Source organism: Rattus norvegicus, chromosome 1 (assembly GCF_036323735.1).
Source record: "Rattus norvegicus strain BN/NHsdMcwi chromosome 1, GRCr8, whole genome shotgun sequence".
Classification (NCBI taxonomy): Eukaryota; Metazoa; Chordata; class Mammalia; order Rodentia; family Muridae; genus Rattus; species Rattus norvegicus.
The window spans coordinates 1,588,647-1,660,735 of record NC_086019.1 but is presented as its reverse complement, the minus strand read 5'-3'; the positions used below and the strand labels follow the sequence as shown (position 1 = coordinate 1,660,735).

General features: G+C 40.2%; 1 protein-coding gene across 2 annotated transcripts; it reads right to left on the bottom strand.

The window, feature by feature from the left end:
• Nucleotides 1–28,168: 28,168 nt before the first annotated feature.
• Nucleotides 28,169–50,733, bottom strand: LOC134484927 (zinc finger protein 431-like). Of its 2 annotated transcripts, none has more exons than XM_063280775.1 (3): nt 32,279–33,484; nt 32,027–32,087; nt 28,169–30,901 (listed from the first exon to the last, which is right to left on the bottom strand). In XM_063280775.1, the coding sequence occupies exons 1-3, from the start codon at nt 32,439–32,441 to the stop codon at nt 29,272–29,274; spliced, it is 1,854 nt and encodes a 617-aa protein (XP_063136845.1). In that variant the 5' UTR covers nt 32,442–33,484; the 3' UTR covers nt 28,169–29,271. The 2 variants fall into 2 exon arrangements, with proteins under 2 accessions (XP_063136845.1, XP_063136846.1); XM_063280776.1 differs by lacking the exon at nt 28,169–30,901 and adding an exon at nt 49,929–50,733 and having other exon boundaries at nt 31,879–32,087; nt 32,279–32,405.
• Between the last annotated feature and the right edge of the window lie 21,356 nt (nt 50,734–72,089).

The following is a 72,089-nucleotide window of genomic DNA, read 5'->3' as shown; positions in this document are numbered from 1 at the left end:
ACTGAGTATTTTTGCATCGATATTCATAAGGGAAATTGGTCTGAAGTTCTCTTTCTTTGTTGGGTCTTTGTGTGGTTTAGGTATAACAGTAATTGTGGCTTCATAGAAGGAATTCGGTAGTGCTCCATCTGTTTCAATTTTGTGGAATAATTTGGATAGTATTGGTATGAGGTCTTCTATGAAGGTCTGATAAATTCTGCACTAAACCCGTTTGGAACTGGGCTCTTTTTGGTTGGGAGAACTTTAATGACTGCTTCTATTTCGTTAGGATTTATGGGGTTGTTTAAATGATTTATCTGTTACTATTTAACTTTGGTACCTGGTATCTGTTTAGGAAATTGTCCAATTCCTGCAGATTTTCAAGTTTTGTTGAATATAGGTTTTTGTAGTAAGATCTGATGATTTTTTGAATTTCCTCTTTTTCTGTAGTTATGCCTCCCTTTTCATTTCTGATTTTGTTAATTTGGACACACTCTCTGTGTCCCGTCGTTAGTCTGGCTAAGGTTTTGTCTATCTTGTTGATTTTCTCAAAGAACCAACTTTTGGTTCTGTTGATTCTTTCTATGGTCCTTTTTCTTTCAACTTGGTCGATTTCAGCTCTGAGTTTGATTATTTCCTGTCTTCTACTCCTCCTGGGTGTATTTGCTTCTTTTTGTTCTAGAGCTTTTTGGTTGCTGTCAAGCTGGTGACATATGCACTCTCCTGTTTCTTTCTGCAGGCACTCAGTTCTATGAGTTTTCCTCGTAGCCCAGCTTCATTGTGTCCCATAAGTTTGGGTATGTTGTGCCTTCATTTTCATTAAATTCTAAAAAGTCTTTAATTTCTTTCTTTATTTCTTCCTTGACTCTACCTTTGTCTCTGTGGTTGTCATTGAGTAGATCATTGTTCAACTTCCGTGTATATGTGGACATTCTTTCCTTATTGTTACTGAAGACAGCTTTAGCCCGTGGTGGTCTGACAGGATGCATGGGATTATTTCTATCTTTCTGTATCAGTTGAGGCCTGTTTTATGACCGATTATATGGTTAGTTCTGGAGAAAGTACCATGCAGTGATGAGAAGAAGGTGTATTCTTTTCTTTTAGGATAGAATGTTCTATAAATATCTGTTAAGTCAATTTGGTTTATGACTTTTCTTAATCTGTATATGTCTCTGTTCTATTTCTGTTTCTATGACCTGTCCTTTGACGAGAGTGGGGTGTTGAAATCTCCTACTATTAATGTGTGAGGTTCAATGTGTGCTTTGAGCTTTAGTAATGTTTCTTTTACATATGGAAGTGACCTTGTATTTGGAGCATAGGTATTTAGGATTGAGAGTACATCTTGGCAGATTTTCCTTTGATAAATATGAAGTGCCCTTCCTTATCTTTTTGATGACTTTTGGTTGAAAATCAATTTTACTCAATTTTAGAATGGCTACTCCAGCTTGTTTCTTCAGACCATTTTCTTGGAAAATGGTTTTCCAGCCTTTCACTCTGAGGTAGTATCTGTCTTTGTCTCTGAGGTGTGATTCCTGTAGGCAGCAGAATGCAGGGTCTTCATTGCATATCCAGTTTGTTAATCTGTGTCTTTTATTGGGGAATATAGTCCATTGATGTTGATAAATATTAAGGAATAGTGCTTATTGCTTCTTGTTATATTGGTATTTGGATGTGAGATAATATTTCTGTGCTTTTCTTCTCTTTGTTTTGTTGCCAAGACAATTAGTTTCTATCTTATTCTAGGGTGTAGCTTGCCTCCTTATGTTGGGCTTTACCATTTATTATCCTTTGTCAGGCTGGATTTGTAGAAAGGTATTGGGTAAATTTGGTTTTGTCATGGAATATTTTGGTATTTTTAAAAAGTCAATTGAAAATGACTTGTATTCTTAGTAAACAGTACTGTGCTTATTTGTGGATAAGGATAGGCATTAAGAATCAGTCTGGTTTACAGAAATAGCATTATTTGGTCCTCTGTTAGGTTCTAAGACCTCAAGAGTTAAGAGTATATTAGATGTTACATTTGCCACAGCTCTAGTAAAATATGTGTATTCTTTCTAGGCTTTATGATGGTCCACAAGTTTAACAACTGTGTAGGGCCTGGATTTGACTTCACTATTGGAAATGTTCATAACTAATTCTGTAAAGCTGAATTATTTTCCTCAGAATGGAAACATCCTGGTTAGGTTCAGCTTAGTACTTTCATGTTCTGTAGCTTAAGTATAAGGTGCATTCAGAAAAAGGGCATAGATTTTGGGATGTTGTTGTAAAAATACAAAAAATAAAATGCTGTCTTTTAACCAGTCAACGTCTGGCACTGTGGTACATGAAATATCTGCTAGATATCTTAAGTTTCATAGTGCTGAGTGCCTCCACAATGAAACTGGAGATAGCATACATTAGCAGATAGACACTATACATAAAGGTGTAGAACAAAAAAAGGCAAACTCAAGAGGAGTATATGGCAGGAAATAATCAAACTCACAGCTGAAATCAATCAAGTATAATAAAAAAGAGATATACAAAGAATCAGCAAAACCAGGAGTTTGGTCTTTGAATATAATCAAGATAGGTAAACCCTTAGCTAGAATAACAAGTGGGCCCAGAGACAGTATCCTAATTAACAAAATCAGAAATGGAAGGGAGACATAACAAGAAAATCTGATGAAATTCAAAAAATGATCAGATTGAACTACAAAGGCTATATTTAACAAAACTGGAAAAATCTGGATGAAATGGGCAATTTTCTAGAAAGATACAGGGACCAAAGTTAAATCAGGACCAAATAAATCACCTAAACATTCCCACAACTCCTAAAATAATAGAAACAATTACTAAAAGTTTCCCAATCAAAAATGTCCCACTACCAGGTAGGATTAATGCAGAATTCTGTCAGAGCTTTATAGTAGACCTAAAACAAATAGTTTCCAAACTATTCTACAAAGTAGATGAAGGAACATTAACTAATTCCTTCAATGAAGCTACACTCATGCCTATATATAAACCACACAAAGATCCAACAAAGAAATAGAACTTCAGACCAATTTCAGCTGTGAATATTGACTCATATATACTCAATAAAAATCTAGCAAACCAAATCCAAGAACACATCCAAAATTTCATCCATCATGACCAAGTAGGCTTCATCCCAGGGGTTCAGGGATAGATCACTATATGGAAATCCATCAATCTAATTCACTATATAAACAAACACAAAGAAAAATACATGATACTTTCATTGTATGCTGAGAAAACATTTGATAAAATCAACACCCCTTCATGATAAAAGTCCTAGAAAGATCAGGGGTTCATGGGCCGTATGTAGTAAATGGAATCTACAGTAAACCAGTAGCCACCATTAAAATAAACAGAGAGAAACTTGAAGCAATCCCACTAAAATCAGGGTCTAGCCAAGGGTGTCCACTCTCTCCCTACATATTCAATATAGTACTCGAAATAGTAGCACATCCAATCAGAAAACAAAGGGATGTCAAAGAGATACAAATTAGAAAGGAGGATTTCAAATTATCAGTATTTGCAGATGATATGATAGTATACTTGAGCGACCCCAAAAGGAATCTTAGAAAGGACTGAAAGAGCTTGAAGGGGCTTAAGACCCCATATGAACAACAATGGCAACCAACCAGAGCTTCCAGCGACCAAGCCACTACCCAAAGATTATACATGAACTGACTCAGGGCTACAACCTCATAGGTAGCAATGAATAGCCTAGTAAGAGCACCAGTGGAAGGGGAAGCCCTTGGTCCTGCCAAGACTGAAGCAACAGTGAACATGATTGTTTAGGGTAGGACGGTCATGGGGGTAGGATGGCGACAGAAACACCCATAGAGAAGAAGAAGGTGAGGGGTTACGGGTATGTTGGCCCAGAAACATGGAAAGGGAATAACAATTGTAATGTAAATAAGAAATACCCATGTTAATAAAGATGAAAAAAAAAAAGAACTTCAAGCCTCTGAAGAAAGAAATTGAAGAAGATCTCAGAAGATGGGAAGATCAGCCATGCTCATGGATTGGCAGGATTAATATAGTAAAAATGGCCATTTTACCAAAAGCGATATACAGATTCAGTGCAATCCCCATAAAAATACCAATCTAATTCTTCAAAGGGTTAGACAGAACAATTTGTGTATTCATCTGGAATAACAAAAAAACTAGGATAGCTAAAACTATCATGAACAATAAAAGCACTTCCAGGGGAATTACTATCCCTGAACTCAAACAATATTACAGAAAAATAGTGATTAAAAAAAAAAGTATGGTATTGGTACAGTGACAGGCAGATAGAGCAGTGGAATAGAATTGAAGACCCAGAAAAGAACCCACACACATATGGTCACTTGATTTTTGACAAAGGAGCCAAAACCATCCAATGGAAAAAAGATAGCATTTTCAGCAAATGGTGCTGGTTCAACTGGAGGTCAACATGTAGAAGAATGCAGATCGATCCATGCTTATCACCCTATACATAGCTTAAGTCCAAGAGGATCAAGACTTCCACTTCAAACCACATCCACTGAAACTAATAGAAAAAAACGTGGGGAAGCATCTCGAACACATAGGCACTGGAGAAAATTTCCTGAATAAAACAACAATGGCTTATCCTCTAAGATCAAGAATCGACAAATGGGATCTCATAAAACTGCAAAGCTTCTGTAAGGCAAAGGACACTCTCGTTGGGACAAAATGTCAACCGACAGATTGGGAAAAGATAATTTCCAATCCTACAACAGATAGAGGCCTTATATCCAAAATATACAAAGAACTCAAAGAATTTAGACCACAGGGAGCCAAATAACCCTATTAAAAAAAGGAGTTCTCAGCTGAGGAATGCTGAATGGCTGAGAAACACCGAAAGAAATTTTAAACATCTTTAGTCATAAGGGAAATGCAAATCAAAACAACCCTGAGATTTCACCTCACACCAGTGACAATGGTTAAGTTCAAAAACTCATGTGACAGCAAATGTTGGTGAGGATGTGGAGAAAGAGAGGAACACTCCTCCATTGTTGGTGGGATTGCAGACTGGTACAACCATTCTGAAAATCAGTCTGCAGCTTCCTCAGAAATTTGGACATTGAACTACCTGAGGACCCAGCTATATCTCTCTTGGGCATTTACCCAAAACATGCCCCAACATATAACAAAGACACATGCTCCACTATTTTCAATGCAGCCTTATGTATAATAGCCAGAAGCTGGAAAGAACCCAGATGCCCTTCAACAGAGGAACAGATACAGAAAATGTGGTACATCTACACAATGGAATACTACTCAGCTATCAAAAACAAGGACTTTATGAAATCCATAGGCAAATGGATGGAACTGGAAAATATCATCCTGAGTGAGGTAAACTAATCATAGTAAAACACATATGGTATGCAGTCATTGATAAATGACTATTAGCCCAAATGCTTGAATTACCCTAGATGCACAGAACACATGAAACTCAAGAAGATGACTGAAATGTGGATGCTTCATTCCTTCTTTAAAAGGGGAACAAGAATACCCTTGGGAGGGAATAGGGAGGCAAATTTTAGAACAGAGGCAGAAGGAACACCCATTCAGGGCCTGCTCCATATGTGGTCCATACATATACAGCCACCAAACTAGATAAGTTGAATGAAGCAAAGAAGTGCAGGCTAACAGGAACCGGATTCAGATAACTCCTGAGAGACACAGCCAGAATACAGCAAATATATAAGCAAATGCCATCATTAAAGCACTGAAATGAGAATAGAACCCCAGTTGTAGGAATTAGAGAATGGACTGAAGGAACTTTCAGTTATTTGAGACCCCATATGAAGAACAATACCAACCAACCAGAGCTTCCAGGGACTAAGCCACTACCCAAAGACTATACATGGAATTGCATGAGGAATGACCCCTCATAGGTAGCAATGAATAGCCTAGTAAGAGAACCGGTGGAAGGGAAGGCCTTGGCCCTGCCAAGACTGAACCCACAGTGAATGTGATTATTGGGGGAAGGGAGGTAATGGGGGGAAGCTGGTGAGGGGAGCACCCATATAGAAGGGAAGGGTGAATGGTTAGGGGGATGTTGTCCCACAATCCGAGAAAGGGAATAACAATCGAAATGTAAATAAGAAATAATCAAGTCAATAACGATGGGAAAAAAAAGAAAAACAGTGGCACAGGATCTAAGATCATCTATAGATAATGGGATACTCATATAATTGCATAGCTTATGTAAGGCAAAGGATACTGTCAATAGGACAAAACTGCAACAAGGAGATTGGTAAAACATCTTTATCAATCCTACATCTGATACAGGGCTAATATCTAGTATATAAAAAGAACTCAAGTAGCTTGACTCCAAAGAATCAAATGACCCTATCAAAAATAGGATACAGAGCTAAACAAAGAATTCTCAACTGAGGTATTTTGAATGGCTAGGAACACTTAAAAAATGTTCAGCATGCCTAGTCATCAGGGTCATGGAAATCAAAAGGAACATGTGATTCCACCTCACGCAAGTCAGAATTACTAAGATCAAAAACACATGTGATAATAGATGCTAGCAGGGATATGGAGAACTACGAGCACTCCTTCATTGTTGGTGGAATTTCAATTTGGTACAACCACTCTAGAAATCAGTGGAATGATTCCTCAGATAATTGACATAGTACTACATGAGGACCCAGCTGTATCAGTCCTGGGCATACAGCCAAAAGATGCTCCAACCTGTAACAAGGCCATATGCTCCATTATGTTCATAGCAGACTATTTATAGTAGCAGAAGCTGGAAACAACTAAAATGTCCCTGAAAAGAGGAAAGGGAACAGAAATTGTGGTACAATTACACAATGCAGTACTACTCAGCTATTAAAAGCAATGACTTCATAAAATTCACACGCAAATAGATGGAAGTAAATAATATCATCCTGAGTGAAGGAAAATCAGTCACAAAAGAACCTGTATGGTATGTACTCACTGATAATTGGATTTTAGGGGAAAATGCTTGGAATACCCTGATACAACACAGAAAAAGTATGAAGTTCAAGAACGAAGACCAAGCTGTGAATGTTTCAGACATACTTAGTAGGTGGATCAAATACTCAGGGAGGTTAGAGGGTGGGACAGACTTGGGAGGAAGAGCAGAGGATAATTGGCAAAAGCAGGGCAGAATCAAGGGTGAGAAAACAAGAGGGAAAGTTTGAGAGGGTAAGGATTTTTAACAGAAGTGTATAGCAATAGTGGATGGGGAACTGAAGGTAGTTAGTGGAAAGTCCCAGATGCCAGGAAAACAAGAGGTTTCCAGGATACAATAGGAATGACATTAGCTGAAATACTCAACAAAGGAAGAGAGAACCTGTAGAGACCATTTGGAGAGATAAGGCACTGCCTCCTGTTGAGGAATGGGACCACCCACTCTTCTCAAAAATGTTGCCAGATTCACTCATGTCTAAAGGATATACAGTGACAAAAAGTGGAGCAGAGATTGGAGGAAAGGGCATCCAGAGACTGCTCCACCTTGGGATCCATGTCATATTCAGTCACCAAATCCAGTCTCTCTTGCTGATGTCAACACATGCTTGCTGACAGAGACTGATGTAGCTGTCTTCTGAGAGTCTCTGCCAGAGTCTTATCATTACAGATGCAGATGCTTGTTCCCAAGCATCAGATATAGCACAGGGGCAGCAATGGTGATGGTAGGGGAAGGAATAAAGGAACTGAAGCTATTTGCAAGTTCATAAGAACAACAATATCATCCAACTTGAATACCCAGATGAACAAGGGACTAAATCAGCAACCAAGGAATAAAAAGGGAGTGACCCATGGCTCCAGCTGCATTTGTAGAAGAGGATGGCCTTATCTGGCATGGATGGAAATGTAGGGCCTTGGTCCTGTTAAGTCTTGATGTCCCAGCTTAGCAGAATTCTACTGTGGTGAGGCAAGCGTGGGTGGATTGATGGGGGAGCACCTCATAGAAGCAGGTGTAATAGGGGGTGGTTTGGAAGGGAATTGTTTAAGAGCAATAACAATTGAATTGTAAATGAGTAAAATAACCAATATAAAGATTAAAAAAACAATATGTGTAAAAAAAACTAGAATTAGATGTACAAAATATTTTAATGTATATACAGTAACTTAGTATTATTCAAAATATTTGTGTTACTTAGCTTGATAGCAACCTTCCAAGATCCACAGACACTCTAATATGAAATTCAGTATCATATAGGAGAAACTGTATTTCTAGACATTGTATAGGGGAATTGAAAATGCTGTGAAAACTGTGTTATGGTCATTCATCTTAGTGCCTCCCAGTGTGGGATGATATCACAGATGAGGCAGGTGCAAGAGAGATTGAGGCCTGTCCTTGGTTGAGAAGGAAGGAGGGGTGGGAGAGAATTTTGAAGGAAGAGGATAATACTGGAACAGAAGAGAGTAGGAGACTGAGAGAAGCCACCAAAATAGAACAAGGAGGCTGATGTTAAGATTCTGTACTGTAACTTTACAGGTTGTTATAAATGTGTACAGGGTTTTATATGTTTAGGTGGGCAATTATATCTTATCAATTGGATCAAATTTTATTGTGTTGTGTGTTCTTCAATGTCTAGATTTAATTGTAAGAAAGTGTGCGGCTGCTAGAGATGCTGGGCTGCCTCAGCACTGGGATGTAGGTATCTGGCATAGAGACCAGCCTTGGGAACTAGATAGGTAGAGAAATTGCTGCCAGGCTCAGAGAGAGGCCTTTGGCAGTGTGATATGGGATGGAGCAAAGCGGGTCAGAGGCTTTGCAGACTGAAACTTAAGATATCTAGCAGATATCTTGGGGTACCACAGTGTCAGACATTGACTGTTTAAAAAACAGCAATTTTTTTTTTAATTAACTTGAGTATTTCTTATATACATTTCAAGTGTTATTCCCTTTCCCGGTATCCGGGCAAACATCCCCCTCCCCCCTCCCCTTCCTTATGGGTGTTCCCCTTCCCAACCCTCCCCCCATTGCCGCCCTCCCCCCACCAGTCTAGTTCACTGGCGGTTCAGTCTTAGCAGGACCCAGGGCTTCCCCTTCCACTGGTGCTCTTACTAGGATTTGCATTGCTACCTATGAGGTCAGAGTCCAGGGTCAGTCCATGTATAGTCTTTGGGTAGGGGCTTAGTCCCTGGAAGCTCTGGTTGCTTGGCATTGTTGTACATATGGAGTCTCAAGCCCCTTCAAGCTCTTCCAGTTCTTTCTCTGATTCCTTCAACGGGGGTCCTATTCTCAGTTCAGTGGTTTGCTGCTGGCATTCGCCTCTGTATTTGCTGTATTCTGGCTGTGTCTCTTAGGAGCGATCTACATCCGGCTCCTGTCGGTCAGCAATTTATTTTTTATATTTTTACAACAACATCCCAGAATCTATGCCCTTTTCCTGAATGTACCTTATACTTCAGCTGCAGAACCTAGAAGTGCTAAGCTGAAACTAAAAATAGGAAGTTTCCATTCTGAGGAAAATAATTCAGCTTAACTGAAGAGGTTATAAATGTTTCCAATAGTGAAATCATATCCAGGTCCTACCCAGTTGTAAAACTGGTGGACAACCACAAGGCCTAGAAAGAATACAAATATTCTACTAGAGCTGAGGCAAATATAACTTCTAATATACTCTTAACTCTTGAGGGCTTACAACCTAAAGGAAAACCAAATAATGCTATTTCTGTAAACCAGACTAATTTTTAATGCCTATCCTTGTCCACAAATAAGCCCAGTGCTGTTTACTAAGAATACAAGTTATTTTCAATTGACTTATTAAAAATAAGACAATTTTTAATTTTCTGCATTGCAGAAAATCTCTACTTGTAAACAGGAAAGCCATAAAGTACAGGATACCCAGGATATACCCTCTGACCCAAAGAGTTAAACAAGAAGGAGGGTCAAAATGAGAATGCTTGAATCTCACTTAGAAGGGAGAATGAAATCATCATAGGAGGCAGAGAAAGAGAGGGAAGTGGGTGGAAGAAAGGAGGGGGAGGGGAATGGGGGGCAGGATCAGGTGTGTTTATAGATGGAAAGAGGCACAGAGGGCCAGGAGAATGAATAGAAATCTGCAGCTGCAGGTAGTGGGAGAGTTGGGGGAATCTTTAGGAAGTCCCAGAGACCTGAGATTGGGGAGAATCCAAGGAGCCAATGCAGATGGCTGAAATGCCTTAATAGTGGGGACAAGGAATCTGAAAAGGCCACCTCCTATAGCCAGGCAGGATGCCTGAGGGATAAGGACACCAACCCACCTACAAAACTTTTAACCCCAAAACCTGCCCTGTCTACAAGAAATGCAGGGACAAAAGAGGAGCAGAGACTGAAAAAATGACCCACCAATAACCAGCCTAAGTTGAAACCCATCCCATGGGCAAACACCGATCCCTGACCTTATTAATGATATTCTGCTATGCTTGGGGCAGAACATTAAGATAACTGCTCTACTAAGCAGCTGACTGTAACAGATGCAGATAGCCACAGCTAAACATTGGGTAGAGGTAGAGGAGTCTTAGGAAAGATTTGGGGGCTAGGATTGAAGGCTCTGGATGCAGATGGGAACCCCACAGGAGGACCAACAGAGTCATCTTACTTGGACCTCGGGGAACTCAGAGAGACTGAGCCACCAACCACAGAACCCACACAGCCTGGAACAAGGCCCCCGGCACGTATATAGCACAGGTGAAGCTCAGTCTCCATGTGGCACCACAACAACTGAAGTTGAGGCTCTCAGTTCTACAACAGGCTGCTTTGTGGGAGAGGATGTGCCTATTCTGGTGGAACCTTGATGAGCCAGGGTAGGGAGATACTCAGGTAGGTCCCTACCCTCTCAGAGAAGGGAAGGAAGGGAAAAGACCTCGCTTATATAAAGAATTATACATTCACTTTAGTTCTGTGTCTTCTTGCAGAAACCTGAAGTACCCCAGTTGAAACTATAATATTAATAAGATCTTACTAAAAGGGAATGCATGTCTAAACAGTTACAAATGGACAGATGAAGATATTAGCAATGTGAATGTTGATCGTGAATAGGCAACACAGGGCGGGAGAGATGGCTCAGCAGTGAAGAGCACTTGCTGGTTTTGCAGTTACTTACATGGGGCTCACAACTACCCATCCTTCCAAGTTCAGGAGTTCTGAGGCTATCTTCTGTCAAGGCCCATGTGAGAGGAATAGCAAACAGCGTTAGAACTCATTGCGGAGTATGACCCATTGCTTAGCACAACCGTGGTGGTGGTGCCTTAGAGAGACACATGATGCATAGGATTGCATCTTAAGGATTTCATGCACTTATGAAGTTTCATTCCGCTTGTTGTCTTTGTGGTCATCACATCCCTCCTAATCTATGAGTTATATGACAACTCTAAGGGGGTTTCCATCCCCTCACTGGGCAGTGTCCTTGGCATTCGCATTAATAGTCATTGATCTTTTTCAAGTATTGCTATGAGAATGAATTAATGATTCAACTAACACCCTCGGAAAGAACTTAGAGGTGTAGATTGTTACTAATAATCACCAACTTTACAGTGAGTTTGCAAATGAAGACTGTAAGTAAAGTTAGGGTAAGATGTTTTTCAAGCCACTTTGATGTAGAAAATATTGAGGAACAATTTATCAGAAAAGTACACACTTGATAGTTGAGCCAGGGATTTTTTGAAGTCAGGGAGCAAGCACAATGGCAGCCTGGCTAGTAGTAGAAGATACAACTTTCTTGTAAAGTATACAAATTTAATACACAGATTTCACAACTCCTCCAGAAACAACTCAAAGGGACCCCTAAACTGTTATATTTCTGACCCCACCCCCCTAACAGCTCGTACTGATCTCTCTTCCAAACAGAGAGACCCCATGCTTTAGAGAATGATTAGAAAGGTAGGCTATGGCTCTGCAGCTCCCACTGCCCCCTTGTGGTTTCAGGCAAACCCATCCCCACTGAAGCATACATACAAAACAGTGTTGAAGAATAATTTAATGTCTGCTTCCAGCCACATGGATTAAGGCACAAGAAGGGGACGCTGTCCTATGCATCCTGTCCCTACCTAGGAAAAGTCTGCATCTCACAAACTCCTTTTGTGCTCTGAAACTGAATTTCCCTGAATCATGCCAGGGCGGATGGTGGTAGTAGAAAGGTAAAAAGACTCTAATCAAGTACAGCTGAAGGATTATCCCATCACCTCCTTTCTTCCACTTCCATAACTACTTATAAAATTTGTCATAAAAAATCCCTGAATATGGAATGTAAGGTTCAGAATTTCTAGAAACCAAACTTTTAGTTTTTCAATCTGTCTTCCTACTGTACTCCTGTGTGTGCACACTGGAGAGTGATAAGCACCACAGCTTTCCACTGCCAAGGAGGATCTTTTTACAGGCTCTTCCTTCCCCCACCTTTCCCTTCCCAGAAAGGCTAAGCTATAGGAGATGTTGCTCAAATCAGAAACAAATATGAAAGCACTTGAGCAAAAGGAATGGAGTTCTTAATGACCAGAAAACACTGGAGAGTAGAAACAAGAGATTAGAGCAGTGGTAAATAAAGAAAATGAAGTTTAAAAAGTAATACCAGCTCAATTCCAAACTTCACTGAGCCCTGCCCACAGCTCACTGTTCCCTAACCCCGGGGGAGAGAGAGCTCACCGCCCAGACAGGTAGGCACCCCTGAGACTGCAGAGTGGGAGAGACCACCAATACTGCCGACCCCTGCCCACACCCCTGGCCCAAGAGGAAACTGTATACGGCCTCTGGGAATCGGTAGAGAGGTGCACTGGAGCTGCAGACCCCCTGCACCCAAGACACTGCTGGAACCTAAAGGGACTGGATTAACAGCTCTCTGCACCCAAATCCCGTGGGAGGGAGAGCTAAACCTTCAAAAAGGCAGACAAGCCTGGGAAGCCAGAAGAGACTACACTCTGCCCACATTTCTGAAGCCAGAGGAAAACACCAAATGCCATCTGGGACCTCGGTGCACAGGGGCTCCCTGAAAGGGTGGCGCAGGCCCTTCTAGTTGGTGCCCTCGCAGAGAGCTCACAAGCAACACTCCACGAACAAACTTGAGCCTCGGGACCACAGGTAAGACCAACTTTTCTGCTCCAAATGACCTGACTGGTGGTGTCAGGACACACAAAGGCAAAATTCCTCTAGGACCGGACACTTCCAGTTTTTAGCTGGATTCCAAACTTCGCTGAGCCCTGCCCCCAGCTCACTGCTCCCGAACCCCGGGGGAGACAGAGCTCACCGCCCGGACAGTTGGGCACTCCTGAGACTGCAGAATTGGAAAGACCACCAATACTGCCCACCCCTGCCCACATCCCTAGCCCAAGAGGAAACTGTATAAAGCCTCTGGGAAACGGTAGAGAGGTGCACTGGAGCTGCAGACCCCCTGCACCCGGGACACTGCTGGAACCTAAAGTGACTAGATTAACAGCTCTCTGCACACAAATCCCATGGGAGGGAGAGCTAAACCTTCAGAGAGGCAGACAAGCCTGAGAAGCCAGAAGAGACTACACCCGGCCCACATTCCTGACTCACAGGAACACACAGGAACTCTTCAGGCCCACAGGAACAGCTGAACACCTGTAGACAGGAAAAACTACACGCCCGAAAGCAGAACACTCTATTCCTATAACTGGCTGAAAGAAAACCGGAAAACAGGTCTACAACACTCCTGTCACACAGGCTTATAGGACAGTCTAACCACTATCAGAAGTAGCAGAACAAAGTAACACCAGAGATAATCTGATGGCAAGGGGCAAGCACAAAGCCAGGGCTCTGGGGCCTGACTTCGGTGGAGTCAAGGGTTGGTCCCAAGGAGGGTTCCTGAGCCACGTCTTGCCATACAGTGATGTACAGCTGCTGGTCTGGATGGGACCCTGGTTCTCTCGGAAAAAATAATGTCTTTAACGGCACAAATAACATCTAAATTAAAAGTCATTATTGGCAGCCATCCAACATTGGCCACTCAGAGGAACAGAAAGTCTGCAATTTCTTTTTTCTTCACTTCAACAGTCCAGTGGTCAAGAGTCAGGGAAAAGGGGCTCTCGTCACATTCTGTCCCATTCTGTCTACATAGTAGGACAAAAACCCAAAAAAGAAGACTAACAAAATGACAAGAAAGACAAGGATGTCTAAATCTACTTGCCCTGTGCGACTCTTTCACAAGAGACTAAAAGCCAGATCACTAGGCAAAGTCCTCCATGACTCTACCTCCAGGAGTCTAAACTCCTCACTGTGAACCTGAAACCAGGCAACCAGTTCCTTCTGGGCCCCCTCCACCCTCGAGGCGTCTCCCAGGGTTGCAGCCTGCAGTGCCGGACACATCTGTCCCCTGCAGTTGCAGGGTCCTCATGGCCCTCCTCAACAGCTGCCCTAAAAGCAGATCTGCTTCCCTCCTGCCAGGAGACGAATAAAAACGAAAGTAAGGAACAAACAGACTGACAGATGCGGCGCTGCTCACTCAGAAACTCTCAGATAAACATCCAACTCACCTCCAATGGGTCTTTGGGGCCTGGGGTGGTCGAGAAGATCCTGGACGAACCCCCAAATGAAACATCCTGGAAGGGAGAAACCCACTCAAGTCTCAGGAAGTCGCAGAACCCAGACACATGAGAGACCAATCTTGATGCAATAAGCAGAGGTGAGGATTATTACGGAGCTCCCAGTCTACATGTATCCCATGCAGGAGACAGAGGCATTGAACCTGAGTGGCTGGGAGAAGGGCTATTTAAAGGAAGAAGTCACAAGCCCCAGGAGATGAGGGGACGTCAAAAGGAAATACCAAAAATGACACAAGGGGAAACTCTCAAAGTCACAGGATTGTTCTTAAGACACTAGGGTTTAAATCAGAGGAAAGATCAAGCCCTCATTCTCCTGAGAACAGATCTTGATTCCTGTCCTTTAGGGTAAATGTTTGTCAGAATTGACGAAGCGTCTGCATCTGATACACATCTGGCTAGGCTTTGGCCCCGGTTTCCTGGAATACTATCTGCAGGACACAATGGGGGCTTGAACAAACATCACAGGGGCAGAACAGAACCCATTACTCACTTACAGTGACATCCGGAGGGTCAGTGAGTCTGCACCAGCCGTCCTGCACTTTTAACCATCTGTCTTCCTGAGTCAGATCCTGTTGCTGAGTTTTGAGCTAGTTTAAAACTCTATCTCTCAGTAGCACTTATAAATTGATGATTGAAATTAATTGTAAACAGTGCCGAAGTCTAAAGAAACGGAAAGAACATGAATGCTAAATAAAGACTGTGGATTTGAACATTTAAAAAAAAGTGATTTACTCTCTCTTCTGCTCTTCCACTCTTCTACTCTCTCTCTCTCTCTCTCTCTCTCTCTCTCTCTCCCTTTCTCTCTCTCTCTCTTTCTCTCTTCCTCTCTTCCTCTCCTGGCCTGACACGAAAAAAAAAAGTGATTTGGCTCCTCTTTGACATCATGAACATCTTGTAACAAGCTGGCTTTGTTGTATTTTATAAGTACCACTAACTAGTGCTTGTAAAATACAGAATATGCTTTGGAAAACAAAATGCTTCTCTTTAATGCTTCCGACTCATAACATAATTCTAGGGAACACATAATTTGATTGTTCTATTAGTTCCTTATTGGGGAAGGTGTTCTTTGTAATGAAAAGGTATTTGTCTCATGCTAGTTTCTTAAATTTATTTTTCTTTTAAGTTCAGAATATATGGTTGAAGATAGAATGCTTTTTTAATTTAAATGAAAAATAGCTGACAGAAAATAGCAGTAAGAAAAATATAATTACAGAGAAATAGCATCTTCCACTTTATCAGGAAAGCTACTAGAAAGAATAGAGCTAGAAATAAGAAATTGGAGACAAGGGGTATTGCCTCACTTCTACAAGACCATGTGGGCATTGGTCTTTGCTCTCATAAAGCTGCCATCTACACATCATTATAGACTGCTGTGCAGATGGTGCATGGCACATGCATGTTTCCACCTCAGGAGCCCAACATAGATTGTCCGTCATTATAAAAAAAAAGTCACATAAATTTCCAGCACAGAAACACTGGTAATACTAAGTCAGGGTGCCAGGTTAGGTGTTTGCTGAGGTCCACAGATGTCCATTCCCAGACTACAATCTTCTTGCCGTGTTCCCAAGGCAGAAGGAACAGCAGAGCTCTCCGGTCTCTTTTCTGAGGACAGAACCACACTCATGAGTACTCCATGAGGGAAACATACCTGTGACTTGGTTATCTGCCAAAGGCTCATAATCACATCACATGTGGTCCCCGTTACCACACACATATTTCAGGATGACATAAACATTCACTCTAGAGCACAGATTATCTAGTATTCCTGTGGCTCAATCATTGAGAAAGAAATCTGAGTGTCTAGGTCTTTGGAGAAGGTTGGTTTAGGGGCTAATGATGACAATGTAGAAGCAGCAGATGGGTCCCTGGTCAAGCCTTAGGCTGGGCAGATTGTTCCATGTTTATTCCTAACAATATACTTCTAGAAAGCTATGTGAGGGCTTGCAACATGGCTCAGACACACACACACACACACACACACACACACACACACACACACACACAAAAGCACTTAGCACATAAACCTAAACCTGAGTCCAAGTCCCTGAGCTCATGCAAAGGTAAAAAGATCCAATTCCACAAAATTTTCCTGATCTTCACACATAGGCCATAATATGTATGTGCCCACCCATTCATCATACACTATACACACAATACAAATCAATAATTTTATCAAAAACATTAAAAATAAATGTGATATGAATACCATATTTTAGTACATTGGATCTTATACAAATTGCACTACAGATAACAAATATTAGTGTGGCAATCGCTTTGCATGTTATTTAGAGTAATGTACATATTGGCCAAAATGATGTGCGCAATATAATCCCTGTTGTTCATTGAGAAAAGTGACGATCTCAGAAGACAATGGAGGAGTGACATGACAGCATCCGAGGAGCCGACAGAAGAGCCTCAGTTCCAGCTGCTTGTGGTCCAGAGAAGAGGGGGTTATCAACATGAGACATGAGTAGAAGAGTTAGTTGGCACCCAATGCACAGGAAGTGAGGGCTGCAGAAGCTCAGAGAGGAGGGACCAAGGTGGAGGTGGAAGGCAACATGAGCAGTGCAGGTGTCCCCTGAAGTTCTGTGCCATGACTAGCTTAGGAACAGAAAAGCCCTCAGCACAGTTTTGTGCTGTCTTCCTCGGTTTCACACCTAAGATGTAAACCATTACTTTGTCTGTATACGGTCTGTGTATGTCACCAACCCATGTGCTGCTCCATCACTGTCTCTCCCAAATCTACTGTCACTTCAGATAACCGTTCCACAGAAGCCCATTGCTCCCACAGTGCTTGTGTTTTCTGTCCACCTTTATCTTACTATGGAGTGGCATTGCCATCGCACATCATCACAGGAAGAACAGTGCACATAATATTTTAAGGGCAAAACAGCCAGTTTGTGTTACTTTTACTGTAGCATACAGTTAAACATGGCTGTTAACCTGTTATTGTGTTTAATTTATAGACTAAAGTTTATCAACAACATTCTTGTACAGAAAAACAGCATGTGTAAGGCTTGATGATATTCCACTGGAGTCTTGGCATGCATTTGCCATGGTTAAGGGACTACTACTACTACTACTGAAGGACAGAGAACAGTACATAAATACACACTGAATGGACTTGACAGGATTAATGCAAACACACAGTCCAAAAGGAGACTATGGAAGCCATCATTTAACCAAAGCCTTCTTAGTAAAAGTGTTTTCCACATATGTACAATTTTCAGCCAACTAAAGTTTAAGTACCAATATTTTTGGTTAAAGTTGTTTTATATGGGAATATTTCTACAATGAGATAATCCCTATAAAGCATGGAACATGAGTCCTGGCACACAGAGTTCAGTAAGTGTTAGTAATTTTTAATGTTAATTAAGTGTATTATGTAAGTGCTTGCCTTAGGATTCAGAATGAACAGAGTATACTTACTCTTCTTGATGGCCCAAGGGTATCTTAATAGATATTAAATACTTAATGAGGCTACGAGCACAAGGACATCTTGGAAGTTACCAGGAATTCTGGGGTTGTTGGTTCCTGCACAGCTCCAATGTGAGGTCTGGCTAATGGTGGGACTGGAGTCAGCTAGCTACCACTAACTCTATCAAGCTGTCAGTTCTGATGGCTGTCAGAGTGCCCGCACTGGCTATTTCTCAAAGTTTCCTACCACTAAACATCTTTGAGCTGAGACATTGAGCTGAGACATTAAATATTGTAAATCAATACAAACAAGGACTGGTCTATCTAACCTACCTGAACCCATTTCCTGATTGTTCAGAAACACTGAAGTTTCCAGAGTGGAGTCTGTGAGTCTATTCTGGTTCGATGCTGCATACCTACAATAACAGCAATCAAGAGGATGAGGCAGGAGGACTGCAAGCTTGAGGCCAGCCTGAGGTACATAGTGATACTCTGTCTCAAAAAATAAAATAAGGAACAGGTAAGAGGCCCACCTGCCCTGAGAATTTTCCTAAGCCCTCAGTTGGGATCCCAGGAAAACCTAACTAAGAAGGTCCCCCAAATCAAATGAGTAGTGTCTTATTAGGGGTTTCTTCTGTTGTGAAGAGACACCATGGCCATAGGAACTCTTATAAAAGAAAACAATTTGTTAGGGCTGGCTTACAGTTCACAGGTTTAGTCCATTTTCATCATGGTGGGAAGCACACGGCATGCAGGCAGTCATGGTGTTGGAGAGGTAGCTGAGATTTCTACATCTGGATTAGCAGACATCAAGAAGAGAAAGGGAGCAACTAGTCCTGGCTTGAGCATCTAAAATCTCAAAGCCCACCCAACAGTGACAAACTTCCTCCAAAAAGGCCACACCTCCTAATAGTCCCATTCCTTAAAAGCCTATGAAGGCCATTTTCATTCGGACTGTCACAGGTAGGAAGAAACCGCACAGCTTTAAAATGTCTATGTGATCATTAGCCACTGTCTAGGTAGGGGAGGTGGAGGGAGGCACGGTGAGGAGAATATACAGAATGAATGTTTCTGGGAAGCATGACTTCAAGACTAGAAATACTTTCTTACGTAAATAGTTTTCTCAAATGCCCACATGTCTCTTCCTTTTTCCCTACCCTTTATAATGCAGAGTTGACATTTAATCAAGATTCTAGAGAAATTAAAGCCCCCATACTGCTGTGCTGGACTTGTGGTAGATGCTTTTCTAGCCTATTCTTTTTCTCTTATTCTTTCAACCACAACCTTTAATCGCATCTTCAGAGAAAAGAGAAAAGAGAAAAGACAGAGAAAAGAGAGGCGTTTGATTCTTCTGATATCACACAGGAGCAAGCACGAAAGAGGAAGGGCCATGGTGGCTGCCAGTGGAGAACAGGCATGTTATTAACTACAGGAGTTGTGGGACTTGGTAATTTCTGTTGCTTCTGAGGATGATATTTTAAGGAAAACTCTTCCTCATGACTGAAGGAGATTTTCACACATAAGACATACACCAGCAGCAGGTGTATCAGTGACATCTCATGGTGTCACTCTGCAAATAGGTATAGGGGAGTTACAGATTGTGGATGTGGAGAAGGGACTGTTAGTAGGTAGTGGTCATGAGAATCACAGTCTCTTGTTTCCACCAGGATCTCTATTTCTATTTTTCTTCCACAGCACTGAACAACTACTCATCCGCACTGTCATTTCCTTTGTTGAAGTTCATGTTTTTTCCTGTTGAACTAGTCTAATAGGGTGCAGCATTCCTAGAGACATCAATTTTCTAGTGTCACCTTGTGTCCAGGACACCTTAAGTAGGACACAACTAGAAGGTGCCCCCTGGTGGCTTCTACTGAACCAATCTCATATAACGAGTTGATAAAAGTTGAGAAAGGTGCTATACTGTGTACAGTGAATTTCCTTTAAATAAATGTTCATGTGTGATGCTTATTTTATTAGAAAAATTTATAATAGTTTTCATAAACAATTAGTTACATTATCTATATAAATACATTTAAAAATAAAAGATTTAAAGTAAAAATTAAATTTAAAAAAGTTTTCATGATTTTTAGTTTTAAAAGAAAAATTGTTTCTGGGTGAGTGAATCTTTGAAGCAGACTTCAGTAGCCTATTCCCAGTGTGATCAGGACTCTAGCTGGGGGACAGGATTTTCAAAATTGCTCAACTACATGTATTTTACATGACTGTCCTCCTATACAAAAGGGAATATACTGATCTGTAGTTTAGGTGCTAATTAAAGCATCTAGTTAACACAGCCTCTTCTTCAAATGGGCCATAGAGCCCTTTCTCATCTCAAATAAATTTCACCTACCTTCTTAAGGAGGGGAGACAAAAATTCTTCTTCCTTTTATGGCAAAGGTTTTGTATTTTTATTCTTAATACAATTTCCCAGTATCACTATATCCATAATTTAGTTAAGTAGTTAAATTTAATTTTCTGATAATGAACAAATTTATAGTAGGTCAAGAGGACTAGATGGAAGAAATCTGCATCACACTTCACAACAGTTTTCAAAAGCAGACTCCAATAATTGTAAATGTGGGCATCTGAAAGCTGCTCTCCTACTTTGGTTATACAAAATTAATTGCTGAGCATACTCCAGAGAAATGACAGTTTTTATAAAAAAAGATTTATTTCATGTATCCAAGTACACAATAGCTATCTTCAGCCACACCAGAACAGGGCATAAGATCTCACTACAGATGTTTGTGAGCCACCATGTAGTTGCTGGGATTTCAACTCAGAACCTCCAAAAGAGCAGTCAGTGCTCTGAACCACCAAGCCATCTCTCCAGCCCTGAGAAATGACACTTTTTGATTTAATGTTTGCCAGTGCAAATTTCATGAAAAAAAAGTATAATATGCTTCCTGTAAGTTAGATTGTCAAGAAGCAATACTGAGCAGCCACAACAACACTGTTGAGTTAAACTATGCTCGATGCATGTAAAATTGTATAGAAATAGCATAGAACCCAGACACATCTTCCTTATACTGTAAATCAGCTTAGATGTTTTACAGTACTCAATAAAATATTGATTCTAAGAAAATATATTCAATTACTAGGGAATGATCTCTGCATGCACATCAAAGACCAGAATTCATTACCTGTTCATCAGACAACATTACCAAAGAGAAGCGGCACGAGTCTTCAGAGACCAATCCCAGTTCATGCTTCACATGATGTAAAGGAACACAGGAGGGAAAGCTTTAAGGGAAACCCCTAGGACTTTTCTTTCCCTGCCCATCACTAACAGAGCCATAGGCACTTGTGTATTCTTCCTATGAACCTTTCAAATTCTGAACAGCTTGGAATTAAACATTTTGAAAACTAATAGTCACATAACAGGGATCTCTCTGGAACTGCTTAAAAGTGTCAGCAGCAGATCCCATGTTCTGATGCTCTGTTAAATGGCAAGGAGGTGGACATGGAGGATGGTTTAGGAAGACTGCCATGTGAATCTTAAGATACTCATCTCTACCCTGTCGAATATGTGTCTTCGTTTAAATAAATGCTAGTGTTTAAAGAAAATAAACACTGTGAGAAGCCAGAAGGAAGGACCTTGGAACCCACTCTTACACCTTTTCCTCTCTGGCCAGGAATCATTGAATCTGTTAGAGCATCTCCTGGAGTCCTTGTCTGACTTGAGAGGGCATTTATGATGTTTTAAGATCTAGTCCCTCTTGGTCATTTTGGTGCTTCTTATTTTCTCAAGTGAAATAGACTGCTTTAGAACCAATGCCTAGGGGTTGGGGATTTAGCTCAGTGGTAGAGCGCTTGCCTAGCAAACGCAAGGCCCTGGGTTCGGTCCCCAGCTCCGGAAAAAAAAAAAAAAGAACCAGTGCCTAGGCTTATTCTATATCCCTACCGTAATGTGCTTCCAGGAGCTAACAGAAGTGGAGGCATGGCTGTATTCTCTGAGTATACTCCTCAATATTGTCATCATCTTAGGAATTTCCCAAAGATTAGACAGTTAATTTGTAGCTCAGGGTTCCACATCCATGGATTTCTGCTCAAAAAACTTAGGCACTACATACACACCTATAACTCAACCTTCAAGTGTTAGAGGTAAGAGGATTTTCAATTCAAGACCACCCTGAGCTACACGTGAGTTCCTATCTTAATACATCACTGTCCTCATGAGGAATAAAGAAATGGAAAGGAAAAGTAGATGTAGAAGGATATCAATGAGGACAAATGAAAGTAGAGAGGAGAAGGAAGAAGAGACTATTTAAAAGATGTTGTTTCTGTACCAAACACACAGAGATCTATCTGCTTGTTACAATTTCCTAATAATTCAAGATGTTTTCTTAGAAGCAACATTGTATTGAATATTGTAAAATATCTAAATTGATTTATGGTGTAAGGAGGGGGTATCTGGGTCTTAAGCTATTACTACACAATTTTACATAGGAGACCTGGCCATTCCTAGATGTAATATTTATGAGGTGACCTGGAATAAAAATCCCAAGCATACAGAGAACTGACTGTATGCTGACTGTAACTACACCTTATGGAAATTGTTGAGGTGATAATCAGAATCTAAGGGGAGAGTCATTAATACAGACGAGTCTGGCCCATGTATGTTTAGACAGGGTCAGTGTGAGGGAGATGGCATGGAGTCAAACAGTGATCACCAAGAGCCCTCCCGTCTTGTCTCTTCAGTAGATTGATCTATGACAAGAGTTGTCCAGAGAGAAAAAGAAGGCAGAAAACAGAATAATAACTTTCATTGCTCTCTGCTTTTTAACTTCACTCTGAACATATCTGTTGGGAGGCCACCTAGAGGAAGTACATTAAAGACTATGAACCGGAATGATCTCCCCACTTCTATGCACAGCAAGTGCCCATTACTCACAGGGACAATAGCACATTTCAAAGGAAGACACAGGGAGAAAGGTGGGATCCACTTCTCAGTTTGTCATGGGCAAGCCTATTTGTGGTTTGATGAAGCAATACTTCTTCTTTTCAAAGCAATAAAAGATTTGTTCCTCTGTGCTAAGAAGCAGAACTTTTGCTCAGTGTCTTCATTAACTTGAGTTTAGATACGACCACGAATAGAATCCCCATGATGGCACAGTGGCTGTATAAGGACAAGTAGAGAAACCTCATTATCACATCTGCCCTTTCTCACTAGTGATGCCCTCATCATGTTATGATGTAGCAAGAAGGCCCTAATCAGACACTGTTGCTGTGTTCTTTAAACTCCCAGTCTCCACAGTCAAGAGCCCAACAAATCTATTTTCTTTAAAAAAAATTGACCAGGCTGTGGCCAGAAAATAAACTAAGATAGTAGTATCTTTTGTTTTGTTTTCTTGTCAACTTGAGTATGGAAACTTTAAGGGATGTAAATAGAGATTTAAAGAATTTATTTAGAGCCAGTGAGATGTCTACGTGGGATGATGATCTGAGTTTTAGCCCCAGAATAGATATGGAGGAAGCAGAGAACTAACTTCTGAACGTTGTCCTCTTGTCTCTACATGTGCACTGTGGCACTCACATGTGTGCAAGTAGGTACATACACCCACACAAGTCAGTAAATATTTTAAAGTTATTTTATTTTGCAATATTTAATTCAAAAATATTAATAAATATATTTATTGATTTAGCTACACGGTATCAAAATTTTATAATTTTATAATTCCTACTTTCAATGATGAGCCTCTTACAAGCATTCTAAAGTACATGGCTTTTGGTTCTGACCTATTGAAGGCTGTGACTATATCAACTAGAAAACAAGTTCAAACCACAAGCTTCCATTGACTGGGAAATGAGTCAAATCATAAGCTTCTCCCTTATGATTGACTAAGAAAGATGTTTTTTCATTGATCCTATCATAACCTTCAGAATTTGAACAATTACCACTATCTTAATTGATGTTTAAAGTCGGTGTGCACTGACTTTCACCAGTTCCAACGTATGGTCCTTATACTGACTTATTAACCCTTTCTTAAGTGGATTTCCTTGTTTTGCTTTAAAATAATTTCTCAAGTGGCTTCTGTTAGGACCCTAAACTGACATTATTGAAGGTGTTTCCAGAAAGACCTAGTCTCAAAGCTATTTGGTGTCTACTAATGGACTTAGTGCAGTTCTTTCTGTTTAGAAACACTGTACCCCTGATCTTAAAGAAAAAAAAAAACCTGCATTAAAACTTTGCCATTGGTAAGCCACTGAGCTGATTTGCAGCAGGGCAGGGCAGAATATGATAGGGGTGAATGGAATTTCCCCTCTGCCCTCTGAAGATTTGCTGGAATAAACTGATTAAAATAAATTACATGGGAGAAAAGTGTGTTAATGCATTACTGTCCTTAAGTACAGCACAACATGGTTCAGAAGCTTTCGGCCCCACTCTTTCTAGGGGAAATGAAATACAGAAAATATCAGGAAGCAGCATGCTGGGGTTTTCTCTTGTTGTTGTTGAGCTTTTTTGTTTTTTAGAACAAATAGTAAAAATCATTTAGGGAAAGTTGGAAGTTTGAAAACTATACAATAGTTTGGGATAACATGTATTTACTCTGCAAACTTGGTGGGAAATAAATATTGTGTCCAATGTTGGAGAACCTCCCACCTGAGTCTCCATTACTACATCTGATGCAAATCTGACAGAGGCTGAGGTCAGTGAGAGGGACACCGGTTGCACTGTGCATGTCTTCTCGCTCTTAATTTCTAAATCACAACCTGTATTTTTCTTTTTACAGCATCTGTTGTTTGTGATAGTCTTACTAGGTAATGTGATACAATTTTAAAACATGTGTTCCTTTCTTCAAGAGAAGCATTTTTGGGGCTGGAGAGATGGCTCAGTGGTTAAGAGCACAGACTACCATTGAAGAGGACCAAGGCCTGGTTCCCAGCATCCACATTGGAAGGTTCACAGCTGCTTCTAACTCCAGCTCCAGGGGACCAGACGCTTCTAGTCTCTGAGGGTGCCTCACACTCCCACACATACTAAAAATAAATATTAAAAAAAAAGAAAAAGCGGGCTGGAGAGATGGCTCAGTGGTTAAGAGCACCTGACTACTCTTCCAGAGATCCTGAGTTCAATTCCCAGCAACCACATGGTGGCTCACAACCATCTGTAAAGAGATCCGATGCTGTCTTCCGGTTTATCTGAAGACAGCTACAGTGTACTTATATATAATAAAATGAATAAATCTTTAAAAATAATTTAAAAATAAAAAGAAAAGAAAAAGCAGTTGTCAGCTTGCCTTAATAGTCCATTTTATGTATTTTTGTTTTTAAAAACAGATAAAAAGGTGGGTCGGATATTAGCAATGTTCAGAGGTAGCAAGACCAAGTGAAAATGTAGTCATTGAAATAACCCAAAATGTTAACTGCTAGAGTTGTCTTAGTCTCAATCTCTCATCATTCCTAATTCTGTGTGTGTGGTGGAGGGGGGGGGGGATCATGCTTTTTAAACAGTAAGTGTGCACTTACTGTTGTCCCCTATCCTGCATAGGCTCTCTAATAACACAAATATCATTGACAGAAATAATAACTAATGTTTATTTGGTGTCCATTAGGTGACAGGGTCTGCACAGTCTTACACACTTCACCCCTAGTTTTACAGTAATCCCGAATGGTATGTGCTATTTAGTCAGTGTTACAGTTGAAGGTTCTAAGATGCTGTCTAGCACTCCATTGGTCTGGGACTCAGAGCTGGAATCTGTTTCCCTCAATCTTGAATGCTAAGTGTTGTGTTGTTTACTGCTTATTCTGTCTCGAGGAGGCTTGCCATCCTAGGAGTAATAAAGTGATATTTGTTACACAAAACTTTACTCTAAATATCTAAAGAGGCATTGAGCATATATTCTTATGCCAGCATGAATTTAAATATTTCTCGACAGCAAAAATATGACACAAACATTTAGTAAAGAAAAAAAATCCTTGCATGTTGCAGGCCGCCACCACAGCAGCAGGGGGTGGGGCGTGTTCATGTAACATGTACCCTAGCCTCAGTGACATACCTTAAAAAAAAAGACATTTGAGGACAAAGGACGCATCTAATGCTGACTTCTTGTGAAAGTACATGTGGTTAATCAACCAGATAGGCATACAATTTCATTCTGTAAAGTTTTATAAAGGAAATCAAACTAAGTACTGCCTGGGAGTTAGTGCTGTGCAGAGCACTCAGGCTTCTCCATGATTCTGCTTTCTTCTCAGCACCTCACAACCAACAGCTGCCGCCATTACACCAAGTCACTCAAAGGAGTTTCCTTTGAGATTTCAAGATACCTCAGAAAAGACCTTGGTAGACATTTTAACATTACTTTATTTTCAAGGTACAGGTATCTAAATGCAGTGAAACAATTATGAAACTCACCAAAGTAGATTAACATTGCTGTTACCGAGTTGCAGCTATACAGGGCCCAACCTCCTTATCACTTTATGGCGATGGAGGACTTTTATTATTCTTGTAAAATATACATAATATGAAAGCTATCATTTTTATCTAAGTTGATTAAGTTGATACTTGATTGGCATGAAGGACATTCACTGTATTGTGGGATTATGATTCCCATGCATCACAATTCTTTTATCATTTCATACTGAAATTCTATATTCAATAAATACCAGCTCTTCACTTCTCCCTCTCACAGCCCTTGGCAACCACCATGCTGCTTTCTAGTGCTTCCAATTTGCTGTCTCTAGGCTCCTTGTACAAATAACATCATATAGTATTTCTCTCTTGGCAACTGGGTTATTTCTTTTTGTGTAAATCCCTTGGGGCATCTATGTTCTGGTATGTGCCACAGCTTTTACTCTGAATTATGTTCCATTTGTATATAGTGTTTTCATATAGTGTTTGCATGCATTTCTTGAACAATTGTTGACCTCATTTTTGAAGATGGGTCTCTCACTTGAGATCAATAATTTAGGCTAAGCTGTCTTGACAATGAATCCCAGGCACCAGCTCACCAAAGCTGGGTTTACTGGCAGAACATCATATGTCTGACTGGTATTTTGCAGTTTTGTCATATGCATGTGTGTGACTGTCTTTGTTCCTAAAACCAGCTTGGATCTAAAGCTTTCAAAAATGTCTTAATACTTATTATACAGAATAATGGGATTATAGGGTTTTCATGCATTATGTAATGTATTTTGACAATATTCCCCCTTAATTTTTCTTGGGATTGCATTGAATCTGTAGATTGATTTTGGAAGTATGGCCATCCCATGAGCATGCAAGGTCTTTCCATCTTCTAGTGTCCTCTTTAATTTTATTCAGTATCTATAAAGTTTTCATTATAGAGGTCTTTCACATCATTGGTCAGGTTTAATTCAAGAGATTTTTACGTTGTTTTGAATGGGATTATTTCCCAGATTCCTTTCCCAGTACATTTTTACTGGTTGATAAGGCTACTGCTTGACATACATATTATTATGGTGAGATGTGTTTCGTATATTCTGAGTTTCTATGGGATGTTTGACAGGATTGAAATGATTTCTATTCTATCAAAAAACAAAAGATTAGAGAAATTTATAAAATATATTGACATATTGAGCCAGCACTACATCTCTCGAATAAACCAGTTTGACCATGGTAATCTTTTGATTTATTTTTGAATAGTTTGAAGGTATTTTTAAAGAAATTTTGCATATAAATTGCACCATAAATGGTAGAGATTGTTCTGTGTTTATCTGGTTTCAGTATTAGTCTAATAGTAACTTCATAAAGAGTTTGGTAATGTAACCTTCCTTTGCTATTTAATAGCATAGTTTGAGAAGGATTTGTGTTAGTATTTCATTGAAGGTCTGGTAATTTTATTTGGTAAATATTTGACCACAACTACTTCACTTGTACTGCTTTCTACAAAGCTGCTCAATTTTTTTTTCAATTTTATTTTTTTTTTAGTTCTTCACGATTTACTTTTGGTAGGTTATATACATCCAGAAATCTATGTGCTTTATTTTAGAGTTTTCCACTTTATTGGAATAAATGATTTCTAAGATAAGAGCTAATGATTTTTCTGAATTTCATTAATGTATGTAGTAACAACTCTCCTTACCCCTCAAACTATTTACATTGAAGCTTTTCAACTTGATTGTTTTTGTATTTCAGGATTTTATGAATACTATATATCATTTTTATCCCTCCCTGTACCACAGCCAACCTCCTCCCATTTCCTTCCCCAATTTCACACTTTTTCCTAACCCCCTAAAACTAAACGCCAACCTAACCCTACCCGTCTTGTCCCCAACCTTAACCCACACTGCCCCGCAACGGTTTAACCCTAACCCCTAACTTTCTAGCACTAACTGCACACCCAACCACACTATTCATAACCCCTACCCTTCTAACTCAGCTTGTTTCCAATAGACTCCTGGCATTTACTTTGACCATGTTTTTGAATTGTTAGGTATTTATGCAGATTTCACAAAGACTTTACCACACTGAGCCCATTCATAAGGCTTTTCTCAAGAATGTTATTTTCTGCATTCACAGGGTTTCAGTGAATGGAAGTATGAATACTTTTGTTATAGTGAGAACTATTGAAATGTGCAAAGGCTTCACCATGTTTAGTACATTCATAGTTTCTCTCTAATGTGGTATCTTTTATGCTGTTTGTGTTAATTTGGGTTTTAATGCTGTGAAAAGATACCATGACCAAGGCAACTCTTAGAAAGGACATTTAATGGGGGGAGGGGAGGTATACAGATTCAGAGGTTCAGTCTATTATCAAGGTGGAAGGAATGTCAGTGTCCAAGCAGACATGGTGCTGGAGGAGAGTTCTACATCTTGATCAGAAGGCAGCCAGAAGACTCTTCTGCCCTGGGTAGAGTTTAAGCATGGGGACTCAAAGCCCACCCCACCCCCACAGTGACATACTTCCTCAAAGGCCACATCTACTCCAAAAAGGCCATACCTCCTAACACTGCCACTTGCCATGGGCCAAGTATATTTAAACCACCATACCTTTGAAGATCACAGTAAAGGCTTTACTACATTGGTTACATTCATAGGGTTACTCTTTAGTATGTATGTGTTCTTTTATGTAGTTGGAGGTGGCTTGATTGTGAAAAGGCTTTACCACATTGACTACATTTGTAAGGTTGCTCTCCAGTATGAATTCTTTCATGTTGTCAAAGTTGATCATGAGAGGCAAAGAACTTACTAAATTGCTTACAATCATAAGGTTTCACTCTAGTATGTGTTGCTTTATGTTTTCGGAGACTAGCATTACATACAAAGGCTTTACCACATTCATTACATTCGTAAGGTTTCTCTCCAGTATGAATTCTTTCATGCCTTTTAAGGTCATTCTGACCTACAAAGGCTTTACCACATTGCTTACATTCTTAAGGTTTCACTCCAGTATGTACTGCTTTATGTTTTCGGAGACTAGAATCAAATACAAAGGCTTTACCACATTCATTACATTTGTAAAGTTTCTCTCCAGTATGAATTCTTTCATGCTTTTTAAGGTAATTCTGACCTACAAAGGCTTTACCACAGTGCTTACATTTGAAAGGTTTCACTCCAGTATGTATTGCTTTATGTGTTCGGAGACTACTGTTACATGCAAAGGCTTTACCACATTCATTACATTTGTAAGGTTTCTCTCCACTATGTATTACTTTATGTGTTCGGAGACTACCATTCCATACAAAGGCTTTACCACATTCATTACATTTGTAAGGTTTCTCTCCAGTATGTTTTCTTTTATGTTTTTTAAGATCATTCTGACCTACAAAGGCCTTACCACATTCATTACATTTGTAAGGTTTCTCACCAGTATGTGTTCTTTTATGTCTTTTAAGATCACTCTGAACTACAAAGTCTTTACCACATTGATCACATACATAGGGCTTCTCTCCAGTATGTATTCTTTTATGTACTTGGAGATGACTATGAGATGCAAAGGCTTTACCACATTGATCACATTCATAGAGCTTCTCTCCAGTATGTATTCTTTTATGAACTTGGAGATAACTATGAGATGCAAAGGCTTTACCACATTGATTACATTCATAGAGCTTCTCTCCAGTATGTATTCTTTTATGTACTTGGAGATAACTATGAGATGCAAAGGTTTTACCACATTGATTACATTCATAGAGATTCTCTCCAGTATGTATTCTTTTATGTACTTGGAGATAACTATGAGATGTAAAGGCTTTACCACATTGCTCACATTCACAGAGCTTCTCTCCAGTATGTATTCTTTTATGTACTTGGAGATAACTATGAGATGTAAAGGCTTTACCACATTGATCACACTTGTAAGGTTTCTCTCCAGTATGTGTGCTTTTATGTGTTTGGAGATGACTGTTTTGTGAAAAGGCTTTACCACATTGATTGCATTTGTAGGGTTTTTCTCCAGCATGCATCATTTTATGCATTCGAAAATTTTGGTGATGTCCAAAGCCTTTATCACATTCATTACATTTGTAGGGTTTCTCTCCAGTATGAATTCTTTCATGCCTTTTAAGATCATTCTGACCTACAAAGGCTTTACCACATTGATTACATTCATAGGGCTTCTCTCCAGTATGTATTCTTTTATGTACTTGGAGATAACTATGATATGCAAAGGCTTTACCACATTGATCACATTCGTAAGGTTTCTCTCCAGTATGTGTTATTCCATGCGTTTTGAGATGACTGTGTCGTGCAAAGGCTTTACCACACTGATTGCATTTGTAGGATTTTCTTCCAGTATGTATTAGTTTATGCTTTCCAAGATTACAACGACGTTCAAAAGCTTTACCACATTGATTACATTTGTAGGGTTTTTCTCCAGTATGAATCCTTTCAAGAGTTTGAAGCTGAGAATCGTATGTAAAGGCTTTATCACATGGCTTACATTCATAGAGTTTCTCTCCAGTATGTGTGCTCTTATGTCTTTGGAGATGACTATGTTGTGCAAAGGCTTTACCACACTGAGTATTTTCAGAGGGCTTCTCTCCAGTATGACATCTTTCATGCCTGCAAAGATAGATAGTTGGCCCATGGGAAAGCTTTACCACATTCACTAAACTAAAGAATCTTTTTACCTGTGGAAATCAATTTTATAATTTGGTCTAATTGTAAAGAAGAATCACATCTTAAGGTTGTATCACTTTGTTTACACTCATGGTTTCCCATTTACTATGGGTTGGTAAAAGTGTTATTACATGGGTCACATTTGTACCATCCTTTCGCTCTATGAGATTTCTCATATATTTGAAGAGAAATGGAAGAGCTCAGAGCTTTACCACATTGAGTACATTCATATGCTTTCCTTTATTGTGAAATACACTACATTTGCATACCACATCGACCAAGTGAATCAGGACAAACAGAAAGCGATTTCCACAATCCTAGAATCCTTAGGGATTTTCTGCTATGTGACTTTCTGGATATATTCCCAATGGAGTTGGGAAAACAACTAATTATAAACTTGTATCACAACGAGAGAGTCTGCTCAATGTGGACTACTACATATATCTTAATTTTTCTGGGGGTGGGGGGCATTGCTCCTTTCACTATCCTTGTGCTCACATGGCTTGTATCCATTGTGACACAGGATATACCTGTAAAAATATCAAACGAAAGATTTCCACATTGTATTCACACAGTTTGACTTTTTGTTCATCATAGACATATGGTATAAGAATCAAGGTTTCTCTTCAACAACATTCTTGACTCTCATAAACTGTCCCTCTCATTTAAACTTAACAATGTTAGTATATGAGCAATCAGCTTTACTATGATATATTTGCCTATTTGAAAAATAAAATTATCACCTACTCTGTGTGTGTGTGTGTGTGTGTGTGTGTGTGTTATGAGACTAAACAGATTGGCAGGTATACAGAGTAGCTGTAATGTGGCTATGATTCAAATGGTAAGATCTGTTAAGGCATTGTGTCTTTGTCTTCTTTCTTAGAGGAATGCCTTGCAAAAAACCAGTCAGACACCTGACATTGAGGTACATGGATTTGTGAGAATTTAATAATCAATACACTTAAAGAAGGGCTTTTTTTTTTACACTGTTGCGTTTGTTTAAAAGTTCCAGGACATACTAATGTGCCTTCAGAGGCATATTCATACCAACTTGCACATGAAAATTACCTTCCATGTCTTCTGAAACTTTGACAATGTTCTTCAATAGTATGGTCTTCCCAATTGTAACCTAAAATACAGTACCAGAAAATGTATGATATATTATTGGAAATTAGGCAACATTTAAGTTACTATCTTCAGTGAACCTGACCTTTTCACCTCATTCTTCTTTATTCTCAATTGAAGTTACAGAAAAGCAACAGTAACAAAGGAACATTTGTTTCCTTATTTTAAAAACTGAAAGAAAATTCACTGTCTTACCTATAGCAGTGAGGTTCCTATAGGTCTCCTGCATCACATCTTTGTAAAGACTCTTCTGTGAAGGATCCAGCAAAGCCCATTCTTCTCGAGTGAAGTTCACATGTACATCATCATAGGTCAATGCATCCTGAAACATCCCACACATTTGTACAACAGTAACCATGATACCGATATCACTGTAAATGTATGCTTCTTGTGCTTAACCCACTTATTTCTTGACCCAGATGTTCTAATGTAATTACGAAATCATCTTAGAAGAAAACTGAGTAATAAGGTTCACCTCTGTCATATCTTTGCTCTTTGGGTAGGATATAGCCTTGCAAGAGAAATGCTAATTAATGGAGGGGGGGCGCAGTATTGAGCACACAGAGAAATTGTATGAACAATTATTAACTGCAAAAAAATATCAAGTGAGCATATAGGCTCATGTCTTTAATTCAAGCACTCAGGAGGCAGAGGCAGGTATATCTGAGGTCTATCCAGGACAGCCAGAGGTACATATTAAGACCCTGTCTCCCCTATGAAAAATCAATCAAACAAACAAACAAGAAAGATAGAAAGGACTCAGAGGTTTTTACTAGAGTTCCTACAAAGAATTACATTCACTGCACTTCTGTATTCTTCTTCCATAATCTTGAGGTGTCCCAGTTTTAACTGTAACAGTAATGAGATCTTACTAAAAGGGAATGAATGTTTAAACAGATACAAACAGATAGCTGAAAATACTGGCAATGTAAATGTTGATCCTAAATAAGCAACATAGGACAGGAGCTGGCTCAGCAGTGAAGAGCTCTTGCTGGTCTTAAAAATAATTGGCCTCAATTGCCAGTAGTTAGAAGGGAGCTTCACAACTATTGATTACTCCAAGTTCCGGAATTCTAAAGCCATTTTCTGACTACTATGGGGATTAGGCATACATGATGTGCATATGAATGTCATGAATGATATGTATGAATGTCATGAATACATGCCATCCTGAGAAACAGAACATGCTATCTGTCAAATTTCAAAATTCATAACATGGATGAAGATCAACACAGCAGCATATGCTTGACATGTGCCAAAACCCACAGTCCAACCATCAGCCAATAACATAAAAATGAACAAACAAACAAACAAACAAACAAACAAACAAACAAAGAGAAAGCGGGGCATGTTGGCCCACATTTAATCCTGGCACTCTGGAGCCAGAGGCAGGTGGACCATTTACATCTGAGGCCCCACATTCTAAACAGCTACTTTCAGGACAGCCAGGGCTACATTGAGAAACTTTGTCCTCAAAAACAAAAACAAAATTAAAATTATAAAAAACACCAGGCTTACCCGCGGATCCCGGCCCGCAGCAGCTCTCTGCTCCCAAACCCCATGGGAGAGAGACCTCACCACCTGATCAGGTGGGCACTCTTGAGGCTGCAGAGCGGAGGAGACCACCAACACTGCCCACCCCTGCCCACATCCCTGGCCCAAGAGGAAACTATATAAGGCCTCTGGGTTCCCGTAGGGGAGGGCCCAGGAGCGGCAGGACCCCTGCCGGAGACACCGCCGGAACCTGAAGGAAACAGACCGGATAAACAGTTCTCTGCACCCAAATCCCGTGGGAGGGAGAGCTGGACCTTCAGAGAGGCAGACACGCCTGTGAAACCAGAAGAGATTGCACTCTGTGCACATCCAGACGCCAGAGGAAAACACCAAACGTCATCTGGAACCCTGGTGCACGGAGGCTCCCGGAAAGAGCGGCGCAGATCTTCCCAGTTGCTGCCGCCGCGGAGAAGACTTAGGCAGAACCCCACGAGCAAACTTGAGCCTTGGAACCACAGGTAGGACCAACTTTTCCCCTGCAAGAAACCTGCCTGGTGAACTCAAGACACAGGCCCACAGGAACAGCTGAAGACCTGTAGAGAGGAAAAACTACACGCCCGAAAGCAGAACACTCTGTCCCCATAACTGGCTGAAAGAAAACAGGAAAACAGGTCTACAGCACTCCTGACACACAGGCTTATAGGACAGTCTAGCCACGGTCAGAAATAGCAGAAGAATGTAACACTAGAGATAATCTGATGGCGAGAGGCAAGCACAGGAACCCAAGCAACAGAAACCAAGACTACATGGCATCATCGGAGCCCAATTCTCCCACCAAAGCAAACACGGAATATCCAAACACACCAGAAAAGCAAGATCTAGTTTCACAATCATATTTGATCATGATGCTGGAGGACTTTAAGAAAGACATAAAGAACTCCCTTAGAGAACAAGTAGAAGCCTACAGAGAGGAATCGCAAAAATCCCTGAAAGAATTCCAGGAAAACACAATCAAACAGTTGAAGGAATTAAAAATGGAAATAGAAGCAATCAAGAAAGAACACATGGAAACAACCCTGGACATAGAAAATCAAAAGAAAAGACAAGGAGCTGTAGATAAAAGCTTCACCAACAGAATACAAGAGATGGAAGAGAGAATCTCGGGAGCAGAAGATTCCATAGAAATCATGGACTCAACTGTCAAAGATAATGTAAAGAAGAAAAAGCTACTGGTCCAAAACATACAGGAAATCCAGGACTCAATGAGAAGATCAAACCTAAGGATAATAGGTATAGAAGAGAGTGAAGACTCCCAGCTCAAAGGACCAGTAAATATCTTCAACAAAATCATAGAAGAAAACTTCCCTAACCTAAAAAGAGATACCCATAGGCATACAAGAAGCCTACAGAACTCCAAATAGATTGGACCAGAAAAGAAACACCTACCGTCACATAATTGTCAAAACACCAAATGCACAAAATAAAGAAAGAATATTAAAAGCAGTAAGGGAAAAAGGTCAAGTAACATATAAAGGCAGACCTATCAGAATCACACCAGACTTTTCGCCAGAAACTATGAAGGCCAGAAGATCCTGGACAGATGTCATACAGACCCTAAGAGAACACAAATGCCAGCCCAGGTTACTGTATCCTGCAAAACTCTCAATTAACATAGATGGAGAAACCAAGATATTCCGTGACAAAACCAAATTTACACAATATCTTTCTACAAATCCAGCACTACAAAGGATAATAAATGGTAAAGCCCAACATAAGGAGGCAAGCTATACCCTGGAAGAAGCAAGAAACTAATCGTCTTGGCAACAAAACAAAGAGAAGAAAAGCACACAAACATAACCTCACATCCAAATATGAATATAACAGGAAGCAATAATCACTATTCCTTAATATCTCTCAACATCAATGGCCTCAACTCCCCAATAAAAACACATAGATTAACAAACTGGATACGCAATGAGGACCCTGCATTCTGCTGCCTACAGGAAACACACCTCAGAGACAAAGACAGACACTACCTCAGAGTGAAAGGCTGGAAAACAACTTTCCAAGCAAATGGTCAGAATAAGCAATCTGGAGTAGCCATTCTAATATCAAATAAAATCACTTTTCAATTAAAAGTCATCAAAAAAGATAAGGAAGGACACTTCATATTCATCAAAGGAAAAATCCACCAAGATGAACTCTCAATCCTCATCTTCGGTTGGTTTATATACAAGTGTGCAATTTCTAGGCTTGAAAGTAAAATGATGCTATCTGGTGCTGGATAGAGGAGCCTTATTTTTTATTATGGCAGCTTGCTATTTTTGTAACATGGTGATTTGGTTGAACACAATAAAGTACAGTAGTAACTGATCTCCCCTTCTTCCTGGATGAGTGAGGAGATGATTAAATGTTGATGTCAGCATCCTTAAGCATATTCCGATGTGCTTCTGCTTCTGTTGAAAAGGATGCTGTGTTTGATTGTGGTCCGAAGCTTTGAAGCACTACTTGGCATCTCCTTCGTTGGAGGTCTCACTGTTTAAACATAACAGATTTGATAGCTTGTTGGTAAGGTGAGGTCCAGCTTGTCTCCACTAGGTCATCTTCATGTGAATCCGGTGGTTATACGGTTTTGTTCTACGGATATTTCATTTTTTTAATAACAGTTTTAGCTGACATTCATGGAGAGAATGAATCCTTAGAACTGTGCCACTAGTGAAAGGAAATCCTGTCTAGAGTATGTTTCTTTACAAAGCTGTGTCACACCATCCTTTGGGCCCTCTGCTGGAAAAGTAGAATCAAGTCTCAAATAATGCCTTTTAAATTGTATCCTCTAGTATTATAGATGTAGGACAGTACTGTATCATACCTCTGTGGATGTAAAATAGCTTGTACCTGCTTTATGATACGTAGTAGTGACCGTGCTTTATAAGAGCTGTTTTTAATGATGTTGCTCAGAATGTTTTCTTTCCAGATGATGATTGAGAAGCTAATTTAAAAAAAAAAAATGGTGCCAGGTACCACAAGAGTAACAGAACTGTGCTGTTTTCTTGGGTTTTGTTTTTTTACTATTTTTTTTAATGGAGTGTGCTGGATGTCTCTACAGTTTTGTTCAGATGACTGCAGAACCTGGAAAAGCTGTTGCTGCTGTTGATGCATAACACACTGCTATTATTGGTCTTTTTATATAAATATAAATATATATATACAGATATATAATTTGAATTTTTTGAAACTTTAGCTGTGCTGTCAACTTTGGAAAAAAGTATCCCCGTTTACTGTGTTGAGTTCACTGTACAAAAATTAACAGCCATATTGGTCTAGAAATGTTGAACTTAAGTTTTTTCCATTTGTACAGGGGTAACACACTGTATTAAATATGTAAGGTCTTATCTACGTGGGTTTGATTACAAAAACTAATAAAGTATTCTCTAAATTTAAAAAAAAAAAAGAAATCATAATTCCACTCTACTGAGACGTAGGGCCTCTTCTCCAAACTCTGGCCATGATGGAGATTAAAAGAGAGGTGTCAGTAGACTTGAAAGGAAGAACAAGTATGGAGAGAACCAGAATGAATTCACTGACGAAACTAACATGATCCCTACATCCCTCACTATTTTCTCCAAGAAGTGAAACAGCAAGAGTAAGAAAAGAAACAAAGGAAGCACAAAAACAAAGAGGTGGGCACTTTGATTCTGAGGGATAAACATGCAATCTTGCCCTCATTTCAGCTTATAATGCAAACCATATTTGTATTGGCAAGGCACTAAAACCATAGGTTTACACACATGAATGAGCATATGTACCATATTGGAACATTTTCTCAAATATGACAACATTTTTGAATGCTGGCAAAAGCCCTCTGTGCATATATATGTGTGTGTATATATATATATATATATATATATATATATATATATATATATATATATGTATCAACTGCTAATTCTTTCTGACTTCTAACTGCCTGATTTTCTGAAAGTTGAAACCATGTAAAAGTAGTAGATTATTGTAGTCAAGGTAATAAAGTTCAAAAGTAGATGCAAAAAAAAAAAAAAAAAAAAAAAAAAACACCAGGCTTGCAAAATACCTTAGCACTGAATAGCAATTTCTTCAAGTGAATCTTATGTGATTTAGGTTTAGAGTCTACAATGCTGAAGGCAAGACAACATAAGAAGGAAGCTGACTAATCAGGTACAACCACTACACAATACACACACACACACACACACACACACACACACACACACACACACACACACCCCACACAGGGAATGGGTTGAGTCTATAGACACCCAAATGTCATCCCCAATAACTAATCATCTAGATAGGTTCCTCCTACAACAGCTTCTATTGAGAGAACTGAGTTGGCCAGAGCAAGGCTGACTCCTCCATGACAGGTTGTAAACTGACAGACTGGGAAGCTAGGTCTAAGTTTCTGTTTCCCAGAACTGGAAAAGTCCAAACAAGTCAATTCTAGGAAAACCATCCCCCACAGGCAGCTAATCAGGAGCTTCCAATGACCCTAATAGCCTGCAGCAGCCCATATACTCTTCAAATGCCCCAAATCACTTCTGACACTCTTGATTGTCACATCTTGTAAAATCATTAAGCAAGTTATATCTTTCCAACATACAAAGGCACAGAATACCCCTTCCCATTCCAGTGGAGAGGAATGTGTACATAGTGAGGGAAGATTGGACCAAAGCAAGAAACCCAGCAGGACAAACACCAAATCATGCAGCTCTGTCTCAGACACAAGGAGCTTCAGATTCAAAAGGCTTAGATGGCCATATCCCTGCAACTTCTCATACATCTCTCGGCTTTGTTACCTCCACTTGCTATATGCAGCTCTCCATGACAGGTGTCTCATAACTTGGGTATCTCTATATCTTGTGGTCTCAAATGCAACTCAGGCTTCATCCTCAGATTCATCCCATGCACTCTCACAGTGTCCTCTCTCACTGGGGCTCTGACTCTGCCAAACATAGATGGCTGGAACAGTGCTGAACTGAAACCACGGGGGAAGAAGCCATAACCTTACATTTTCCATCTTTCTTATTTCCAGAACTTGGGTGCCACGCTTGGACCAGTAGTAGCAGGTTATATATGAAGTTCCTTCCTGGGTCTAGGAATGACTTTGCCAACTCCCCCTTCCATTAACTGAAGGCTTAGCAGGAGGGACTGTTTCCCTTAATTCACCTTCCTAGGCTTCCAATCCTGAGCAAATTCCTTCTCTTTAATGGTGATAATCTCTCTGAAAATTCATGCCTCTGTCTCAGCATTTGGCTGCCATGTGTAACTTCCCAGGTCTGCTTTTCTCTACAAACCACAGACTTTGCATTTATATCTGCTTAACTTGTTTTTTTCTTGTAGTCCAGAATGAGTTACTAGTAATAATCACCTAACAGATTCAAAATTTCACCTAAGAAATATAGCTAATTGTTTTTTAATTCTGCCTTGCTCAATTTCTCAGAGCATGGGTGGAATAAGAAAGACTTGGGGTCAAAATACCACATAAATGACCTCTAGGTAAATTTTTCATGGAGTCTATTTTCCACTGAAATCCTATGACCTCAACTTCTGACTGCATTACTTGCATGACTCCAGTCATCCAGGTGCTACAACAACAGCTAATTAAGCTCTGAATACAGCTTTCTATGCTTTTTGCCATCTCAAGCCCTGATATTTACCACTTTCCTCCAAAGGAGAACATTTCTAGTTTCTCTAGTTTCTGTCCAGCAACAAAATAACGGGTTTTTTTGTTTGTTTTTTGTTTTTTTTTTTGTTCTAACTTGCTACTTTCCTACTTTGATTCAATTCTCTAACCAAAAGCATCTCAGGAAATAAACAGGTTCACGTGTTTGGACCAGTCACAAGACAGCCATAAATTCTGGAGCTTAGGATAGAAACTCAAGCTTTAAGAAAAGGCAAAGACCATGAACAATTATTCTTTTCTGCTTGGTCACTGTCTCATACTTACCCAGCTCTCTTACCCAGCGCAGGCCCACTTGCTCAGCGATCCTACCACACTCAGTGTCGAGCCTTCCCACATCAATCATCACAACACAATCTCTCACTGACACAGCATCCAGACATTTTGATGAGGGCATGCCCTCAAGAGAGACCGTCGGATGACTGTAGGCTCTAAAATGTTCACAACTGAAGCTAACTAGGACAAAAAGGTAATAATATATCAGAAAGTTTAAAAAACCCAAATCAAATGTGTTAACAATATCGTTTAAGTAGCAAAAAAAACAACAAACAAACCACACACACACACACACACACAATCAAAATTAATGATTACAAAAACTGGAAAACACAGATTTCTCAAGAAATGAGGAGAGGCAAGCCTTTAGAAGAGGACACTAAAACTTTTTCCCGAACTATCAAAACTTCAAGAAATTCATAACATAGTAAATTTTCAGAAGATAAAGGTGACAGAAAGTGTTTTAAACATGAACTACAAGAGTGTAATAACAAATTTATGAAATTACAGGACAATACTCATCCTGTCTATTCTGTTTCTCATCTTTGCCAATAAATAAATAAATAAATAAATAAATAAATAAATAAATAAATAAATAAATAAATGGGATTAGCTGTGGCAAAATCCCAGGGAATTGGGCATAGTGGCAGCCTAAGGAATGGGATAATATTTTTTTTAAAGAAATCCATATCTTATAGAGGCCTAATATATAAAATACATAAATACCTCAAGAAATTAAACTTTCAAAGTAAAAAATTCAATTACAAAATGGGGTAAAGGGGCTGGAGAGATGGCTCAGCTGTTAAGAGGATTGACTTCTCTTCCAGAGGTCCTGAGTTCAATTCCCAGCAACCACATGGTGGCTCACAACCATCTGTAATGGGATCTGATGCCCTCTTTTGGCTTGTCTGAAGACAGCTACAGTGTACTCACTCACATTAAATAAATAAATCTTTAAAAAAAAGGGGGGGTATAAATCTATAGAGAGAGTTCTCAAAAGAGGAATCTCAAAAAGCTGAGAAATACTTAAAGAAATCATTATCATCTCAGCCATGAAGGAAATGCAAAGCAAAACTACTTTGAGAATCTATCTTGCACATGTCAGAAGGGCTAAGATCAATACAAGTGACAAGTCATGCTGGTAAGGGTGTGGAGAATGGGTAACAACTCTCCATGCTTGTAGGGTGCAAACTAATACTGCAACTATGGAAATCAGCATTTCCTCAGAGTCCTGGTGCCTCAGAACCCTGAGAATCCATCTATCTCAAATCACAGCTATAAAGCTCTTGGCATCTATCTAAAAGGTGCTCCACCCTACCACAAGGCCATTTGCTCAACTATGTTCATTCATACTTGTTTATTCATACTTGCCAGAACCTAGAAACAACCTAAAAGTATCTCAACTGAAGAATGGGTTGAAGGACCCTAGTTCTTACTGAAGCCTAAGAGCTGTCAGGAGGCTTGGCCTGGTGGAAAGTAGGTAGGTTATGGGGACCCTAAGGGCTTTTGCCAGCTTTACATCAACTGCCTCTGGTGAAGATTAGGGCACGACCCAGCTTCACGCCTCGGGCCAAGGCTAGGACAAGTTCCATTCTCCACCCACAGTTCTTGGGAGGAGCAGGGGCATTCTTGAAAATCCTGCAGAATGTACTGATAGTAGCCTGACCCTCTGGTCCCAGATGAAGAGCTCAAACGCATGCCATATAAGTGTGAACTGTAAACCTGCTAATGTAACCTGTGCCTCTGAAAGTATAAAAACTGCTTGTCACAGCCACTGGGGTCACCTTCCAGTCACTTATTACGAGGGGCTGATTAAAGGTTGACCCTGACACACCCGAAAATAAATTCTTGCCTTTGCATTAAACTCCATTCTCATGCCTTACTTGGGGGAATCTCCTGGTAGTTAAGACTCACTTTGACCTTACAGGGTAAACAAAACATGTGGTACATTTATAAAATGGAGTATCACTCAGCTGTTTAAAAAGATGCCATCATGAATTTACAGGCAAGTAAATGCAACTAAAGAAATCACACCCAGAATGACAAACATGACATGCATTTACTTAGAAGTGAATATTGCCTATTAGGTAAATAGTAATCAAACCCAGAGGGGTTAGTTAAAGAGGTGGACTCTAGGGAGGAAGCACAGATCTCTTTCTACAGGGGAAATAGAATAATTTCTGTGAGTAGACCAGAGTTTGATGGGAACAGGAGTAGGGAGGATCAGTTGAGGGGGATGCAGGGGAAAGTAAAATGCAGGAAGAAACAGCTGGAATTAGGGGTTATTTGGGAGTTAGTGTAGAAATCCAGTACAATGACAACTTCCTGGATGACCAGGTGACACTAATGAAAACTCCTAGTAATGGAGGATATGGAGTCTGAACTGACAATCCTTTGACACCAGGCAGGGTTTCGATGTTGCTAATAAGTTACATATTGTTGAGCTGTTGGCCAAGGCGGTCCCTTGAGATCCTTCAACAATCCTTGCTGATGCAAGGACAAATTTTGCTCTCAGATAACTGACAGCAGAGACTGATCATTAAGGACAAATTCCACACAGTTCACTGAATGCAGAGGTCAAGCTAGTACAGGCTCGGAACCTTCACCCCTGTGTTCTAGTCTCTTTGAGGAGAGAAGGTACTCTACAGGCTAAAAGGAAGAAAGAGAAACCTGGAAACTCCCCTCCACCCCCAACACCCATACACACCTACAATTGGTCCTTCCTAAGATGTGCTGGGGCATGAGGGTAACAAATTTGTTTGAGTGAACAACCAATGTTTGGTTTAACTTGAGGCCTTTGACATGAGAGGGAACCCATGACTAACACTGACTGGATTTCTAGGAATCTTACAGAAACTTAAATGGCAAGCATAGAGACAGCATGGGTCTATACCAGGTCCTCTGCTGATATGTTATGGCTGTTAGCTTGGTGTCTTTGAGGGACTCCTAACAGTGGAAGCAGGTGTAACTCTGATTCGTTGGCTTGATCTTGAGATTTTTCCTATCAGGTTGCCTTGTCCAACATGAAGGCTTTCACCTTGTCTTTTTCCATCTTGTTTTGTCTGTTAGGTCTGCTCCTTTTTGAAGAGGAAATGGGTGGGGGGGGTGGACCTTGGGGAAAGGATAGAAGTGAGGGGTAGTTGGGAGTGGAGGTTGGGGAAACAGTGGTCAGGATATATTATATGAGAATCTACCCTCATATAAAAACTTAATTCAATATTGTTTAAATGAAAGGCAAAGAAGGGAAGCTATAGTGAACAAAGAAAAGCAAAATCATAAAGATAGGGACAGCAAGATTGTGATACATACAGTACTTGCTCTATTTTTGTAGACAGTGACTATCACATAGGAATGTAAAAATACCTAGAAGGCTTACTTCCTCCTTCTGATAATCTAGGCCTAGGAAGCTTATAGCTTCTGTACAATCTTATCTAGGTCTAGAATGGCCTGGGGGATTCAACAAAAGACAGAGACTAGTGTCATTTTTGCTAAGAAAATGCCAAAGCTTTACTGAGGTTCACAGAATATACACCCCAAGTTCACTGGGTGGAGAACTCCCGAAAGCACAGTGGAAAAATAGGTTATGTCCTCAGGACAAAAACAGGAACAAAAATCAGGAACTGTGTGTTACTGCCCAGGTGCCAAACAGAAAGATCAAGATGTTCCTTTGTTAGGAACTAAAGCTTCCACATGCATCAGCAAGGCTCAGCAGGGGGCAAACACCGAGGGGGCTCAGTAGAGTTGGACACTTGAGTGTTTTGGGCATCAAAGACTTAACTGTTAAATAATCACCCTTTCTTCTTCTTTTTGAACTCTGGCTGGTCAACTCTGCTCTTCTAGCTCTTACTCTTCACTCTAACCAATTCAAATTGCTTCTTTCACTTCTGACTGAATTGCTGTGCTTGGCCTCAAACCAACTCTAGTAAACTGCTCTCTTCTCATTCTCTCACTCATTTTCTCTTTTTCTGTCTTTAGCCTGCCTGTCTCTGTAAAATTCTCCAGGTAAAACTGCCTCCTCCTCTTACCCTCTGTGCTGCTTCCTCTTATATTGCCTCTTTTCCCTCTTCTCTTTAGAGTTGGGCATATCCTATTCTGTCAGATCTTTCCCTGATTCATCATTTTTTCACCCACTCAATTATACATTACTTACGATCATGAGCACTTCCTTCAAAAATGATGTTTACCTTCATCGTTTGAGAGCAAAGCTGTGTACTAAGGGCTGAGCCATACCAGATAGAAACAGCCCCCCCCACCCCCCGCCAACCCTGAGTCCAGCAAATTGGACAGTCTCTGGGTTCACAATGCCATCAAATACTCTGCAACACAGGAGTTCATGACAAACTCATCTTGGGGCCAGTCTATATCTGTGAAATCAGAAGTTGTGTTCTCAGCAATGTGAAATATATATCACGCAGGAAACAAAAGCAATCACTTTCTTGTGTTAGCGTTCACTAGTTTGGAGTGTGGAATTACAATGCTTTTCATTTCATTCCAAAAGAATACTCATAATTGTTCTTAAGAAAAACTAATTTTTCAATAACTATTCAAACAGAAATAAATGAGATGTTGCACAAAATCGCTACATTAACTATATTATGCATTAAGCCTAAATGAACCAATGTATAAAAATATTAAATGTTTAAACGCTTTCTCCAAAGCAAAAATGAAAGTGTTACCATCTAAGTTACATAAGGCAGAGAAAACAAAGAGCCGAGTCAGTTATCTAAGACTTGTACATGTTTGTTCAACTCTAATTTATCGTTAGTATTTAAATTCAAACAAAACAATCAATGTGGTTCTTTTTTTCTTTTCATTTTTTCAGAGCTGGGGACCGAACCCAGGGCCTTGCACTTGCTAGGCAAGCACTCTACCACTGAGCTAAATCCCAAACCCCTTCAATCTGTTTCTTAACCTCGTTTTTACTTCTTCATGCAGTATGACTCATTGGCAGAGGGCTCTCATGCCATCCAAATAAAGCCACTTTCTGCATTTTTATAGCATACTACAATAGCACATTTGCTTCTCATCTATAACAACTCTTGCTACAGAAAACTTGATATTTCATTTCTCTTCTCCCCATAATGTTCTAAATAAACATTAGGAAAAAAAAAAAACCTTTGAAGGAGATTGTTTCAGCTGGATTCTCTGCTTTCTGCCCTTCTATACGAATTTGACGGGAATTTGACCATGGACTATGACTTAGGAAGTAGGTTCAGGTAAGAATATTTACATTTGGGCTAGTAACATTCCTTTTCTCTTATCAAACTGATGAGCCCCTAGAAACAATGATCACAGGACTTTGTGCCTTGTTTGTTCCTTGACCTATAATTGACCTTATTATTTGCTTGTACTAAAAATGGTAGAAAAGCAGACTAGGAAAAATAAACCCGCTTCAGCCTCAGCACTGGCTAGAATCATGCTATATATTGTCTAATTTTCTATTTCCTTCCAATCCTCACTCCCTCCCTTGAGACCCTGTTGACTGACTGAGTTGACTTGGTCACCCTTCATTTTCGAGTGCTACCTACAATGTTGACAACATGGTTCAAGCTCCCATATCCATCTGATAATAAGAGTGCATTAAAGGTTAAAATTATATGGGAGAAAGAAATGGGTTGATAATGCTTAAGCTATAATTACATGCTGTTTTATGACCAATAAACCACTGACTGTGAGAGTCTTTACAAGTGCATAATCCTTTATCCACTCCTTTAACCCAAGGCACCCTAGGTTGCCTAGAGGCACCTAGCTGGTCCTCAACAAATGAGCATTGATGTTATTTTCATATTTAGGCAAGTATGAATACAACTGCAAGAAACATGAGCATTCTGGTGCTTTTTAAAACTAATTTCAAGTGCATGGAAACTATACTGAGAAGACTGCTGGGATCCATGGCAATTCTGTCATTTTTATGAGAAGTTAGTGTTGGTATGAGGAACCGGCTTTATGGTTGCAGGTTGTCTCCAAACCCAGCGATAGCAGTGACATCACCCAGAGGTGAAAGGGACCTGTGCATCTGTTGTCATATATTTCCAGTGTCCTCCTAGTCCATCTCCCACCCTTGTTTGCAAGAAGTTATGTCCCTACCCAAATAAAAAGCCAACCCCTCCTGACCTTCACCCCTTCTTTCTCTTTTCCTCCTTTGTGCATCCCCCATCCCCAGCACCAATGAAAGTCTCTCCCGTGGAACCATACTGGCCAGGTGTGGTCTGTCTAGGCACGGGCCTCAATTCCAATACAACACTCCATAGGATGGGGATTGCTTGAGTGTAGGTATTATGTACACATGTATCAGAATACATATGTTAAACATGCACAATTTTATATCAACTATAGAAACACAGTCTTAACTAGTTTTAGTAGGTATCTATGGAAAATCCCAACCTACTGCTATCAGAGTTTACTGCTAAGACACAAGCCTGTGTCACATCCAGATTCATTGTCCAATTCTGGACCATGCTTTATTTTCACTCTTTTTGCTTTCTCAATTAAGTCATACTTATAAAGATCTAGTCTATGTGAGCCTAAGGATGAATTCTGTGTCACTAAAGTCTACACTAAATTCCTCTTTCTATGGCTTTGTACATTATTTCACATCAGTTTCAGTTTTGCACACATACTATATAGCTTGCTAAATGAATTATTATGTAGAATATCTTTTACCAAGTTATATAACTGTAAACAACACCATTATAGTGATGTTAAAAAAGGAATGTTGGGTATGTTCAATTTGCAGCAAAATTCAAAATTTAAAGAAAACGTCTAATAATATATAACAGGACAGCTGATTTCAAAGCTATTTGTCATGTGAAAAAAACCTCAGAATCATCAACAGGATTATGAAGAAACAGTACACATTTTGGCACAGTATAGATTCCATCTGTACTTATCAAAGAGCTACAACGATCAAAAGTTTTAGCACATTTGTGAAAAAAGGAGATGTAGAGAAAAAAAGGCAAGAACATAAGCCCCAAATTATAGTCAAGTTTTAATCAAAAGACCTGAGGAAACTCAGCCAGGAAATGTGTGAACTTGACCAATATTACCTATGATTGCATGTGTATTCAAATAGAAAAAACACAGATGTCCAAACTCCCACAAGAATAACTCAAACTGACCCCTAAACTGCTATATTTCTGACCCTCCGGCCACTACTGACCCCACGCTCTAGAGCTCTCTATGTGGAGGTGGTAAGAAAGGAGGGTTATGGCTCTGCAGCTCCCAATGCCCCGTGTGATCTCACACAAACCCAGCCCCCCAAACCCACACACAAACGAAGGTTGAAGAATAACTTAATGTCTGCTTCTACATGATGCCATGTGGATTTTAGTAATGATGTAGAATCTGCCCTGCCTACCTACACCCCACCCTGCACACCTGAGAAACCTCTGCATCTCAGAAACTCCTTTTGGACTCTGGAACTGAATTTCCCTGAATCACTCCATTCACTGTGACTGCTGATAGTGGAAAGGTAAAAGGATTTTAACCAAGTATTGCCAAAGGATGATTCTCATAACCTCATCCCTATGTTCTGTACGTATTTTGGAGAATTGTTTGTTAACTTGTAGCTTTGCATTCTATGGCACTGTGGGGAATAAAAATTATGAAAAACAAACTTGAGGCAGTTGTATTAACCAGCAGTCCCCCCAAATCTAACTCTTGGCTTTGCATATTCACTGCCCCCAGCAGAGACTGTTCGACTCATGCTGCTGGTTCGAGTACAAGGAACTAGATTCAAGGATCTTTTTCTCCTCCATGCTTGTTTCTCTCTTATCTGGTATTAGGGGGTGAAACGAGGTTGGGGGGGAGGGGGGCAGAGGAGGGGGATTAAGAGTGGGGAAAAAGAAACCACAAAGTAGCAAAGACTAGCACAGATCCAGTTAGCTGGGTCTAAAATGCTAAAAGAGGATCTAGCCTAGGTAGATTTTACAGTCCATGTATGCTGTCACCCTTAAGTTTCTTTTAGTTTCAGGTTCCAAGTTAAGTTTTTTTTTTTCTTAAGATTTATTTATTTTATTTATATGTTAGTACACAGTGGTTTTCTTCAGACACTTCAGAAGACAGCATCCCATTACAGATGGTTGTGAGCCACCATGTGGTTGCTGGGAATAGGATCTCTGGAAGAGCAGTCAGTGCTCTTAACTGCTGAGCCATCTCCCCAGCCCATTTTTTTTTTCAGGTTAAGTTTTGAACAATTTAAATATAAACTGGAGGCTACAAGTCTGGCCACTTAGATAGGCCATTTACACAGCAAACATTTCCAGGATGTTTCTTAAGTACACCTGTGCCCTAAAACAGTAGGTTAGCGACAGTGTCCTAAGTGGAAGGTCTCAGATGAAGAAAAACATAGGAAAAGGAGAAGCTAGAAAGTATAAAAACTGGGGTGGGGGTGGAGTGGTCTTAAGCTAAATAAGCTTAAGAAGAATAGCACCTTGCATATGGTTTAGAAAAGGTAAATGGAAAGAACCGGGAGACATCTATGAAGTCAGCAGAAAGATTAAACTATGAACTTAGCAGAAACATCATATTATGGGACACACTCAGGAAAAGTCTAATAAACAGTGCTGCACAAGGAACTCAGTGTATTTCAAAAATATTCCTTACCAAGCCTGTAGTGGCCTTGGGAACCATAGCCCCATAAGGTGGGAAGGGATGTTGTAAAAATGTAAAAATAAAGAGGGTATTGTTGGTCTTTTATCCCGCTAGGTCCAGCACAGCAGTGCTCCAAGATATCTGCTATGTATCTTGGCAGAATCACATCCCAGCCCCACACTTTCCTACACTGAAACCCCCACATAAAGAACACACAACACAATAATGTTAGATCCAATTGGTAAGATATAATTGCCGTCTTAAACATACACAGCCCCGGACCAACCATCCCTTAGGAACATTGATAACAACCTGTAAATACACAGAGCAGATTCTTAACATCACCTGCCATGGCTTTTCCCTCTCTCCTCTCTCCTGCCTCTTCCTTTCTGTCCTAGTCTCCTCCTCCTCTTTCAAACCTCTTCCGCCCATCCTTCCTTCTCCTCCAATGACAGGCCTCCTTCTGTCCTGTACCTGCCCCTCACCTGTACTTTACATATTCAATGGGGAGGTGGATCTGGTGAAGTCACCTGAGTTCTGAGTAGGTGACTAGGCAGCTGTCCTTGGGGCAGGGGAATTAGCATCAAAATACAGAAAACTTCAGGGCAAACCACAATAGGGAAGACTTGTTTTCTCAGAATCTTAAGCAGCCTCTCCCAAATGCCCTGGCACCAAGCATATTCCTGGTTTTAGGGAAACTGTTTTATCTCTATACCCAGGGGCCCAGGGAAAGCTCCCAATAACTAGGCCCTAGATGGTTACTGGCTCTGGCAAGCATGTCCCTGAGTCTCAGAAGGAGCTCCAACATGGGGATCTCAGGAAAAGGAGGGAAAGCTTAGCTTGATCAGGCCTGCACTCAATAAAACAGTGTTTTGTTGTTTTACCTTTTTTTTTTTTCTTTTTTTTTTTCGGAGCTCGGGACCGAACCCAGGGCCTTGCGCTCCTCTACCACTGAGCTAAATCCCCAACCCCTTGTTTTACCTTTTCTAATGGTTGCACCCAGTATCATCCTGCCCATGTGGCAGAATTATGCTTTTTTTAAGAAGAAAACTGAACCTTTATGGCACACCAGGCCTTACTGTTGATTGTGATCCTGTAATGCCCCACTGATCGGCTTGTTAGATGCCTGCTCTTTGATATGGAGATGGGCCTAGTGGCTGGTTGCAAATCAGGGTCTGGTGCCATATTTCTGGACAATCCTGGTGAACAAACTTGTGTATCCTAGCATCCTAATCTCTAACAGGCCTGGTTAGCTTACTACTTACACGTGAGGTGTTTGCAGGCAGTCCTCTCTCAGCTAAATTCTACTTGGTGTGCCTTGCTATCTCCTAACCTTTAGCAAATCCTTTACATCATCAATTCTACTCTTACATTACAGCTTGATATTGGATTGCTACCCAGCACATGAGATGCCTTCCACAACCTCCACAAAATAACTCCAAATGGATCTTACACCTTAATGTTAAATGCTATGAAGAGAACTTGTAGAAACCAGGCTTCTGAGTTTGGGATCATGCAAAGGATCTTTCCATACACAAGCCAAATGCTCTGCACAGTTCCACCCCTACAGGGAAGTTATTCAGAAACTGCCTCTGGGTCCAGTGAGTGGCTAAGACCCCACAGGTAGTGGCCAATTCCCACTCAGCCCCAGGAAAGACCCACCACACCAGCTCCCACTGCTCAGTCCCTGCCCGCCCCCGCCCCGGCGCCCGCCTGGCTGTCCCTCCATGTCTCCTGCCCCTTTGTGTGCCCTGACAATGTGCTCACCATGTCGCAACTTTGGAGCTTGCCTGAGCATGCCTCACAGAATCCAACCGAGGGACACAGAGCATAGCAACCAGGACCATTTAAGAAGGCTTGAAAACTAAGCGAATCCTGCAACAAGGCACCCGGAAATGCCCGCCTTCTATTCTGATTGGCACGTCCAGTGAAGACTCTGATTGGCCAGTAGTCTTGAGTGACTTAGCTCTCAGCCTAAGCTTCAAGCCCAGGGCCAGAACATTTCCAGATCTACAGGGATTTGCATTTCAGGAGCACTTGTGCCTGTCCTCCAATAGCATTCTCATCTGTCTCCCCCGCCCCCCCAGCCCTAGGAAGTACCCACCAGGCCACCTACCACTGCTCAGCCTATTGCTCCTCCCTTTTGTGGGCAGTGACCCTGTGCTCACCAGGTCCTCACTTCAACCTGAACTCAGCTCACAACACTCAGTAGGCTCTTTCCCTTCCTTCTCCTGGAATCAAGGTATACAGCTTTCATAACCTCCATACTCAACTTGCAGTGGGGTTATTAATCTGTCCCACAAGTGGAAGGGTGCCCAAGAGATTAACAATTAAAGAGAGATTTGAGGAAACAAGAGTTTTGTTTTGTGGCTGTTGGGATTCAAACCCGACAATCAGCTGACCTTCATATATTTAACACACCAAAGCTGTCTGGGCCTCCAGGTTCTCCCAGCACTCCTCAGTCCCCACCTGTAACAGGGCCTGTCTGGCATAGCCCACCTTGTACCTTGAACTTTACAGCGCAGGGGCCAAGCTTTCCCTTCCCCAGAAGCTCTTCCTATATAATCCAGAAATTTTGTACTCTTTGTCTTTCTGTTTCTCTGCCTCTCCCTCCCTCCCCCTCCCCTTTCCATCCTTCCCTCTCTTCCCTCCACTTTCCCTGTCACCACCCTCCATTACATCATTTTTCTCTCCCTGTTTGCCTTGCTTGCTCTTTCTCTCTTTCTCCCACCCTTCGTTATCCTTAATCCCCAATCGACTTTTATGACTTCTTTGGGACTAGTGAACTCTATCCTTGGGATCAATGAGCCCACTAGAGAATTGCCCCCAATAAATCTGAAAACACTCTAATTTGGCATGGGTTGAATCCCTAACCCTAACTCTAACCCTAACCCTAAGCCTAACCCTAACCAACCCTAACCCTAACCCTAACCCTAACCCTAACCCTAACCCTAACCCTAATCCTGCTCTAAACTGTCCCTGTGTGTTAAAATAAAATTAATACCTTTTAAAGAGTAAAGACAGAGCATAACCATAATTTTTGGAAGACAAAGACTAACTTCTAATAACTGAAAACAATGTGATGCCTTCACAATTAATACCAAGTGGGTTACTATTATGTGACAAGATTTGGCTGTCAGGGCCACCAAGCGAGGTCCATTGTTTCTGCTTTTGTTTTTTCCGACCCATAACAGAGACGGCTGCCAGCCATGTGGCTGCCCTTAAGTCAGTGAAGCTATGACTCCCCCTTCTTTATCCCATAGTCAAGATGGCAAACGGCCCTGTGTCGTTTAAATCATGCCCTGCCAGCCTGGGCATAGCTGTCTGCCCAAGGTCTATGGCAAACCCAACTGGATTAATGTCTCAGCAGACACCTGACGGCATCTGGCAATCGAGGTTTAAACCCAAAAGTGTCCATTTTCTAGTCTTAGCTGGAACCCGAAGGCTCAGCTGCACATAAGCCTGGGGCTGTACAGTTGGGAATGAGGGTAGCCCGGGTCAAACATCCAATCATCTTGCCTCTGACTCCTGAATGCTGGGATTACAGCCATGAAAACCACCAAGCACAGCTCAAAAATGGAGTCCTGAATTTACATTTTTGGGTTTGCACATTTTCTTCTGCTTTTTTGTTTGATTGTTGTTTGTTGAGACAGGGTTTCTCTGTGTAGTCCTGGCTGTCCTGGAACTCTCTCTGTAGACCAGGCTGGAATTCACAGAGATCCTCCTGCCTCTGCCTCCCAAGTGCTGAGATTAAAGGCTTGAGCCACCACCACCTGGACTCTTTTTGAGGCTTTATTCCACCTCCTTAGAAACTCTCACATTCCATGCATTTACTGTTTGGATTGCTATATATTCCTAGTAATTAGCCTTTTCCTCCTGAGTAACATCATTCTTCATAATTTTATCTTCTGAGTTCTACTTGGTCCCACATTAGTATAGCGACTTCAGAATTCTATTGGTTAAGGTTTGCACCATAAACATTCTTGTAAACAGTACAAAGTTTAATTTGCTTTTCAACCAGTTCAATACTTGCTGTCTTTTAATTGGTGTGTTTAAACAATTCCTGATTAATGTATTTTTATGTGTTGAATATTAAAATCTGTGGCATTTCTAGTTATAAATTGGACATTTTTATTATTCACTTCATCATTACAGTTGGATTATTACTCATTCCTAGTTATTCTCTTTGAAAAGCATTTTGTTAACATTTAATGAATTTCTCTACATTAGACTTCAAGCCACCAAGAACCAGTGACTTAGGCTTACATTGCTGTGAAGTGATCCATGACCCAGGCAATCTTACAAAGGTGAACATTTAACTGGGACTGCCTTCAGTTTCAGATAATGTTCAGTCCATTATCATCTTAGCAGGAAGCATGACAGCTGGAGAAGGAGCTGAGAGTTCTTGATCTGAAGGCATCTAGGAAGGGACTGTCTCCTGCACTGGGCAGAGCTTAAGCATAAGGCGTCACAGCTCAGCTCTACAGTGACACATGTCCTCCAACAAGGCCAGACCTACGTCCCGGGTCAGCTCTACTCTGACTTCGCTAGAGGCTCCAGTGCTGTCCCTGCAGTAAAGGACCTCATGGTTCTAAAACCCCAGGTCTTCCTTGTCCTGGAGGGCATGTTGTGTTCATATGAAATCACAATTATGTTTAATACTTCTAGTTGTCCCAGGTTTTACAGTGTATGCTTTAATGAATCAGAGTCTACATTCAAATTATATGCACTATGAAGACCTTAGCACAATAAATTCTCAATGTTCCTTCCTAACTTTGTGGTGCTGTTATTAGCGTTAGCACATATTTTACCTCTGAGTCTTCTGTAAACAAATAGACTGTTGATACTATTTTTACCACTGCTAATTTTCTTTTAGAGAATGTTAAAATAGAAGTTATTTAAACGTTCATTTATGTGATTCTTAATATGTTTTCTGCACAGTATGGATCCTGGTTTCTCTCTGGTGTCATAGTCTTTCCTTCCTGGAAAACATTTTATCACGAAATTGATCCACTGATTGAATTGATTACACAGATGATGTGCACTCAGCATTTTTCTGCCTGCAAAAGTCTTCATTCTCTTTACTTTACTTTGTGTGTAGAATTATGGATTCATAGTTTCTTCCCATAGGCCAGGTTAAAGATACCTTCAAGCTACTACAAGTTCTGGTATGACAATGACTATAATTTTTATCTTCACTTTCTGCATTAATGTTGCTACTATTTCTCTGGTTGCCTTCAAAATCATTTCTTCTCAGAAATTCAAGTGTGACACAATGATGTGTATAGGTTTTTGACAGGCTTATTGTTTTGGTTACAGATGTAGCTGGTTGGAGTTATGATATATAAGGCTTTATATTTTTAATTTCCAGATCTATTTATCTTTTTAATATTTTATGAATTTTAAGTTATGTTGCTGGTATCAATCAATTTTTAAAATTTATCAGGAATTGCTTCTTCAAATATTTCCTTTTTTATATTAAAGTTGGCTTTATTGGGAAGATGCTTTCTGGTGGGCAAGTTCACTGGCCCCAAGGACCAAGGCCAAGGAAGTTGCCATGGGGAAAGGGGGTGAGTAGGAGAGAGGAAGGGGCACTGAGAGAAGAGAGGAGAAAAAGAGCTCTGTTTTTTTCAAATCTTTGTTCTGTTCCTTGTTTCTGCTCCTATTGTGACTTGTGTTATTTTAAAACATCTTCATCTAAACCAAGGAGATTACTGTGTGCTTTCAGCACCTACGGGGTGGTAACGAGCTGCCCCAGGTTACTTCCTAATGTCTTTTTAAGTGTGGATTTTCCAGTCATTCATGTTTGTCTGTATGTATGTGTGTGTGTATGTATGCATGTATGTATGAGTGTATGTTTGCATGTATGTATATATTATTTCTAAATTTTTATATAACTATAATCTACAAGAATATAAACTGAAAACACACTTTTGATAAGTTAATTGACCAATCTCTCTCTCTATTTGGGGAGGATGAACAAGGGACAGACTGACACCGGCCTCACCTCTGTACGCGGATCTGTGAGGAAGCAGCTCAACTCTCAGACAGGAGACCCGAGTGGCTTGTCACTCACTCTCATCGCCATGAACTCCTCATGCCTGATTCTGTCTTTATAATATTCCAACACCATCTTAAGTCTTACACAGAGCCTTCCATGTACAACAATTGTTCAATGTAGACCAGGTCACCTGTACTTTGGTGATAGGATAAACCTTACATTATGCATATTAAGCTGCCTCTAACTCTCAAAAACATTAATTTTATGTGGCTCAGTGTAACACTAAGCTACTAAAAGATATTATAAATCCCTTCTTGAAAGACTCCCAGGCTTAGGTCCAAGAATACGGAATTAAAAATGAAAAATTTAGTACTTATGATTGGAAGTTAAGAAATCAGATTTCCACCATCAGTTTATTCTTCAGAATTTTTTTTTTTGGTCAACATTCATGTTCTGGCTAGTTTTATGTCAATTTGACACAAACTGGAGTCATCTCAGAGGAGAGAACCACAATTTAACAATGTTCTGTAAGACTGGGCTGCAGGCAAACCTGTAAGGCATTTTCTTCATCAGTCATTGATGTGGGAGGGCCCAGACCATTGTGGGGCCATCGCTGGGCTGGGGGTCCCTTGCGCTATAGAAAAGCAGGCTAAGCAGGCCACAGTGAACAAGGCAGTAAGCAGCACCCTTATTATATTATTATTATTATTATTATTATTATTATTATTATTATTATTATTATATTACGTTACCACTTAGGAGACTTGGTCAGCTTCATTTTCTCTACCTATTAGATAATCAAAAGGCTGGAAAAATCTTGACAGCCTGCTGGTGTAAGAATGTGGTATGCAAAACCTTTGTTTTAAGCTGCCACGCTTTTGTCTAAGGTCATCAAATTAGAGGGACAGAAGAGATGGCTCAGTGGTGAAATGATTTTTGTGCAAGCATGAGGACCTGAGTTCAAATGCCCAGAACCCACCTGCAAATTAGGCGTGGTGCCGATGTGTCTGTAACCTCAGTATCGTGGAGTATGAGGGAGACAGACAGATCTTAGAGCTGGCTGGACACCAGTCTCACAGAATCAATAAGGTGAATACAGGTGTGAGTGTGCAAGAGGTGTATGTGCTTGCCTTTCTGTATCACAGACACAAAGCTTGTGCTGCTTTTTGCACTGGCCTTTTTGTCCCAAGAAAGCTTCCTCATTTGTTTAGTTGTGTGACTGAATGCTATTTATCACCTGATCTCGTTGTTCCACCAGCTCTCAATGGGCCACCCTCTAGCTTTCTTGCCTGGCCCCTTTCTCCTGTTCTTAAGAATTTTATCACCTAATACACTGTGTTGTTTGACTTATAATTGCTCCCGTCCTACTAATATACATGTCCCAGATTCCCGTTGTAGAGGTTCTAATTCTAAAACAAGGGAACGGTGCATTCCCCTAAATATTAAATTTACCTCCACCGTTTGAAACCAGGATTGGACACATGGATATACTTGGGTCTTAGAATGTTTCAGTCAGATGCTGATACGAGGATTATATTTACCATAAAATTGTTAAAAGAGCCTGTACATTCCTACTCTCTGGCTTCTGGTCCTCTTTAAAACTTCAAAGCAGAAATACACAGGAAGGAGGTAATAAACATGCCTCATTTCACTAATCATGAGGCACATCATGATTTTGTGGATGGTGGGATTTCTTCTGGAATTGACCATCAATAGTTCAATGATGACCTTAAAAAATAAATGGAAACATAAAAAGGAATGCTAAAGTTTGTGGTGCTTGATAATCTGCAGTTTCACACCTGCAAAATACTTGCCGCAGAAAGCTGAGATCCTGGCCACCTTGAAGAACAGGAGGACCCCTAAACTCCATATATCCACAGGGTAGCTCTCATGTTCCTGTGCTTGCTAAAATTCTGGGGCACTGTAAGGAAGTGTGTCCCAGAAATCTGCTAGCTTCTGCCCAGGCCAAAATCACACAGCTTGGTGTTCCTACTGCTGTCGATTAACAGCTTGCTGGACTTTATGTCTCTGTGGAAAATTTGATGGTCATGGCAGTACTGCACAGCATGTACTATCTCGGCAAACATCTTTGAACCTTGCATAGAGACTTTCCTCTAAAGACCCCACCTTCAATGACTTGTTCTAGTATCTCTCCATCCGAGGCATTATCCTTCAACTGGTGGGTGTTTTCTCTTGTCTGACCATGTGAAACAGCTTGATAAAGTTAGGATGGTCAAGTGATTTCACATTGCTGATTTTCCTGCAGAAAAGCAAGACATATATCTTGACATTTTGGAAAATTTTTACAGCCACACAGGTCAGTGTGAGGACATGGAAAGCCAGTTAGACCTCTAAAAAGTTCCCTTCAACCAGGGTGGCCAACAACTTATAGTTAGTTGTGACATTCTCATCAATACAGGAGTAGGCCAGCTGGTCCTGCTCCATGATCACGCCCTTCATGATATGACTGGAACCAAAATTGCAATGAGGAATTAAAAATGGGACATTTTAAATCATGCACAAGACAATGTTTGTAGCTACAAATACCCAACAAGACAGGAGAAACAATTGAAAATACCTTTGATATGATATTTTGGAATCTTCATCGGACTATCCATAACAAATATTTTCATTTAATCATTACACACCATTATAGTTTGCAGTTAAAAATTGTGGTCCTTATATTTCATGCCACTTACAGTCCCTTACCATGATATTGCAGAACACTGTAGCAGTATCAAAAGAAAACTTTCTTGGAAAGTGGGGTAGTTGTCACAGCCACAAATTAATAAATATAATAAAAAGTAAAAAAAATGTCAGACAAGCTAGTCAAGCACATTGAATGCTTGAGAAGACAATGAAATACCTTCTAAAGCAGTAGATACAAACTGAGAGCCAGATCATGTTGACAGGGATCAACTGCAAACAAAGGCTCACAGACACTAAGAACTGTTCATTGAAAAGGACAGCCTTCCTCTCCCCTGATCTCAGCAATCACTGTGAACCAACACAGCAAGAAAATCAGGTTCAAGAGGAGTTGATGATACAACAGACACTTCAAAACTCACTGGGTCCAGGCTGGGGAGCTGGCTTTGGAGTCCACAATGTCTATGATTTCTGCAGAGGACCTGTATTTGGTTCTCGGGATACAGGTCAGGTAGTCCACAAGTACCCTAAATCCAGTTCTAGAAGGTCGTATACTTCTGACCTATAGGGCATCCATACACAGCACAGTCACAGGCACAATACGTCACTTTAAAAAGTTATACAAACCTTTTTATGTAACATTATTTATGACCTTTGAAGGACAGTACAGGGCATCAGATTTTCTGGAAGTGCAACTACTGGTAGTTTTAATAAGAGTTTGGGTTTGTTTAAAACCCCGATTATGGTAAGTGAACATGTTATTGTTTTAATTCTAGGTGTGGGATAGGAACTCACAACCATGTCCTATTCCAGTTCCAGAAAATCTGATTTCCTCTTCTGACCTACACAGAAGACACCAGGGACATGGTGCTCAAACATACATAAAGGCAAAATACTTATACATATAAATGAAAACAAAATTCTCTAAATTATCAAACATAACTTAAATTAAGAAAAAGTAGTTTGGAAGATAATAAAGAACATGGAAAAATGAAATGCATAAATCAAGACAGCAAATATGCAAATCACTATGAAAAAGGTAAATCAAAGTCACCAATGTGGAGATAAATGCACTATGTCAATGTGTAAAAGCTCCTGGAAGTTCCAGTAGAATCTTCCAGCAGCATCGGACTCTAGTAGTTTTTCAACCAAATGCCAACTTGAGTACTGTAAGGACAGGAGACAGTCGCAGGCAGATCTGTAAGTGAACAGGTATCTATGATGTCCTACGATGCTTCTTTGTGATGTCGGAGCAAAAATGGACCAATGGTGGCTGGGCAGAGCCCACTGGTTCTTCTGGCTTTCTGTTTCCAAGGTTCTTCCTCAGTGGGGCAGTAGAGGGCTGCTTACACTCAAATGTTTGTCTCCAATATTGTCCATTGATCCATTGTTTTTTTTCCTGTTAGGCCCACAGCCCAAGGCCCTTAACTTTCCTCAAAAAGTGACACTGGGTGGGAACAACATTCAAACACTGGACACTCTGTGGGAACTTTGACACTGAAACTTTAATACAGACAGTTTCCATGTTAAACATCAAACCGGATATCCTAAGAATGTCAATGAACTCCAGAGCTTTGTCTGTCCTCATGTATGGGCTCTGGTACACACTAGCTAGTAGATGGAGAGTGTTTTGTTTTCCACTTGGAATCCAGCTTTTACAACTTTTTAGTAATTCATGTCTATACTCAAAGTATTCAGTTTGTTATTTTTAAAATAAGATTAATGGATGGTAAAGGACGTTAGCTCCTTACTAAGTTGGGAGTTATGACAAAATATTGTTTTTTTGTAGTGCCCCAGGGTGTGAAACCATAATCTGTGGGGCTGCAAAGAAGAGGACACCATTCATCCCATGTCCTTATTAGGCCTGAGCCTTCTCACCAAAGCCCATGATCCATGGACAGGGGGCTGACATGTTTAACATGACCAAGGAAATACCTGTCAGCCAGGACACTATAAACAAGAGATGTGAAAGATGGAGCAGTATCCTGGCAACATAGGCCCTTCTACTCTCAAAATATGCTTTAGTTGTCTCCTTACAAACAACAGAAATTGCTTGCTTGTGCATCTTAATGTTGGCATGGCAAGAGCAAGGTAGCAGATTGCATAACAGAGTTGTTTTTAATTGGCACTGTAGAGGTATTCTAAGATAGTCAAAAAATAGCATGAAATCATTCTATAGATCCCTTTGCTAAAGGCCACATGTTCTGCACTGTAGCAAGTCTCTACTACTTGTGAGTTCCAAAATCTTACTATTGCTGTATTGAGGTTGAAGTTTGACAAATCAGTTGGCCTAACACAGACATGCATACAACACATCTAGACACAATCAACTTAGCTGTGCCCTGCCTGATCAGAGCCCTCCAAAGTCAGCTTACACACATTTTTTAAAGGGGAAAATCAATAGAATCTCATAAAGATGAGCCCATACTAATTATAAAATTTTTGAAAGTGGCAGCATGATGAGCAACATTCAAGCCAACTTTGGCTATATAGTGATGGTGAGGCCAGCATGTGCTCCAGAAGAGCCTGTACCATGAAACCTAGAAGAAAAGCAAACAAAAGAAAAGAAAGGAGTGGAGTGCTTTTGTTTTGTACATGATCTATGTTCCCAATGCTTCAAAAATTATTGGTTGCTGTTATACATGGGCATAGCCACAGATGAGTGTCACATCAATGACTGAGGTGCAAGAGCTGTGGTCAACCTTTACCATGTACTTGAAGTTATGCTGCCAACAACTCCTATCACACGTCTTTAAATTTATACATTAATGGTACCTCAATGGACACACCCAGAACCAGCTACATGATAGATGCCAAGTCACTGAACTGTAGTGTATCAGAGTCCTAGGAGAACATTCTCTCTTAATAAAATGTTCACCGTCATTTAGACAGAGAATATGTTGGCAAATTCCACACTAAACAGTAGGTAGCAATTATAACAGGCAAAATCATTATACAATAAAAGGGAGACAGAGGTACTTTTCACCAATGAGCACCAAAGCCTTTCTTTCCAGTAGTCTAATCAGAAAGTCATATAAGATAGAAACACCCTCTCATCAACATCTTGGAGAACAGGAAGGAACCTGAAAAGGGATTTGCTGCTGTACCATGAAGTTTTTGCTCCCCACTCTCTCCCTTCTAACAGATGAAAAGCCTAAGATTCGAGGAAGAATTTTACTCAAGCCTAGGTTGTAAAGTTAGGGAGAATCATTGACATTATAATTTCCCTGTGTTTTTCCAAAGAGGCAGATGTTTGGAGGTGGATTCAGTGTAGTGCTAGGCAAATCATTCCAAAATTAGGCAATTTTTGTTCCTGGACATGTTCTTTGAGCTCCTTATCTAGTAGGAATCAAGAGCACAGGCATGATACTTTGGTTTAACAAAATCATTATTGCCTCTACCTCCTGTGCATAAAAACATACTAGCTTTAGTGCAGCATTCACCCTCCTTAAGGCAGACTATAGTCTCTGGAATGATAGCTACAGACAGATGTACCCATATAGATAGAGGGCCAGGCTACGGTGGAGCACCAAGGAAAGTTCTTCCTGGAAATAAAAAAAAAGGCTCTTTTTAGATTTAACTTTCTTCTGTCTTTGGATTCTTTATAGATGCCCACTTCCATAATTAGCATCAAAATAATGGGATTTGAGCATTGCCTTTGCCCCTTACATGGAATCATGCCTTTTGCCTTTTTGATCCTACAATAACCAGGTAGGAGGAGGCATTCTTCTGAAGCATAGAGACACAATGGTGACCTTGCTTAAGAGACCATCTAATAGTTCCTGTCAGTCTTCTGAGCAGGAAGACTTGGAGTAATTTGTATTGTACTTGGAAACTAAGTGAACAAAAAGAGGGAAACACTGAGGGAATTAGAAGATCTGGTCAAGAGCCAGTGTGATCAGGGATTGGAAGTTGGTCAAATTTCTTCATGTGCATGTATGGAAAAATCACTGTGAAATTGCTCATGTTGTGTAGTTAATATAAACTCATGTTCCTACAGTGAAAGAAATAAAATCAAGCAAAGTAACACATTTTAAATGGAGTCAAATTCTAATTAACAAAGAAAATAAAAATGTCTATATTCATACTTTAAAGTAAGAAAGGACAGGAAGAGAAAGGTTGTTTAAGTCCATAAAACAAAAACCTCCAAACTGAAACACAGAAATGTCAAGGAAACTCACTATGTTCAGACTCAACAATTCATGAAGAACCATATGCTGTGGCTCACGAGCCCAGAAATCCAAGTACTCTCCAACCAACAGCAAAAGCATTCCCTGTAAGGACAGGAAGTGTAAGTTGGAAGGTCAATGACCTCACAATGGTACTCTTTGAGGTTAGAGCTGAAATGGAACAATGATGGCTGGGTACAGCCCACAGTTTTTCTTTACATTGAGTCCTAAAGATCTGAAAAGATGTTCAGTGAAAAGGTAGAGACCTGAGCAAGATGGTTATACCTTGTTAGCAATCCCTAGATTCCCTATGACCAATTTCTTTCTGATAAGCTATATTTCCCAGATTTCCTACAACTTGCCCAAACAGGGCCACATGCCAGGGTTCAATCTTCAAATACATGACCCTTTCTTGGATAGTTGATAACCAAACTCCAATAAAGATTTCACCTTTAATAATACTAGGTGGAATCATTTGAATTGCAACAAGCTGCAGACTATTATGCTTCATTGTATATTCACACAGTATTGTGTGCTTTCTCTTGCTGGAATTTAAAACACCATGACCAAACAGAACTTGCTAAAGAAAGGGTTTATTTAGCTTAAATATCCCAACATATTCTACCATAAGTAGAATTCATGGTAGAGTCATGGCAGGACTCTTGAGGCAAGAAACAAGGCAGTCACCATGGAATAAAGCTGCTTACATGCTTGCTGTCCTTGATGTTGCCTGTTTATGTATATATACATATATACAGCCATGACCTTGTACCTAGGGATATCAATCAATCATGATGCTCCACTAGAGACTATAAGCCAATTAAGATCCTTCTGCTTGGTCAGATTTCTGTAGTTTGTGTCAAGTTGCCAAAACCTAAATGACAAAAGATAACATACATATATTAGTGGATGGTTCACTTTCACTTGAACCCTAACATTGAGTTTTACCTATTGGTTTATAGAACCTACTTCATCCATCCTCATAAAAATTGGTTTATTTTTTTATTAGATCCAGAGTAAAAAGAGTAAAACGGTAGCTTCTGACTGACACTGCGATGCTGTGACAAAACATTCTGTTGCTTGGGACACTCCAGGGTAAGTGGGCTGAGACAGAGAGACTTTGTCACATTTTCACCATAAATTCTTCATCCATTTATTCAGCGCACAGAAAGCTAGCATCCCAGAAGGCAGTGGATTAATATGTTTGAAAAGATAGAGAAAAAAATATTTTGAACGATGTTCATTCTGGAATCTTCAACCTGGAAGGGAAAGTCACATATGATTTCCTCGATGAAACCTACTCTACTCAGGCACATTTTGAGAAAGTAGAGCAAAGCAAAAAACCAAACAAACAAAACATAACAAAACAAAAAAACCAATACACCTCAAACCAAACAGCAACCAAAATAATTGAGAATGTAAAAGATTTACTGTGTACTTATTGGCTCACACAACTCCAAAATGGCTTGTCAGGTCATATTTGGATAACTTTAGTTCCCAAGGCCCCTTTTATGATTTTTATCTCAATTTGTTCTTCAGTTATCCTGGAATATAAATACTAAAATAGTTTTTCTTTTCTCATCCTAATCCCTTAAAATCATCATGTTACTACTTCAGAATTATTAGTCATTGCCTTCAGCATCGATGCCATCTCCCACTATTAGGGCTCTTCTGGTTGTAATTTCTGATCTCCAGCCTCTCACAGACACTCTTTACCTTATAATATTTCTTATGCTTGTTAGGCACTGTCATCTTATGACCAATCAACAAGATCCCTTGTCTATTTGCAGCTCTGAGGAAGTTCTAGAGGATGACGTTTGATTCTGGTCAGTGATTTGACCCTGACTATCTCTTAGTGGTGATCTGTCAGATAGAGAGCATTAGTGAATGAATGACTGTTCTGAGCCATACTCATCTTAGAACAAGACACCTTTGAAGCCACCTCACAGAAGGCTGGATTTACCCCAAGACCCGGTCAACTTTATGTGTGACCAGAAGGGGTTAAACTTAACAAGACTGGCCCCAAACTATCTAGGGTGGTACCACCATTGTATAGAGTTAGACCATCTTGAAAACAATGCTCTTTATTGTGATAGCCAAGGGAAGAGTCACTTAAGGGACTGAAGGAGGTGAGTGGTCTTTTCTAACTTAGGGTCTTTCTTAAGTTAGGTTTTCTGAAGCTGTGGTAAACACCATACATAAAACTAAGTCAAGAAGAAGGAAGAAAGGGTTCATTTCCTCCAACACTTTCCATGTAAAGTGACTTTAAAATGGGGAGCCAGAGCAGAAACCAAAGGTCAAGAACTGTAGCCAAGGCCACAGGTGAAGGTTGGTTTTTGGCTTGCTCCCTCTGGCATTCTACCTTCTTTATACTAAGATACTAGGAACTACCTGCCCAGGGATCACCCATAGTAAAGAGGCAAGGCATTCCTACCCCAATTAATAGTTAGGAATGTTCCCTATAGGCATGCATTCAGGCCAGTCTTGTAGGCAACTTTTCTTATTCTTATTCTTATTCTTTTATTCTTATTCTTATTCTTATTCTTATTCTTATTCTTATTCTTATTCTTATTCTTATTCTTATTCGTAGTAATAGTAATCATGCCTGCTGAGTCCTGGGAGCCTCATTTACCCTGGTGTCTGGGAACCTCTGGTGGCTATCCCCAGTTCCTCATTCCTCCCCTGCTACACATTTTTTATTCGATTACCTGACCATCTGTAACTCTCGCATATCTCCTCGAGATCCTGATGCTGTGTAGCTTATTTCCCCCTCTATTCTCCTTCCCGATTCCACTATCACTCTACCTCCTACAGTCATCCTGTTACACACTCAGTGCAGGACTGAAGCATTTACACCCTGGTCTTCTCACATTTTATGCACAAAATGTTCTGTGGGTTGTATGTTGGGCATTGTGGGCTTCTGGATTAACATTTACTTATTAGTGAGTACATACCATGAATATTCTTTTGCATCTGGGTTACCTCACTCAGGACGATATTTTCTTATTCCATTTATTAGCCTGTGAATTTCATGAAATCATTGTTTTTATTGCTGCATAGTACTCCAATGTGTATATTTCTCACATTTTTCTGTATACATTATTTTGTTAAGGGACATTTGGGATGTGACCAGCTTCTGGTTATTATATATAAGGCTGATATAAGCATAGTAGAACATGTGTCCTAGTTATATGTTGGAGCATCTGTTGCGTACAGTCCAAGGAATGGTATAGTTATGTCCTCAGTAATAACTATTTCCAATTTTCTAAGGAACCACCAGACTGATTTCCAAAGTGATTTAACCAGCTTCCCGTCCCACCAGCAATGGAGGAGTGTTCTTGTTTCTGTGCATCCTCTCTAACATCTGCTTTAAATGGATTTTTTAACTTAGCAATTCAGACTGGTGTGATTTGGAAATTCAGGATCATTTTGATTGCATGTCCCTAATAATTAAGATGTTGAACATTTCTGTAGGTTCTTCTCAGCCATTTGAGATTTCTTGGTTGAGAATTCTCTAAGTATGTACTCTAATCTATAATAGGATTATTTGGTTCTCTGGAGTATACCTTCTTGAGTTATTTATTTTGGATATTAGCCCTCTATCAGATGTAGGGTTGATAAATAGCATTTCCCACCCTGTGGGCTGCCATTTTGTCCTATTGACAGGGTTCTTTGCTTTACAGAAGTTTCAGTTTTATGAGGTATATTTGTTGACGGTTGCTCTTAAAGCATAAGCCATTCAGGAAGTTTTACCATGTGCCCAAGTACTCAAGGCTGCTCATCACTTTGTCTTCTATTAGATTCAGCATATCTGGTTTTATGTGGAGGTCCTGGATATGCCTGTACTTGAGCTTTGTATAAGGATTTAAAAATGGATCAATTTGCATTCTTCTACTTGCAGACCACCAGTTGAACCATCACCATTTGTTGAGCATACTTTTCCCCCCACTGGATAGAACAGGTGACCATAAGTGTGTGGATTCACTTCTGGGTCTTCAATTCTATTCCATTAATCTTCTTCCCTGTATCTGTGCCAATTTCATGCTGTTTTTATCACTATTGCTCTACACTATAGCTTGAGGACAGGGTCTGGAGGATCCCAGAAATTCTTTCATTGATGGGAATAGTTTTTGCTATAATTAGATTTTTCTTATTTCAAATAAATTTGAGAACTGTTTATTCTAACTTTGTGAAGAATTGAGTTGTGATTTTAATAGAGATTGCATTGAATCTGTAGATTGCTTAGGTAAGATGACCATTTTGACTATATGAATCTTGCTAATCCATGAGCAGGAGATATCTTTTCATCTTCTGAAATCTTTTTTGAATTCTTTTTTCTGGGATTTGAAGTTCCCTTCCTGAAGAAATTTGATTTGCTTTGTTACAGTCACAGCAAGATATTTTATATTATTTGTGACTATTTTGAAGACTGTTGTTTCCTAATTCTTTTCTTTTATTAACTTGAGTATTTCTTATATACATTTTGAGTGTTATTCGCTTTCCCGGTTTCCGGGCAAACATCCCCCTTCTCCCTTCCCTTCTTATGGGTGTTCCCCTCCCCACTCTCCCCCCATTGCCGTCCTCCCCCCAACAGTCTAGTTCACTGGGGGTTCAGTCTTAGCAGGACCCAGGGCTTCCCCTTCCACTGGTGCTCTTACTAGGATATTCATTGCTACCTATGAGGTCAGAGTCCAAGGTCAGTCCATGTATAGTCTTTAGGTAGTGGCTTAGTCCCTGGAAGCGCTGGTTGCTTGGCATTGTTGTACATATGGGGTCTCGAGCCCCTTCAAGCTCTTCCAGTTCTTTCTCTGATTCCTTCAACGGGGGTCCTATTCCCAGTTCAGTAGTTTGCTGCTGGCATTCGCCTCTATATTTGCTGTATTCTGGCTGTGTCTCTCAGGAGCGATCTACATCCGGCTCCTGTCGGTCTGCACTTCTTTGCTTCATCCATCTTGTCTAATTGGGTGGCTGTATATGTATGGGCCACATGTGGGGCAGGCACTGAAGGTGTTCCTTCAGTCTCTGTTTTAAACTTTGCCTCTCTATTCCCTGCCAAGGGTATTCTTGTTCCCCTTTTAAAGAAGGAGTGAAGCATTCACATTTTGATTATCCGTCTAGAGTTTCATTTGTTCTAGGCTTCTAGGGTAATTCAAGCATTTGGGCTAATAGCCACTTATCAATGAGTGCATACCATGTGTGTCTTTCTGCGATTGGGTTAGCTCACTCAGGATGATTTTTTCCAGTTCCAACCATTTGCCTACGAATTTCATATAGTCATTGCTTTTGATAGCTGAGTAATATTCCATTGTGTAGATGTACCACATTTTCTGTATCCATTCCTCTGTTGAAGGGCATCTGGGTTCTTTCCAGCTTCTGGCTATTATAAATAAGGCTGCAATGAACATAGTGGAGCACGTGTCTCTTTTATATGTTGAGGCATCTTTTGGGTATATGCCCAAGAGAGGTATAGCTGGATCCTCAGGAAGTTCAATGTCCAATTTTCTGAGGAACCTCCAGACTGATTTCCAGAATGGTTTTACCAGTCTGCAATCCCACCAACAATGGAGGAGTGTTCCTCTTTCTCCACATCCTCGCCAGCATCTGCTGTCACCTGAGTTTTTGATCTTAGCCATTCTCACTGGTGTGAGGTGAAATCTCAGGGTTGTTTTGATTTGCATTTCCCTTATGACTAAAGATGTTGAACATTTCTTTAGGTGTTTCTCAGCCATTCGGCATTCCTCAGATGTGAATTCTTTGTTTAGCTCTGAACCCCATTTTTTAATAGGGTTATTTGTTTCCCTGCGGTCTAACTTCTTGAGTTCTTTGTATATTTTGGATATAAGGCCTCTATCTGTTGTAGGATTGGTAAAGATCTTTTCCCAATCTGTTGGTTGCCGTTTTGTCCTAACCACAGTGTCCTTTGCCTTACAGAAGCTTTGCAGTTTTATGAGATCCCATTTGTCGATTCTTGATCTTAGAGCATAAGCCATTGGTGTTTTGTTCAGGAAATTTTTTCCAGTGCCCATGTGTTCCAGATGCTTCCCCAGTTTTTCTTCTATTAGTTTGAGTGTGTCTGGTTTGATGTGGAGGTCCTTGATCCACTTGGACTTAAGCTTTGTACAGGGTGATAAGCATGGATCGATCTGCATTCTTCTACATATTGCCCTCCAGTTGAACCAGCACCATTTGCTGAAAATGCTATCTTTTTTCCATTGGATGGTTTTGGCTCCTTTGTCAAAAATCAAGTGACCATAGGTGTGTGGGTTCATTTCTGTGTCTTCAATTCTATTCAATTGGTCTATCTGTCTGTCTCTGTACCAATACCATGCAGTTTTTATCACTATTGCTCTGTAATACTGCTTGAGTTCAGGGATAGTGATTCCCCCTGAAGTCCTTTTATTGTTGAGGATAGCTGGGTTTTTTGTTATTCCAGATGAATTTGCAAATTGTTCTGTCTAACTCTGTGAAGAATTGGATTGGTATTTTGATGGGGATTGCATTGAATCTGTAGATTGCTTTTGGTAAAATGGCCATTTTTACTATATTAATCCTGCCAATCCATGAGCATGGGAGATCTTTCCATCTTCTGAGGTCTTCTTCAATTTCTTTCTTCAGTGTCTTGAAGTTCTTATTATACAAATCTTTTACTTGTTTGGTTAAAGTCACACCGAGGTACTTTATATTACTTGGGTCTATTATGAAGGGTGTCGTTTCCCTAATTTCTTTCTCGGCTTGTTTCTCTTTTGTGTAGAGGAAGGCTATTGATTTATTTCAGTTAATTTTATACCCAGCCACTTTGCTGAAGTTGTTTATCAGCTTTAGTAGTTCTCTGGTGGTACTTTTGGGATCACTTAAATATACTATCATATCATCTGCAAATAGTGATATTTTGACTTCTTCTTTTCCGATCTGTATCCCCTTGACCTCCTTTTGTTGTCTGATTGCTCTGGCTAGAACTTCAAGAAGTATATTGAATAAGTAGGGTGTGAGTGGGCAGCCTTTTCTAGTCCCTGATTTTAGTGGGATTGCTTCAAGTTTTCTCTCCATTTAGTTTAATGTTAGCAACTGGTTTGATGTATATGGCTTTTACTATGTTTAGGTATGGGCCTTGAATTCCTATTCTTTCTAGGACTTTTATCATGAAGGGGTGTTGAATTTTGTCAAATGCTTTCTCAGCATCTAATGAAATGATCATGTGGTTTTGTTCTTTCAGTTTGTTTATATAATGGATCACGTTGATGGTTTTCCGTATATAAACCATCCCTGCATGCCTGGGATGAAGCCTACTTGATCATGGTGGATGATTGTTTTGATGTGCTCTTGGATTCTGTTTGCCAGAATTTTATTGAATATATTTTCATCGACATTCATAAGAGATATTGGTCTGAAGTTCTCTTTCTTTGTTGGGTCTTTGTGTGGCTTAGTTATAAGAGTAATTGTGGCTTCATAGAAGGAATTCGGGAATGATCCATCTGTTTCCATTTTGTGGAATAGTTTGGATAATATTGGTATGAGGTCTTCTATGAAGGTCTGACAGAATTCTGCAATAAACCCGTCTGGACCTGGGCTCTTTTTGGTTGGGAGACCTTTAATGACTGGTTCTATTTCCTTAGGAGTTATGGGGTTGTTTAACTGGTTTATCTGTTCCTGATTTAACTTCAGTACCTGGTATCTGTCTAGGATATTGTCCATTTCCTGCAGATTTTCAAGTTTTGTGGAATATAGGCTTTTATAGTAAGATCTGAAGATTTTTTGAATTTCCTCTGAATCTGTAGTTATGTCTCCCTTTGCATTTCTGATTTTGTTAATTTGGACACTCTCTCTGTGTCCTCTCATTAGTCTGGCTAAGGGTTTATCTATCTTGTTGATTTTCTCAAAGAACCAACTTTTGGTTCTGTTGATTCTTTCTATGGTCCTTTTTGTTTCTACTTGGTTGATTTCAGCTCTGAGTGTGATTATTTCCTGCCTTCTACTCCTCCTGGGTGTATTTCCTTCTTTTTTCTCTAGAGCTTTTAGGTGTGCTGTCCAGCTGCTGACATATGCTCTTTCCTGTTTCTTTCTGCAGGCACACAGCGCTATGAGTTTTCCTCTTAGCACAGATTTCATTGTGTCCCATAAGTTTGGGTATGTTGTACCTTCATTTTCATTAAATTCTAAAAAGTTTTAAATTTCTTTCTTTATTTCTTCCTTGACTAGGTTATCATTGAGTAGAGCGTTGTTCAATTTCCACATATATGTGGGCATTCTTCCCTTATTGTCATTGAAGACCAGTTTTAGGCCGTGGTGGTCTGATAGCATGCATGGGTTTATTTCTATCTTTCTGTACCTGTTGAGGCCCGTTTTTTGACCAAGTATATGGTCAATTTTGGAGAAAGTACCATGAGGAGCTGAGAAGAAGGTATATCCTTTTTCTTTAGGATAGAATGTTCTATAAATATCTGTTAAGTCCATTTGGCTCATGAGTTCTCTTTGTCTGTCTATGTCTCTGTTTGATTTCTGTTTCCATGATCTGTCCGTTGATGACAGTGGGGTGTTGAAATCTCCCACTATTATTGTGTGAGGTGCAATGTGTGTTTTGAGCTTTAGTAAGGTTTCTTTTACATATGTAGGTGCCCTTGTATTTGGGGCATAGATATTTAGGATTGAGAGTTCATCTTGGTGGATTTTTCCTTTGATGAATATGAAGTGTCCTTCCTTATCTTTTTTGATGACTTTTAATTGAAAATTGATTTTATTTGATATTAGAATGGCTACCCCAGCTTGCTTCTTTTGACCATTTGCTTGGAAAGTTGTTTTCCAGCCTTTCACTCTGAGGTAGTGTCTGTCTTTGTCTCTGAGGTGTGTTTCTTGTAGGCAGCAGAATATAGGATCCTCGTAGCATATCCAGTTTGTTAATCTATGTCTTTTTATTGGGGAGTTGAGGCCATTGATGTTGAGAGATATTAAGGAATAGTGATTATTGCTTCCTGTTATATTCATATTTGGATGTGAGGTTATTTTTGTGTGCTTTCATTCTCTTTGTTTTGTTGCCAAGACGATTAGTTTCTTGCTTCTTCTAGGGTATAGCTTGCCTCCTTATGTTGGGCTTTACCCTTTATTATCCTTTGTAGTGCTGGATTTGTAGAAAGATATAGTGTAAATTTGGTTTTGTCATGGAATATCTTGGTTTCTCCATCTATGTTGATTGAGAGTTTTGCAGGATACAATAACCTGGGCTGGCATTTGTGTCTCTTAGGGTCTGTATGACATCTGTCCAGGATCTTCTGGCCTTCATAGTTTCTGGCAAAAGTCTGGTGTGATTCTGATAGGTCTGCCTTTATATGTTACTTGACCTTTTCCCCTTACTGCTTTTAATATTCTTTCTTTATTTTGTGCGTTTGGTGTTTTGACTATTATGTGACGGGAGGTGTTTCTTTTCTGGTCCAATCTATTTGGAGTTTTGTAGGCTTCGTGTATGCCAATGGGTATCTCTTTTTTTAGGTTAGGGAAGTTTTCTTCTATGATTTTGTTGAAGATATTTACTGGTCCATTGAGCTGGGAGTCTTCACTCTCTTCTATACCTATTATCCTTAGTTTTGATCTTCTCATTGAGTCCTGGAGTTCCTGTATGTTTTGGACCAGTAGCTTTTTCTGCTTTACATTATCTTTGACAGTTGAGTCAATGATTTCTATGGAATCTTCTGCTCCCGAGATTCTCTCTTCCATCTCTTGTATTCTGTTGGTGAAGCTTTTCTCTACAGCTCCTTGTCTCTTCTTTTGAGTTTCTATGTCCAGGGTTTTTTCCATGTGTTGTTTCTTGATTGCTTCTATTTCCATTTTTAATTCCTTCAACTCTTTGATTGTGTTTTCCTGGAATTCTTTCTGGGATTTTTGTGTCTCCTCTCTATGTGTTTCTACTTGTTTATTTATGTTTTTCTGGAATTCTTTCAGGCATTTTTGCGATTCCTCTCTGTAGGCTTCTACTTGTTCTCTAAGGGAGTTCTCCACGTCTTTCTTGAAGTCCTCCAGCATCATGATCAAATATGATTTTGAAACTAGATCTTGCTTTTCTGGTGTGTTTGGATATTCCATGTTTATTTTGGTGGGAGAATTGGACTCCGATGATGCCATGTAGTCTTGGTTTCTGTTGCTTGGGTTCCTGCACTTGCCTCTCGCCATCAGATTATCTCTAGTGTTACTTTGTTCTGCTATTTCTGACAGTGGCTAGACTGTCCTATAAGCCTGTGTGTCAGGAGTGCTGTAGACCTGTTTTCCTGTTTTCTTTCAGTCAGTTATGGGGACAGAGTGTTCTGCTTTCGGGCGTGAGTTTTTCTCTCAGGTCTTCAGCTGTTCCTGTGGGCCTGTGTCTTGAGTTCACCAGGTAGGTCACTTGCAGCAGAAAAGTTGGTCTTACCTGTGGTCCCGAGGCTCAAGTTTGCTCGCGGGGTGCTGCCCAGGATTTCTCTGCAGCGGCAGCAACCAGGAAGATATGCGCCGCCCTTTCCGGGAGCTTCCGTGCACTAGGGTTCCAGATGGTGTGTGGTGTTTTCCTCTGGCGTCCGAGATGTGTGTGCAGAGTGCAGTCTCTTCTGGTTTCCCAGGTGTGTCTGCCTCTCTGTAGGTTTAGCTCTCCCTCCCACGGGATTTGGGTGCAGAGAACTGTTTATCCGGTCTGTTTCCTTCAGGTTCTGGCGGTGTCTCAGGCGCAGGGGTCCTGCCGCTCCTGGGCCCTCCCCTACGGGAACCCAGAGGCCTTATACAGTTGCCTCTTGGGCCAGGGATGTGGGCAGGGGTGGGCAGTGTTGGTGGTATCCTCTGCTCTGCAGCCTCAGGAGTGCCCACCTGACCAGGCGGTGAGGTCCCTTTCCCACGGGGTTTGGGAGCAGAGAGCTGCTGCATACAGAGTGATTTTAAATCTAGCCTTGACTAAGTGATAAACAAACAAGAAACAAAAAGAGAAGGTAGAATACAGAAGAAAAAGCGCCTGTTTATCAGTCATATGCATTTCCAAAATATTTATGTTTCTAATTGTCTACGGCCATACCACCCTGAACGTGCCCGATCTCGTCTAATTTTCAGGAAATAGTTGATCAGTGAGGGTAGCTGAGGTGGTTTTAGTAGGAATGACCCCAT

Excerpts from the sequence above, each read along its gene's own strand:
- LOC134484927 (XM_063280775.1), bottom strand. The coding sequence starts at position 32,441 with ATGGTTACTGTTGTACAAATGTGTGGGATGTTTCAGGATGCATTGACC. Across the intron at positions 32,088-32,278 it reads TAGGAACCTCACTGCTATAG|GTTACAATTGGGAAGACCAT; the intron begins GTAAGACAGTGA and ends ACTGTATTTTAG. Across the intron at positions 30,902-32,026 it reads AGTTTCAGAAGACATGGAAG|GCATGAAAGATGTCATACTG; the intron begins GTAATTTTCATG and ends CTATCTTTGCAG.